Source organism: Gossypium arboreum, chromosome 7 (assembly GCF_025698485.1).
Source record: "Gossypium arboreum isolate Shixiya-1 chromosome 7, ASM2569848v2, whole genome shotgun sequence".
In the NCBI taxonomy this organism is placed as follows: domain Eukaryota; kingdom Viridiplantae; phylum Streptophyta; class Magnoliopsida; order Malvales; family Malvaceae; genus Gossypium; species Gossypium arboreum.
In genome coordinates this window covers 76,062,415-76,134,503 of record NC_069076.1, presented here as the reverse complement: position 1 = coordinate 76,134,503, position 72,089 = coordinate 76,062,415, and the positions used below count along the sequence as shown (strand labels likewise).

General features: G+C 36.4%; 4 non-coding genes across 4 annotated transcripts; 3 read left to right on the top strand and 1 right to left on the bottom strand.

Annotated features, from left to right (window-relative positions):
- Nucleotides 1-17,575: 17,575 nt before the first annotated feature.
- On the top strand, nucleotides 17,576-17,682 carry LOC128295885 (small nucleolar RNA R71). The gene has a single exon (XR_008286434.1). It is a non-coding gene; the product is annotated as a small nucleolar RNA R71 (small nucleolar RNA).
- Nucleotides 17,683-33,814: 16,132 nt separating this feature from the next.
- LOC128295977 (small nucleolar RNA R71) lies at nucleotides 33,815-33,921 on the top strand. Its single transcript, XR_008286524.1, has one exon. It is a non-coding gene; the product is annotated as a small nucleolar RNA R71 (small nucleolar RNA).
- Nucleotides 33,922-38,428: 4,507 nt separating this feature from the next.
- LOC128295782 (small nucleolar RNA R71) lies at nucleotides 38,429-38,535 on the top strand. Its single transcript, XR_008286332.1, has one exon. It is a non-coding gene; the product is annotated as a small nucleolar RNA R71 (small nucleolar RNA).
- Nucleotides 38,536-44,649: 6,114 nt separating this feature from the next.
- Nucleotides 44,650-44,756, bottom strand: LOC128296108 (small nucleolar RNA R71). The gene has a single exon (XR_008286656.1). It is a non-coding gene; the product is annotated as a small nucleolar RNA R71 (small nucleolar RNA).
- Between the last annotated feature and the right edge of the window lie 27,333 nt (nucleotides 44,757-72,089).

The following is a 72,089-nucleotide window of genomic DNA, read 5'->3' as shown; positions in this document are numbered from 1 at the left end:
TCCAATTTCGATAGCTCCGTATCGTATGGCACCAACGGAATTAAAGGAGTTGAAAGCTCAGTTGCAAGAATTGGTGGACAGAGGTTTTGCTCGCCCGAGTTTTTCGCCTTGGGGTGCGCCAGTGTTGTTTGTGAAAAGAATGATGGAACCATGAGGTTGCAGATCGACTATCGTCGACTTAATAAAGCGACGATAAAGAACAAATATCCGTTACAGCAGATCGACGATTTGTTTGATCAACTGAAGGAGCCTCGGTGTTCTCGAAAATAGATTTGAGATCGGGCTATTATCAATTGCGAATTCGAGATTCGGACGTACCCAAGGCGCCTTGAGCGAGATATGGTCACTACGAGTTCCTAGTGATGCCGTTTGGGCTTACTAATGCCCTGCGGTATTTATGGATTTGATGAATCGATCTTCGACCATATTTGGATCGGTTCGTAGTCGTATTCATTGATGACATCTTGGTCTATTCAAGAAATGAGACCGAACATCTTGAACACCGAGGTTAGTCTTTGCAAATTTTACGGATAAGCGGTTATATGCTAAGTTCAACAAGTGTGAGTTCTGGATAAGAGAGGTTAGCTTCTTGGGGCATGTGGTATCTGCATTGGGTATTCGAGTCGACCCGAACAAAATTTCAGCCATACTTAATTGGAAGCCTTCGAGAAATATTACTGAGGTTCGGAGCTTTTTGGGGCTTGCCGGTTATTACCGACGATTTGTAAAAGGTTTCTCAACGATAGCCACGCCAATAACGAAGCTACTCCAAAAGGACGTTAAGTTCGAATGGACGGAGAAATGTCAGAAAAGTTTCGATCAACTGAAAACTTATTTGACTGAAGCCCCAATTCTAGTGCAACCCGAATCGGGCAAGGAGTTTGTCATTTATAGTGACGCATCCCTACTTGGGTTGGGCTGCATATTGATGCAAGAAGGGCGAGTTGTGGCCTATGCGTCGAGACAATATAAGCCACATGAGAGAAATTATCCAACCCATGATCTCGAACTAGCTGCCATCGTATTTGCTTTGAAAATATGGCGACACTATTTGTTTGGTGAGAAGTGCCATGTATATTCGGATCACAAAAGTCTCAATATTTGATGACTCAAAGAGACTTAAAACTACGGCGAAGACGTTGGCTCGAGTTGTTAAAAGACTATGAGCTTGTCATTGATTATCACCCGGGGAAGGCTAATGTGGTTGCGGATGCCTTAAGTCTTAAACCACTATTTGCTTTGCGAGCGATGAATGTACACTTGTCCGTTCGATCCGACAATGTGTTAGTAGCTGAATTGAAAGCCAAACCATTATTGATACATCAAATTCGTGAAGCTCGAGAAAGTTGACGATGAGTTGGCGCAAAAGCGGTGAGTGTGTTCGAACAAGGACTCGAATTTCAAATCGATGATGACGATTGTTTGAGGTTCGAAGTCGTGTGTGTTCCAAAGAATTGAACTTATTTCGATAATTCGAACGAAGCCCATTGTAGCCGAATGGCAATTCACCCGGAGTACGAAGATGTACAACGATTTGAAACGTCGATTTTGGTGGCATGGTATGAAACGAGACATCTCCGACTTTGTTTCGAGGTGTTTAATATGTCAACAAGTGAAAGCGGAACATCAAGTGCCTTCAGGATTACTTCAGCCGATCACGATACCCGAGTGGAAATGGGATCGAGTCACAATGGACTTCGTATCCGGACTGCCATTTTCGGTGAGTAAGAAGGATGCGATTTGGGTCGTTATAGATAGATTGACTAAGTCGGCTCACTTTGTCCCCGTACGTACGGACTTTTCAATGGACAAACTAGCCGAACTGTACGTTTCTCAGATTGTGAGATTGCACGGGGTGCCTATTTCCATCGTGTCGGATAGAGATCCGAGATATACCTCGCGATTTTGGAAAAAGTTGCAAGAAGCTTTGGGTACCAAGTTGCATTTCAGCACCGCCTTTCACCCCCAAACCGATGGTCAATCCGATCGGATAATTCAGATACTTGAGGATATGTTGAGATGTTGCATCCTTGAGTTCAGTGGTTCATGGAAACGGTATTTGCCGTTGATTGAATTCGCTTACAACAACAACTTTCAATCAAGTATTAAGATGGCACCCCACGAGGCTTTTTACGATTCGTAAATGCCGTACACCATTGTTTTGGACCGAGCTCGGTGAAAGCAAAATTTTCGGGTGGATTTGATTAGAGATGCTAAGCAGAAAGTGAAAGTAATCCGTGAAAGTCGAAGATATCCTCCGATCGTCAAGTCGTCGACGCGGTGCGAAACGAAAAGACATCGAGTATCGTGGGAGATAAAGTGTTTCTCAAGGTTTCGCCTTGGAAAAAGATACTCAGATTCGTACCGTAAGGGCAAGTTGAGCCCGAGGTTCATTGGGCCATATGAGATATCCGAAGCGAGTCGGTCCATTGCATATCGTTTGATTTTGCCCCGAACTCGAAAAGATTCACGATGTCTTTCATGTTTCGATGCTTCGACGCTATAGATCTGATCCATCGCATGTGATTAGTCCATCAGAGGTTGAAATTCAAGCCAATATGAGTTATGAAGAAGAACCGATTCGTATCGTAGCACGAGAAGTGAAAGAGTTGCGAAACAAGCGGATTCCGCTAGTGAAAGTGTTATGACTCAAACACGGGATAGAAGAAGCTACTTGGGAACCCGAGAACTCTATGAAAGAGCGATACCCAAACCTATTTACCGGTAAGATTTTCGGGGACGAAAATTTCTTAAGTGGGGGAGAGTTGTGACAGCCCAAAATTGACCCTAGTCGGGATGTGGTTTCGGGACCACAAAACCGAGGCATAAAAATAATTTAAAATTTATTTTGATGCCTATGATATGTGTTAGTTTGTGTGTGACATTTTTGATGTTTCGATTTAGAGTTATAAAGGTGAATTTCACTAGAAAGGACCTAGTAGTAAACTTTGAAAGTGTGATGGGGAAATGTGTGATGACTAGTTGATAATGCATGCAAAAATAAGGGATTTGCATGTCAAATTTCCCCAACATGTAGTGGCCGGCCATGACAAGGGTGTATGGGTTAAACATGTCATGAAACATGTTTTGTTGATGCATTAGGGTGAAATGATAAAATAAAGAGTATGGGTAAGTAAAGAATGAAAAAAATGTGGGTGAGTGTGGTATTCCCCCATTGCCGTCTAAGTCTGAAAGAAAAACAAAAAAATTTGTTCATCTTTTCCCTCCTTCCTTTGGCCGAAATTTCTAAGAGGAAGAAGAGATTTTTGCTTCATTTTCTTTGTTTAGAAGAGATCTAGAAGGAGGTTTGGCTATACTTGCATCAAGATTAAGGTATGTTTGAGGTTGTGTCATGAGATTCATGCAAGTTTTAGTTGCTAACTTGATGTTCATGTTAGCCATGGTTCAAATCCTTGTTATGCCATGGAAATGGTATTTGGCCAAGGTTGTTATTGTGTTAAAGCCATTGCATGCTAAATGTGAAGCTTGCTAATGATGCATGCAATGATGGATTGACTACTCTTGAAATTTCTTTGTAGCAATCTTGAGTAAGACATTGAGTTTTTTTGTTTAACCATGACCGAAGTTGAATGGGGTATGATTGTGATGTATTCGCCATGATGCATTCATGAGCATGGTTTATGCTTCTTGCATGTTAGTTAAAATTTGTGTTTTGGATGGTTATGAACACCTTGAAATTGACCTTGCACCTATATGTGTATATGTGTTTGCACATGATGATTTGGTTATGAAGTAAATGATAAATATGTTGTTTAAAGAAGAAATGGTTGAAGAATGTTGTGAAATTTGCATGTATATTCGGCCTAGTACTTATATGGAGTGAAAATCTCAAATTTATTGTTGATTTTGTGCAAGTATGACTAAGTATAATCGGCCATATGAGTGCTTGATGCTATGTTATAATTATTGAGCTTAAGTATGTGGATGTAAGTGTGTGTGGCCTTATAAGGGCTAAGTACCTTGGATTCCCCTTTTGATATTCAAAACGATTAAATCAATTTATTTGTTAACATAAAGCTCAAGAGCAAAGGGGAACTAGCTCCAATAAAGGAAAAGAAAAGGTGATTGAATAGCCGTTGGAAGCGCTCGATAATCTCCAAGGTAAGTTTTCGAGTATCGAAACTTAGATTTTGATTCGATTGAATGAAGTAATAAGCAATCGAAATTGTGCCCTTGTATGTGGCCATTAAGCCGAATGATATTTTTAATTAAGTGAATTGTGCATAAAAGTTTTGTTATGACATTGAAACAAAGATGTGTATGAATGTGCGAATTGTGATATCCGGGCTAAGCCCGAAGGCAATTGTGCGAGTTATGATATCCGGGCTAAGCCCGAAGGCAATTGTGCGAGTTGTGATATCCGGGTTAAGTCCCGAAGGCATTTGTGCGGGTTATCATAACCGGGCTATGTCCCAAGGCGTTTGAGCAGTAGTTATATCCGGTTAAACTCCGAAGGTATGTGATTTGAAAATTATAAGCTTGCTGTAAAATTTTCAGTTAATGCACTTGTGAAATTCCCAACAACAAGGTACGTTTCATGTGTGCTTTGCACACTATGAGTAAGTGTATGTGCGTATTCGCTCCAATGATAAATGAGTTATCGGCCTTGACTAAGCCGTTATTAGTGTATGAATATAAGAGTTGGGATTGTGAAGTAAGCATGTCTTTGAGAAATTGTGCATATGAATTATTGTTTAGCTACTTGAATGCTATGCTTTGGTTGTGTGTATATTATGGCTCGAAACTTACTAAGCATAAATTGCTTACTCCGTTTCTTTGTTTCTCTGTTTATAGATTTTGCTCGTTAGCGATCGGATTCGGGATCATAGAAGTCGAATTCAACCACACTATCAAAGCCCTTTTTGGTACTCCTTTAGTTGAGTTTTGGATATGGCATGTATAGGACTACCCTCGGTTCTTTTTAAGTACGTTGTGATGTATATGTGTGCGGCCATGCGAAAATGGTTCGTAAAAGTGGAGTATGGAATTTGACCATATGTGGTTTGTAATTATATTTGGTTTCATGATGTGATTATGGTTTGGAATGAGAGAGTTGGTCACATGATCAGCCATTGGAATGGCTAAATATGATCATATGTGGACCTAAGTATGACTAGACTATAGTTGGTCCATGGGAACTACAATATAGGTAAAGCCTACCCTAAAAACAGATGCTGCCAGCTGCAGTGACGTGGATGTGAAAAATCACCAAAATTTGTAGGAATGGTGTTAAATAGTGAATAAATTATGCAATCGAACCTTGACGAGTCTATTTTCATACGAAAGTAACGAAACGATCATATGAACAGTATACCGAGAGATATTAAAGTTCTCGTGAGACAGGGCCAGAACAGTTTCTGGGTCCCCTGTCGCGACTTTGAAAATTTACCATAAATTATCCAGAATGAATTAGAAGTCATGCCTTATATGTGAAGATTCCTTTTTGAGTCTAGTTTCATTAGAAACAAACGGCATCAGTATTGAAACCCTGTACAGAGAGATATTCAAGTTGTAATGTGCGAAGGTCAGTGTAGTCGACCCCTGTAACATGGGTGACTTTAACTAATAAACTGTACCAATTGGCCCGACCAAAAATTCTAGAAATAAATCCATGGATGAATATATGAGTCTAAATTCAGGAAAAATTTACAGAATCATTTTCCGAGTTGTGAAACTCGAGATATGCTTTTTAAGGCGACAGCGACGCAGTTTTCTAGCTTGCCTGGGAATGTCAAATTGGTCGGTGCCATAAGTGGTTTTGGCTTGTTAACCCCTCGTGTCCGACACCGGCAACGGTCTCGGGTTCGGGGTGTTACAGCTCGTGTCCAATTGAGGGTGCTTACTGACTTCAGTCACACGGCCAAGCTACACGCCCGTGTACTAGGCCGTGTGAACAATTTAATTTGCATTAATTAGATGCAGGGGTCACACAGCCAAGCCACACGCCAGTGTGCTAGGCCATGTGAAAATACCTGGGCATTCTGTTTCTCAATTTTAAAGATGTAGGTGACATACGATCAGATCACACGCCCATGTACTAGGGTGTATGTCACACACGGTCAAGACAGTCCATGTCTCTGCCCGTATGGACGAAAATAGGCCATTTTCAAGGCCACTTTTCTCACCCAACTTGTCTTTCACCTACTACAACATTTTAACACATCCTCAAACAAATTTCACACATTTGAATCAAGCCAAAACCAAGTCTTATGCATGATATATCATCTCATATACTCAAGTTTACAAACTTACTTATTTGTCCAAACATATAAACTTACCACATTAATCAAATACACACTTATACATGTTTATGTCTAATTTACTAACACATATCAAACATGATATATCCTCACATATAAATATACATCAAAACATGCCATCACTAGCCATGTAACGCCCCTTACCCGTGTTCAACACCGAAATAGGGTACGAGGTATTACCAGAACATAACACATACCATAAAACAAAACCGAAATAGAAATATGTCATCCAAATAGATAATGTATCATTATAACATATGTCTTGAACAATATTAGCCAACTTCAATGGCTTTATACAAAATAATTGGTCAAATAATGTAACCAATATTTTAAACCTAGGAAATTATGACACGTAACAAAATAACGAAGCCTACTATACATGCCATAATTCAAAATGTTTAGTTCAAATACCCAAAAGTATTGATAGTGCGGGCAGATCTTCGACGATCCTTAACTCCTGTGCAAGCTGGACGACACTATAAGATAAAAGAGAGAAAAGAAAGTAAGCTTATAGCTTAGTAAGTAAGTATATAAATAATAATTAAAGAATCTAATATGTTTACACAATAACTCAAGTGCATCTACTTTTAATTTCAATATTTACTCCACTTTGATCAAGCTGTCTCTCCTGCGTCATGTTCACTTAATAAATCATAACTCAAGTTAAAAAACTCAAAATTCAAATCTGTAAAATTTTCCTAAAAATAGACTCATATTAATTCTTACTAAAATTTTTCTAGAATTTTTGGTCCATCCAATTAGTACAGTTTATTAGTTAAAGTTTCCCCTGTTATACAGCTCGACCGATCTGACCTCTGTTCACTACGGATTAATTTTCTCCTAGTAAAAAAGTCAAATAGCCATGAGATTTGTTTCATTTAAAACTATACTCAATAAGGAATCTAGGAATATAAACTATATTTCTTAATTATTTTTGTACAATTTTTAATGATTTATCAAAGTCAGAATAGGGGATCACATAGTCATTCTAAACAAGTCACACACAAATATAAATATCTCAAAATATAGAGTTCCTTTACCTGCTCTGTTTCTCTTACATGAGAATAGACTTATTAGACTTTAATTTAATATGTCATTCAACCTCTAATTAAATTTCTACTATTTTTGGTGATTTTTCAAATTCACGTCACTGCAACTGTCCAAAACAGTATTATTGCAAATTCACTCTTTCACACTTTCTTTGTATTAACCTCATTTAACATACATATCACAATTCATTTTCACCACATTTCATACATCACAAGTATAGGTCCATGATTACAATGTCACTGTAAAATCATCCCGTTGAACACTTCGGATCAATTCTCGATACTTGGTGGTTTCAGCACACAGCTCCACCCATTATATATCATATAATTCGGCTCTCTTGTACACATGGTGAACACTTAGTACTACCTATGTGACCTAGCCAATTTATCTCGTAGCTCTCTTGTCTACATGGTGTCCTTCACTTGGGATCACACATGCGACCTAGCTACTTTTATCCCGTAGCTCTCTTGTCTACATGGGATACATCCTGTATCACACATGTAACCTAGCTACTACATAGTATCTCGTAGCTCTCTTGTACACATGATGTGCACTCAGCACCATACATGTGACCTAGCTACGTTCCATCTATATTATTCAATCTTTCCGAATGTTCAACCAGGATTTCTCTCTCTATTACTTATTTCCATTCTTTCAATAGTCGATTTATGCTTCAAAATCAACTAAAATATATATAATAGGCTGAAATATAAGAATGTAAATGAACTTAATGTATTATTTACATACAAACTTACCTTGGTGCAAAATATGAGAATTTTGCAATTTAGTCCAAAATCTTTTCCTTCCCCCGTTCGAGGTCGATTCCACGCCTTTCTTGATCTATAACAACACATTTAGCTCATTTAACACTCATACTATTTATTTCAATCCAAAAATCACATTATGGAAAAATTACATTTTTGCCCCCTAACTTTTACAAAATTATGATTTTGCCCCTAGGCTCGGAAATTTAATTTCAGCCCTTATTCTTATATTTTATGACATGCTGAACATTTTTCTCTTCTATGACAACATCAAATTCTCACTCTAACACTTTCTCTTCTATGACAACATCAAATTCTCACTCTAACACATAGTTATGAACAATAGGTATTTTTACCGATTATGCCATTTTGCTCGTTTCTGCTAAAAATTGCTTAGAAAAGATCGTTCTCCTAACTTCAAACATTCATATTCTACCATAAAACATCAAAATACATGCATATCATTCATGGGTAAATTTTTAAACATAAACCCTAACTCGAAATAATGGTAGAAATAGGTAGACCGAGCTACGAGGATTTCAAAAATGTAAAGAATATTAAAAATGGGGCTTGAATGCACTTACTATTGAGCTTGAAAGCTTGGAAAAACCCTAGCTATGGAGAACATGTAAGTTTTGGCCAAGCTTGAATGAAGATGAACACATTTTTGTGTTATTTTTCCCATTTTATTTCATTTAATATACAAATGACCAAAATGCCCTTACTACTAAACTTTCTAAAAATTCCATCCATGTCCAAATTTTTGTCCATATAAAGTATAATGGTCTAATTTAAGGACCTCTACTTAAAACCCCCATTTCAATCAAGTACTTTATGAACTAGAACACTGTAACACCCCGTACCCGAGACCGTTGCCGGAGTCTAACATGAGGTGCTAACAGACTTAATTCATTTATTTTCACAGTCCATTTTAAAAATTTCCAGACAAGCTGGCAAACTGCGTCACTGTCACCTTAAAAATCATATCTTGAGTTCCAAAACTCGAAAACCAGTTTCGTAAATTTTACCTGAAACTAGACTCATATATCCATCTAAAAAGTGTTTTCTAGAATTTTTGGTCGAGCCAATTAGTACAGTTTATTAGTTAAAGTCTCCCCTGTTTCAGGGTTCGACTACTCTGACCTTCATGCATTACGACTTAGATATATCCTTGTACAGGGCTTCAATACTTATGCCGTTTGTTTCTAAAGAAACTAGACTTGAAAAGGAATCTGTACATATAGGGAATGACTTCTAATTATCTCTGGTTAATTTATAGTGAATTTCCAAAGTCGGAACAGGGGATTCAGAAATCGCTTTTGCCCTGTTTCACGAAAACTTAAGCATCTCATAAAATACGGCTCATATGATCGTTTCGTTACTTTCATATGAAAATAGATTCATAAAGGTTCGATTACATAATTTATTCACTATTTAATTCCATTCCTACTATTTTTAGTGATTTTTCAAATCCACACCACTGCTGCTGTCAGCATCTGTTTTTAAGGTAAACTTTACCTATTTCATGGTTTTCCATGAATCAACTAGAATTTGTCATACAAAGCACCAAAATGATCATGATTAACCATTCCAATGGCTAATCGTTACCAAACATTTCCATACCTCTCAATGAACAACATACAAAACGATTATAATGCTATGCTCAAAGTATATATAAGCCATTTTCGCATGGCTATCCAAATTTATACAAAACCAAAGGGTACATGACCAACAACAAAAAGGGTGGTCCTATACATGCCATTTTCAGAGTTCAACCAAAAGTGTACCAAAAGGGATTTGATAGTGTGGACGACTTCGACTTCAACAATCCCGAGTCCGATGGTGACGAACCAAAATCTATAAAAGAGATTCAAAGAACGGAGTAAGCATTTAATGCTTAGTAAGTTTTGAGCAATGAAATTAGGCACAATCAAGTATAGCATTCATATAACTAAACGGATAATTTCATATACACATATTCTCAAAAATCAGTCCTACTTCACATTTCCAACCCTTATATTCACACATAAGGGATCAACTTAACCAAAGGCCTAAGCTCATTAATTGGTGAGCGAATAATATTTAAAAGGAATCAACTACTCCAATGCATATCTGAAACGTACCTCATCTTTGGGATTTTACGAGCGTATTAATTGAAATTATTATAGCAAGATCGCTCATTCCCAAACCAAGTACCTTCGAATTTAGCGGATATAGCTACTTGCTCAAATGCCTTGAGGACTTAGCCGGTTATAGTAACTCGCACAAATGCCTTCGGACTTAGCCGGTTATAGTAACTCGCACAAATGCCTTCGGGACTTAGCCGGATATAGTAACTCGCACAAATGCCTTGGGCTTAGCCCGAATTAGTCACTAGCACAAATGCCTTGGGACTTAGCCGGTTATCATCCGAATATCCATGCACATATCAATAAATCATGACACATCTATATTTCATTTTCATAACTAGAATTCAAACACAAGTCACTTATCAAGCATTATCATTTTCGGCTCAATAGTTACATACAAAGAGCATGATTTTGATTTACTTAAAACATGATCTAATCGAATCATAATCTAAGATCCATTACTCAAAAACTTACCTCGGATGTTGTCGAACGATTTGGTGGCTATTCGATCACTTTTTCCTTTCCTTATCCAACTTTGGTCCTCTAAGCTCTTGAGCTAATTCAAACAAATTTAACTTATTAAAGTCTCATTATGCTAGCTTATGGCGAATATGACAAGGAGTTTGATAGGTCATATGGCCACCTTTAGCTCAAATACAAAATGGTCATACGCATTTTTAATCACATTGAGCAATTTAATACAATTAATCTAACATTTCCTCATGTGCACCTTTATGACCGAATACACACATCATTAACCTAATATCAATTAACTAAGCACTTTAACAAATTCTCCTTGAGCCGATTATCTAAGTCAAGATGGATTCATCATTATGCTCGCCTATAACCGAATACATGCAACACCAATCTATCTCATGTGGCCGAATATGCATGTCTATGTTGAGGCCAATTATATGCTTAATACTTCCTACAATATAGTTACTTGTATTGACTACATACCATTTTGTTTCAAGTTCAAAACTCGGCTAATACACATATATACACTAGTAATCAAATACTAACATTTGCACTTCACCTTACTACCCTTTTTCATCTAAATAACATGAACAACAACCATATTTCTCTTCTACTTCCTACCATGGCCGAATGCATCAAGACACCATACCATTTCAATTTTGGTCATGGGTTAAACAAAGAACTTAATGTCTAACTCAAAAATGCTAAAAAGAAAATCCAAGAGTCATCAATCCACCATCACATGTATCATTACAAAGCTTCACATTTAGCATGCAAATGACATCAACACAAATCCACCTTAGCTGAAACTTAACTCATCTTCATGCCTTATCACCACAACATCAAACACCAACCAAGAAGACAACACCCATGGCCGAATATCTTCTCCATCACATAGCAAAGATTTAAACCATGGGCTAGGTAGAACTCAAGCTAACAACTAAAAACATGCATGAATCTCATGGAACAACATCAAACATACCTCCTCCTAAACACTAACCAACCGAACATGAAGCAAGAAAATCCTCTTCTTCTTCCTTCCTCAAGTCACGGCAATGGAGGAGTAGCCTAGCTCATTTTTTTTTCTTTTTCTCTTTCTCCTCCTACTAACCACTATTATTTTATTTCCCATGCTCCTTATTTTATCATTCCTCCCATAAAACACTAACATAACATGTTTATGACATGTTTTACCCATCACATTTGTCCACCCTCATTGTCATGGCGGCCACTACCAATTAAGTGGGGAAATTGACATGCAAGTCCACCCTTTTGATTACATGCACTAATAGATCCTTATAGATTAACCTATCACATTTCAAAAGTGTCACACATAAGTCCTATTAACTAAATTCACATGCAATTAACTAAATCGAAGCTTAAAACTTTCACACATTCATATTCACATATTTTAGACAATAATTATCATATTCAAATAATTTGGTGACTCGGTTTAGCGGTCCCGAAACCGCTTTCCGACTAGGGTCACTTTAGGGCTGTCACAAACACACACATTTTTCACCTATTTCAATTTAGTCCTAAATGTCAAATTAAACACCCAATCGATAAAATTTCGCAACGAAATTTTCACACAATTATGCAATCATAATATAAACACTAAAACTAAATCAAAATAATTTTTTTCAGCCTTGGATTCGTGGTTTCAAAACCACTGTTCCATTTTGGCCCTAAATCGGGCTGTTACAAGCTATCCCAATGGCTAGTTACAATTAAAACATATATATGCCAACATTGGCCAAACTATCCTATACATGCCATTATAACCAAGTTTTAGTATATTACATATACCAAAAAGTTTGAGAGACAGTGTGATGTAGCTCCGACCTGCTTCCAACGTTTACGAGCCTCTGAATACTACAAAACAGATGAAACAAAACCAAGTAAGCATTTAATGCTTAGTAAGTTCGTATAACGAAAAATTAACTTACCATTGATTTACATTAAAAGTAAGCATACAAAATACATTCAACAATTTGGCCAATAGCCTAAACATATAACTTCATCAAACATGTTAGTCATGATTACATATGTATATCAAGAAACATATATGAACTCATTAAATATCAAACTTCTATGTACATAAACTTTTCACATCTTGTGTTCATATATCAATTTCATGTAATTCAAGTATTTTTGGGTAATGGTTCACTTCAATTTCATGTAGTCTCATGTCAGAGCTTGGCCCATTGAATCATTTGAAATATCGATGGATATATGGGTAGTACACTTGAAGTGTACAAATATTTAGCCTATCAATTCATATTCGGGAATGCTCATTCGAGCACATAAACAGGAAGCTCTTTCGAGCCATATAACGGGAAGCTCCAGGGAGCCATTAACGGGAAGCTCACACAAGCATACATCGGGAAGGTTCAAGCAAGCCAATATTAGGAAGCTCCGGAGAGCCATTAATCGGAAAGCTCACAAAGAGCCTTTATCAGGAAACTCACAAAATGCCATGTATCGGGACGCTCATAAGAGTTACGGTGTGTCCACAACACATCTAGGATTACAACCAAATCGGGATGCTCAGAAAAGCTATTAACGAGAAGCTTGAAAGAACCATTTAACAAAAACTCATAAGAGCTAATAACGGGACGCTTTTTCGAGCTATGGTGCATCCGCAACGCATGCAAGAATACAACCAATCAGGAACCCTGTATCCGTCGAATTTCATTTGTTCAAACAGAATTTAATACTTGTCGGATCTACATGGATATTTGCTCAATACTTTTACATAGAAATTATACATTTTACATATAAAAATATTCAATTTCAATCATTTAATTACACAAATAGTTACACGAACTTACCTCGACAATATTCGTGTATGCAAAATCTACTAATCCGAGACCTTTTCTTTTCCTTGATCTAACTCCATATTTGATCTATCCAGAAAAGAAGCAAAAATTGAAAAACCAACCTAAACCCTCTTAAATGTCTATTTTAGAACTAAAAATGATGATGAAAATGTCTAGAATCCTTTAATTTTCCATTTGTTTCATTAAATTTGGCAAAATTTACAATTTTGCCCTAATTTCACATCATTTTGTCATTTTTTTAAGCGTATGTCGCCTTAGCCATTTACTTTAGGCATATTTATGCCCAAAGTCCTTCCTTATTTACTATTTAAGCTATTTAATCATTATTTCTTTTAATTAGCAAGTTTTGCAACTTTTTCAATCTAGTCCTTTTTAACAAATTAGACATGTAATCGGTGAAATTTCTTAACGAAATTTTCATACGGTATTCCTATCATACCATAGGCTATAAAATAATATTAAAAAAAAATTCTTCCAAACTTAGATTTGTGGTCTTGAAATCACTGTTCTGATTTCACTGAAAACGGGCTGTTACAACTCTTTCCCTTAAAAAATTTTCTTCCTCGAAAATATTACTAGTAAAGAGGTTTGGATATTGTTTCCTCATTGTTTCCTCTGGTTCCCAGGTAGCCTCTACTATATCATGTCATTTCTAGGGAAATTTTACTAAAGCTACCTTTTTATTTCTCAGCTCTTTCGTATCACGTGCCAAAATTTTGATTGGTTCCTCACTGTAAGTTACGTCAGGCTGAATCTCAATATCTATCAGAGAAATAACATGTGAAGGATCCGAACGATACCGTCGTAACATAGACACATGAAATACAACATAGACACATGAAATACATTGTGAAATTTTTCAAGTTCTGGCAATAACACCAATCAGTATGCAACAGGTCTGATTCTCTCAATGATTTCATATGGCTCGATAAATTATGGACTCAGTTTTCTTTTACAACCAAATCGAAGAACTTTATTCCAAGGCAACACTTTCAAGAATACCTTTTCGCCAACTTGGAATTCTATCTCTTTTCGTTTAAGATCTGCATAAGATTTTTGACAATCAAAGGATGCTTTTAAGCTATCCCAAATAGCTTTTACCTTTTCTTCAGTCTTACGGATCAAACCAACTCTGTGTATCTTTTTCTCACTAAGCTCAGTCCAATATAACGGAGTTCAACATTTAAGACCATACGGAGCCTCGTACGATGCCATTTTAATGATTGAATGATAGCTACTATTATATACAAATTCAACTAAAGGCAAATACTTTTCTCAATTGCCTTCGAATTCCAGAATACAACACCGAAACATATCTTCTAAAATTTGTATCATATGTTCGGATTGACCATCAGTCTGAGGGTGGAATGCGGTACTAAAATGTAACTACATACCCAGAGTTTCTTGCAACTTGTTCCAGAATCGGGATGTGAACCGTGGATCTCTGTCTGGAAAAATGGATATTGGCACTCCATGTAGCCTGACATATCAGAAACATATAATTTAGCCAATTTGTCAAGTGAGAAATCTATACGTATCGGAATAAAGTGTACAGACTTCGTTAAACGGTCAACGATTACCCAAATAGCATCTTTCTTTTTCGGAGATAGGGGTAACCCCAATACAAAGTCCATAGTAACTCTTTCCCATTTCCATTCTGGTATCGCCACTGGTTGTAGCAAACTCGAAGGTACTTGATGTTCAGTTTTAACTTGCTGACATATCAAACATCTAGATACAAATTCAGAAATATCACGTTTCATTCTCGGCCACCAGTACATCTTTTTTCAAATCATTGTACATTTTATTACTCCTCAGATGAACATATATAGTACCATTATAAGCTTTGTGCAAAATCTTCTGTATAAGCTCTAAATTTCTCGATACACATATTCTGCCTCTGTACAACAGGCAATCATTGGGTCCAATCTGAAATTTTGACTCGCAGGTTGATTCACATTGTACCCGTTTAGCTTGTAACTCCTCATTATTTTTCTGAGCCTCACAAATCTGCTGCAGAAATTTTAGTTTAGCTTTTAGCTCAATTATGATTGAACTATCATCAGACAATGAAAACCGGGTATTCATTACTCACAAAACAAACAGAGACTTTCTGCTCAGAGCATCTGCAACCACATTTGCTTTTCCCGGATGATAATCAATAACCAGATCATAATCTCTTAACAATTCAAGCCATTTCTATTGTCTCAGATTCAAATCTTTTTGCGACATCAAGTACATTTTTCACTGAACAAATAATGTCACAAATTTTTAGAGCAAAGACAATAGCTGCCAATTCTAAATCATGTATCAGGTAATTCTTTTCATGTGGTTTTTGGTACGATGTAAATGTGTAAGTTACACAATCGCAACAAGTAATAAAGTGACAAGTAAATGTCGACAAGGACTTTGAAAAGGATTATTTATGAATGCAATTTAAAAAACTTTAGTGAAGAAAAATATTTTGTTTTAAAAAGGGTGATTAAGAAAAATAAGATAAATTTAAAACACTTCTTTGTCTGCTTCAAAATCTAGGATAAAAAAATCAGTAAGGAAGATAAATTTTTCTACACGTACCAATACATCCTCGATTTTTCCTTCTAGATGTGCTAAAGATCGATCTAGTAATTGAAGTGTAACCGTAGTTTGTCTAACTTCACCTATCCCCAACTTTCTAAATATTGACATAGGCATCAAGTTAATACTCGCACCTAAGTCACAAAATGCCTTACCACAATACGTTGCTCTAATTTTGCAAGGTATGGTAAAATATCCAAGATCCTTCAACTTTGAGGGTAATTTTTCTTGAAGATATGCACTGCATTCCTTCATCAGAATTACTATATCAAATTCTCCAAGTCTTCTTTTCTTGGACAGGATATCCTTCATGAATTTGACATAGTTCGGCATTTGCTCAAGTGCTTCAACTAACGGGATGTTGATATGAAGTTGCTTGAGTACGTCTAGGAACTTCTTGAATTGAATCTCCTACTTCTACTTTTGAAGTCTTTAAGGGTAGGGTGGTGGTGGTTTCTTTACTAGAACTGGTTGATTCATCTTATGTGGCAATTTTGCATCTAATGGAGTTGTTATTTGATCAGAATTAGCTGGTTCTAAAATTACCTTGTCAGGTTTTATAGATTTTTGTTCTTGTGAAATTGGAATTTCAACGCTCTGAATCTTGAGCACCAGATTCCTATTTTTCGGCTTTGATGGTGTTGCGCTCTACTGTCTTTCCACTCCTCAATGTCAACACTTTGCAATGCTTCTTCCCCGGATTCCTTGGATTCTCCGTATCACTAGGTAAAGCACCAGGTGGTAGGTTCCTGAGTTCAGTTTTAAGTTGACCCATTTGGTTTTCTAGGTTTTTCAATGTAGCTGGTTGGCTCTAGATTAAGGCATCATTATTGGCCATGTATGTATTCAACAGATTTTCTAAGCTATTCGATGGGTCAGTTTGGGCTGGTTTCTGAACTTGTTGGGAAAAACTAGGCTGCTGGGTTGGTCTAAGTTGGACGTAAGTGTTACTGGTTCCAGCCCCTTGGTTACTTCAGGAAAAATTGGGGTGATTTTGCCATGATGGGTTATAAAAATTGGGTTGCAGTTCTTGCCTTCCTCGATTTTGGTTCTGGTGACCTATGTAGTATATGGATTCTGGGTTTGATGGACATTCTTTGAACAAATGTCCTTTCCCATAATAAACACAGGCTATATTTTCAATTTGGGTTGATGGTTGTGCTGTAAAACTATTAGACCCATTAGTAGTAAGATTTTTTAACATTGAAGATATTGATGATACTTGAGATGCGAGTGAAGTAAGAGCGTCTACTTCATGTATTCCAGCAACTCGTCTTCTTGACACTGCTCGATTGGTTGGCCATTGATAATTGGTGCTAGCAATCCTCTCAATGATTTCATAAGCCTCATTATAAGACTTAGAAAGGAGAGCACCGTTAGCAGAAGTGTCCGCTACCATCCTTGTGTGAGCATTGAGACCATTATAAAATGTCTCAAGTTGGATGCAATGTTGGATTCCATGATAAGGGCACTTTCGTAATAACTCTTTGTATCTTTCCCATGCCTTATACAAGGACTCATCATCCATTTGTTAGAAGGAAGTGATCTCGTTCCTCAACTTAGCATTCTTGCTAAGTGGGAAATACTTCATAAGGAATCTTTCTGCAAACTCTTACCATGTGAAAATTGAGTTCGGTGGCAATGAGTTCAACCAGGCTCGAGCTCTGTCCCTCAGTGAATATGGGAGAAACTTCAATTGTAATGCATCTTTGGGTACTCCGGCTAACTTTAAAGAATCACTCACCTCTCTAAATAGTCTTAAGTGTAGGTGAGGATCTTTAGTAGACATTCCACTAAATTGGCCCACTGTCTGAAGCATCTGGAACATGACTGGCTTCAGCTCGAACTGTTGTGCCTCAATTTCTGTTCTTCTAATACCCGGACTAATATCACTAAATACTAGCACGACATATTGTCTTAAAGCTCTATCCCTATCATCAGCAATAAGGATAGGATTTTGAACAGGGTTTGCTCTATTTCTTTGGATCGAATTTTCGAAGTTCATTTCTTTGGTCCTTCTCTGATTTGCTTGTCTTCTTCACTGTCGAAAAGTTCGTTCTATCTCATGGTCTACAGGGAGTAGGTCAATAATTCGGTCAATACTCATAAACACCTGAAACAATCACAGAAAAATTAATTAAATTAAAAATTAAATAGGAAAAATAAACTAAAATGTAAAACTAACAAACTCACAAATAATGACTTTTTAAAACAGTCCTCGATAACGGCGCCAAAAACTTGGAACGACAGAAATGTGCAAGTGTACACAATCGCAACAAGTAATAAAGTGACAAGTAAATGTCGAGTTATCGTACCTACAGGGACTGTGAAAAGGATTATTTATGAATGCAATTTAAAACACTTTGATGAAGAAAAATATATTTTTTTAAAAAGGGTGATTAAGAAAAATAAGATTTTAAACTAAATAACTAAAGAAATAAATCTCAAATGCACGATTTCAAAATATGATTTCATCAAGATGACATAATTGTGTTGATTTAATTACATTTCTTTAACTTAGAATTATTAAACTCGTGCTTATGTTGTTACAAATAAATTCACGGCAACTCAATAATTTGATAAGTTATGAACATATTCACCTACACAAATCCATTCATCTCTTAACATATCCCTATGTTAATTCAAACGATTAAACAGATTTTAATAAGCAAACATGTTATGGCACATACATACTCATTAAATTGAACTAATCTCTTGCATATTCCTATGTCAATTCAAATGATTAATAAAATCTAAAGAGCATATAAAGGACTACGTGAGGTAACAATGTATCCTTACCTTGAAATAGTTTAATCACAATAATCTTGCAAGTTATGCAAGGTAAGTGTATCGCCAGATACATTGCTAATTTAACCTTTAACTACCTTAGAAGAATAAACGTGCATTGATTAAATATTATGTCCATTAATTACAATTTCAATCCGTTTAAATAATTAATTCATTAGCTACCTTACAATTGTAATGCAAGAATAACTTAGGCATGATTTTACTTTATCAAGCATTTTACCTAGGCCTATAATAGCATAAACACGATTTTAATAATTTAAGCAGATGAAATGTAATCAAACCAACATGAATTAAATTCAAGCTAAGCTGATTAAATTAACCATTCCAACAACATAAATAATCATAGATATGTTTATTATAACAACAACAAAAATTAAAGAGATAGGGAACAAGAATCAAATCCGGTGGTTCTCCGTGGCTTGACTAGTTTGCTCTATTTTCGTTCTCTATTGTTCTCAGTGATCAAGGCTACTATTAACACTTCAATGTTGCTCCAAAATGGCTTAAGAATAACCCTTTCCCAAGGGAGAAATCGGCACAAGAGCAAGGGACTTGAAATGGAAAAATGGGAGGAGAAAGTTAGAGAGGAGAAAAGAGATGTGAATGAATTGAGGTGTGCTTTGAATGATCAGCCAAGGGGGGTTTTTATAGCTGAATGTGGCAGCTAAAATTTGCTAAAAATATTAGCCAAAGAGCCACCCCTTGGCCGGCCATCTATGTGGCAAAGTTGATGGCTTCAACTTTGCTAAATATGGCTTGGGGCAAATCCATAGAGCCACCAATTGTGGAGGGACTTGAATGCAACTTTGACAAGTCTTCAAGGGCTTCTTTGCAAGATTAATTAATCAGCTAATAAGTTGATCTGGGTCAGAATATGGATGGTTTTGGGCTGCTCAATCCTTGGCCAGTTCAGTTCAATCGGTTTGGTTCAACTGGAGCACTTTTTCCATAATTAATTAATAATAATTTATTTAGCCCAAATTAAATTGGGTATACATTAAAATTAATTATATTATGAATTAATATAGATAATTGGACCGTCTTAGGTGGAAATTAATTCGCCTCGATACTTCAAATTGCTTCTCGGTTTTGTGCTTTTGGCAGTGTCTGCCAAGCCATTTTTTTGCCCTTTTTGCAAATCTGTCGAAAATAACCAAAATTCATCAAAAATTATAAAATTAAATAAATTTTGACATGTCCATATTTTAAGTGCACTTTAATTATTTTATAAAAATTAATTATTTTTCGACAAGAATTCAACCGAATTCGCATGAATTTAAGTTAAAAAGGGTATGAAAAAATGTGTAAATTTTTGTGTTTCCACATAGCAAACTTAATTCATTGCTCATCTCGAGTAATGCACAAATTATAAAAAGATCAGAAACACCTTTGAAAAATTCCTTCAAAAAAACATTTTTCCCAAAATTATGAATTTAATATACTTGTGCTCAAAGACAAGAAATTTGATAGTTATGCTACTTAAGTATACATATCGTTCAAATTAATCTCAACAACTATTATGATAGCAAAAATTAGACTAAACGCTTCCTAATAAAGTCATGTTAAACCTTACCAATGTGATTTTATTCCCTTTATTCAAGATTAAGCTACAATCATTAAGTTTAACTTATGTCTTCATATGTTGTACGTAGCAATTTCTCTCCACTAATGTAGGTAGCATTGGAACTTTTGAATGAATAGGTCTTTAACAAGGTTGTAACGTGGCTGGGCTTAAGGGTAGGTAAAAGATAGATAAATTTAGGCTTTTAAACCTTAGACTCAGCTTGCATTGGACTTTCAAAATAATTACCTTCAATACATCAACTTTATTTACTTTCACATGCTCTTTTGCACATCTTATTTTAAGAACTCATGTTCTTTTTTTTTTTTTATAAATCGAGCATTTTGCTGAATGTACTACAATTTTAGAGAACTCGATACTTCTTTTCTTCTTTTCAACTCCCCCAAACTTATTTTTAAAGAATACTTCGAATAGTACTGAGTCTAGTGTTTGAGTCAATTTTAAGATAGTTAAGAGAGAAATGATGGCTAAATTTGCAAGGGTTCAAATAAAATTAGGCCATATAGTCTCAAAGTTGGGTTTTAAAGGATAAAAATTTCATTATGGTTGGCTTGAAAGGCTCAAACAGTCCAACAAAAGTTGCCTAAATCATTTTCAATGTTCCATGCTTCCTAGGATTTCGCCTCAAGAAACTGCTAAGTCAATTCTAAAGACTTAAACTTTCATGCACGCCTAACTTTTGTAAGGAACAAAAAATTTATGGTACAATTTGCAAGCTTTATTAGAAATACATTCATATCATTATTAAGCTAACATAATAATTTATTGAAATAATAGAACTTTATTTATACTGAAGTTTAACATACTTAACAAAATTTCAAATTATTGAACAAAATATACCCTAATCATAATTAAAAGAAAAATTTTATTCTAAGCGGAAATAATTCAAATTCAATTTTTCGGTCCCCTACTTAAGATGAACAATGTCCTCATTGTGTAAAGTGAATAGATACTATACACCAGGTAGGATTCTAGAAAAGATCAGGCGAGTCAAATTGATTGCTTAAGTACCAAGCTCTCTCTAGATCCAATCCTAGACATGTATATACCTATTGCCACACTTTATACTTTGTGACTTGTTCAAATTTTATTTATGATTTTCCTCTCTTATTCTGCAAAAATAAAAATTCCTAATTAAACCTAATCCTAACATGATCTAAGAACAAAAATAAAATAAGGTCAAGATCCCCCTTTTTTTTATTCTCAGACTCTTCCGAATTTGACTCATCTTTTGCTCCATCATTATTGCCTTTGCATGAATCGCTTGACTCCTTCTTCGATAATGGACTCTATGGTTCAAATATAAAATTTTGAAATTCAGGCACAAAAATAAATGGGTCATTGTAAATTTTCTTAAGAGCACTTCTCATCGAGTCAACCATTATTTTTTAGTATCTCCAGTAACCTTGTTGCTGCCATTGCATATGCTGCATTATGTCCATCAACTTTGACAGCACATCTCAAAGATATGGGCTAGGCGGTTGAGCTCTGAACGTTGAGGTTTCATCATCAGGTTCAACTTCTGGTTCCAGTGGTTCCACCTTATTAGGGACTTCAACCGATTGCATAAGTTCGATCTCTGTGGGATCTTTTTCCTCTTATTTGGGATCCTCACTTTTTTCAATTCGCTACTGTAGAAAAGAATCTTCAGCTATTCGGTAGAGGTCCCAATCTATGATTGTGCCCTGGCTATAGCCTGTGTTCTTTACGTTTGCAAGAATTTTAGCTTTCAAGCACAAAATTATTATCGTAAAGGGAAAGTAGGCTGGGCCAGAACACCTAACGGAATAATTCTGCATCTCTCTCGGGATGATTTTTCCCACATCAATGGTCTTTCCAGTTAAAATTGAGTATAATAAGACCATTCACTCTATTGAAATTGTAGTCCTATGTGAGCTAGGCATAAGGCTGAAATGGATGAAATAGAACTATACCTTCGCGAGTGGTGTCAGATATTCTCTTCGACAAGTGTGGATTTCTTACTTTGACACAATCCACTTAGAACGTGGAACTGTAAGTTCCTCAAGAATTTCTTGCAAATTTTTAGGCTTTATATTGCTCATCAAGGAAGAATAATCATCATTTTTGAATTCAGGCAAGTCAAAGAACTCATTAATAGCATTTGAAGTTATCGGTACCCTTATTCTGCAAACTGGAACTTTTGTCAACTCGCTTGAAGTTAAATTCGCATAGGACTCACAAACTAGTTGCTCATCCACACTAGGTCTCTTCTCACAAAATAACTCCCAATTGAGGGTTTCAACAACTTGACGAATATGTGCCATAACATCTTTGTAGCTGCTCTCTTTCAATGTAAAGCCTTTTTCTGGATGCATCTGTTGATTTTTGAAGATACTCTCGTATCTTGCTTTGGCTTTTTCATAATGGAACTTGTTTTGTGTTTCATTAATTTGGGCGTAGGCACGAGTTCTCTTACGAGGCATGATTAACCCGAACATAAGATGGAAACAACTATTTTCTCAGAAATTTAATTAATATAAAATTTTAATAATTCAATAAATTGAAAAATTAATTATTAGAACAAAATTAAATTTTAAGAGAAAATTCGGTCTTACCAACTTTTTCGTAAAGATTAAAAACTCTTAAAGAAAATAATTATGAAACAAAAGAGGTTAATTTATGGTAGGTTGGAGGGTTTCTGTAACACCCCCTGCTCGTATCTGACGTCGGGATAAGGTTAGAGGTGTCACCAGACTTAACTCAAGCATACGCATGTAAAACTGGGTCATAAAGTTTTGATCAATTTAAAACTTTTCATTTCATACTCAATCTGTCCCTTAATAGGACTTACGAGACCCAAAACATACATTCGAGATGATTTAAGTTTAAACTGAAAACTTAAGAAAAACTTGGAAAAGTTCATGCCTTAGGGTTCCACACGCCCGTGTGACTCGAGACAAGCCCATGCCCTTAGCCCGTGTGCAACACTGACTTTAGGGCACGGCCATGACACACGCCCGTGTGGCCTACCCGTGGACAATACTGACTTAAAATTTAAGTGCAGGGGACACACGACCATAACACACACCCATGGGGGTGAGCCGTGTGTCACACATGGCCTAGACACACGCTCGTGTGTCTTGTCCGTGTGGACAAACTAGGCTATCTTCCAAGCCATTTTGCACAACCTACACAAAATCATTCCAATATACTAATTCCATCCTAAAAGACATTAATTCATTCATAGAAGGAACATCATATACATTTACCAAAATAAATAATAGCCATTATCTAGGCTTAATACAAAATGAAGGGCTTTTATCTTAAGCCAATATACATAAACAATTTCTCAATAATACAACTTCCTAGTCTAGCCCTATACATGCCATAATAAAAAATATAAATCCAACTATACCGAGTATTACGGCTGATAGTGTGATCGATATCTCTGATTTCAATGGATCCTTGAGAAATTTGGCAGTACTAAAAGAAAAGAGAAATGAAAGAAAGTAAGCATAAAGCTTAGTAAGTTGCATATAAATAAATATACAACAGCAGTTTCACCATTTATCATCATGCTCATAGCTCAAATTTAAGCATAACTTGACTTACTCATTACCGTTCACTCAAGTCACATTTTTCTAATTGAGATCATTACACATGTATACCAAAATAGGTACCTGTAACACTCAAAACATTGTCATACTTTCTTTATTAAATCTCTTTCTTAACTCTTAAAGTTGAACCTTTTGGAATACTACCGGATATTCTATAAGCCTCAAATATGGGTTAAGTTGCTGATGCCATGTCCCAGACATGGTCTTACACTGGCTATCTTCATCGAGGCCGATGCCATGTTCCAGACATGGTCTTACACTAGCTCTCGTGTATAAGTGCTGATGCATGTCCCAGACATGTCTTACACTAGCACGAAGCTTAGCCGATGCATGTCCTAGACACATCTTACACTGGCTACCATCATTGAGGCCGATGTATGTCCCAGACATGTCTTACATTGGCACTCATTTCTATGCTGATGCCATGTCCTAGACATGGTCTTACACTAGCTATCGTAATATAGCAGATGCATGTCCTAGACATGTCTTACACTAGCCCTCGTCTCAATGCCGATGCCATGTCCCAGACATGGTCTTACAGTGGCTCTCACATAACCCAATGTTATGGTATGAACATCTGGTTTGTTTCCTGGGGTTCTCACTGGATCTTTCTACTTTCTCAATCATAAATATGCATACACAGTTCAAGATCTAGAAATTCATGCTATATCAAAATCAATAACAATCGAATACAATCATTTAACAATATAGTTGTATTATTTACATACAACTTACCTCAGTTTACAAAAAGTACTTGACTAGACGGCTTAATAGGATTGCTTGGCTTTGTCCCAGTCTAGGCTCGGTTTTGGTAAATCTTGATCTATAATAGAAAAATGTACTCATTTAGTTATTAATTACAATTAGGCATTCATAGTTTCACATCTTTGGTAAAATGACCATTTTGCCCCTAGGCCTTGGTAAAATGACCATTTTACTCATATATTCGAAAATCAATTTTTATTGAATTTCTTCGTATTTCAAGCCTAGCTAAACTCTTTTTACTCTTATAGCAACCCCAAATCCTCACTATTTCATACACTTATTACCTATTTTGCAACTTATGCAAAATGGTTCATTTCGGTGTTTTCAAGCTAACACCTTTTTCAAAAGTTGCTTATAACACAAATAGGACTCATATTCCTCCATAAAAACTCAGCATCTATTATAATTACATCCATGGAAAAATCCTAAACTCTTGACCATTTTGCAAGATATCACCCTCATTTGAAAGCTCATGCTTCAAGGGTCTCAAAAGTGTGGAAATCTTGAAGAAAACTCATTAAAATCACTTACTTGTGAGAGGAATAAGTTGCTGAAAAATTTATGCTTTCAAACCCCCTTTCATGGCTGAAAATTTTGGTGGAAAGAGATGAGAAGAAAAGAAATTGACAACCTTTTTCTATTTTGTTTCTTTTTGGTTAAAATAACTACCAAACTTCTACCTACTTTTAAAATTTGTCTCCTCTATGTCTTATGGCCAGCTATGACATCAATTAAGGGCCTATTTGCCCACTAAAGACCCCTAATTTTGGTTTTTTAATAAAATAACACCTTTAGCTATCAAATTATGACTTTTGCACTTTATGCGATTTAGTCCTTTTTCACAATTGGGCTCACAATCATTAAGATTAACTCGTCAAATTTTTCAAACACTAATCTAATCATGCTATAATCTCATAATTATAATAAAATAATTTTCCCAACTTCAGATTTGTGGTCCCGAGACCACTATCCAACTAGGCTCTAATTCGGGCTGTTACAGTTTCGATTAAGGGACTTGGTGTAGGTGTGTTGTGCTGATGGGCTTGTGGCGATGAGCCTTGGCGTGGGAAGTTATGCGGGATGTAGGCCGCAACACCAAGTAGGCAACAGTTTGGGTGCATGCAAGCTGAGGCTGAAGAGAGCGCGAGGTGCGCGGATCCTTGCGAGCAGGCCAGTCAAGTGGCGTCAAGGAGCAGGCGTACGGAGGAAGCAGGTATGCGTGGGGTGAGCTACTGGCTGACTGGTTGGGTGCTATTGTGGCTAGGGGCTTGCGGCACTTAGGGGGTTTGGTGCTTTGGAATTTTGAGTGATGAATTATGAAGAACGTGGTATTTATAATGAAGGGAATAGGACTTAAAGTAGAATTCTTAGAACAATTAAATTATTCTACGTTCTAATCCTAAATGAAGTTAACAATAATTAATAATTTCTAAAATACATATTAAATTATTAATTCTATTAATTTATTTAAAAATAAAATAAACTAATCCTAATTCTACGCTAAATTGATAAAAAATAATATATAAATTATAATAGATATAATCATATATTAAAGATTATCATCTTATTAAAAAAACTTACCAAATAAAATATGATTAAATTAAAACTAATCCTAACTGATCGCAAGGTTTTGTGATAGGTTTTAAATATTTATAATTACTCGTTCTTGAACTAACTATTATCGTGATGTAGGCAAGTGTACCTATCGAGCAGTAGTATAGTTTTAGCAAGATGGGATTGTCGAACCCAAAGGAACTAAAAGTACTAGTAATGTCTGTCTTTTTATTATCTAGCCTAAGAATAAAAGGGGTTTTATTTGTTTTAATTAACTAATTATCTAAACTAAGAACGCACAGAGAAAAGAATTGGGGAATTGCTTTTGTGAAAATCGATTGACTTGAGACAATACCTAAGGAAAAATCCACCTAGACTTTACTTGTTATTCTAGCTCTGAATCAGATGATTTATTCATTCAACTTGTTTCGTAGAGATCCCTAAGTTATTTTATTATCCCTATTCAAGACTAATAACGTCTAATCCCTAGATTGAATAACTGAGACTTTTCTCTAATTAAAACTCTAGGGTTGCATTAACTCGATCTATGGATCCCCTTATTAGGTTCCACCCTAATCTGGCAAAATCTTGTCACCCTATTTCTAGGCACGCAATCAACTCCACTTAATTATGACAAAAGTACTCTTAGACAGGGTCTATTCCTCCTCTGAATAAGAGCATGTCTTGCATCAGTATCCTGGGATATCAAAACAAGAATTAAGAACACATAATTAAGAACAAGTTAAATATTTATCATACGATTCAAAAAATAATAACAAGATTCGTCTTAGGTTTCATTCCCCTTAGGTATTTAGGGGATTTAGTTCATAACTAAATAAGAAAACATCTCTGAAGAATAAAGAATACAAAACATAAAGAAAACCCAAAACTCCTGAAGGGAAACTGAGGAGAGATCTTCAGTCTTGATGATGAATCCAGCTTCTGAGATGGATTAATCGGCTTCCTTTGGGTAATTCCTTACCCCCTTATCCGTCTCTCTTTTTCTTCTCTTTTAGGGTGTATTTATAGGCTTTGGAATGCCTAAAATCCCTCAAAAGTGGCCTTTTTCGAATTGGACTTAACTTGGGCTCGGCAGGGACACGCCCGTGTGCCACGCCCGTGTGCGATTACTTCAGGTAATGTTTGAGCCTGTTAGAATGGCATGAGCGTGTGCTATGCCTGTGTGAGTCGTGCTCCAATTCTGCCAGATTGACATGGCCGTGTGGTCTGCTCGTGTGAGGAGGCCCAGGCCGTGTTGATTTCGTAATTTGGCTCATTTTCTCCGTTTTTGGCCCGTTTCTCGTTCCTTTCGCTCTCCTATGCTCTCCTAAGTATAAAACATGAAATTAAAGCATTAGGAGCATTGAATTCACCAATTCTAATGAGAAATCATCCATAAAATGCATTACATATGGGGTAAAATTTTGTATAATTTACGGTTTATCAAATACCCCCACACTTAAGCATTTGCTTGTCCTCAAGCAAAATTCTCAACTCATAATCAAAATGATTTCTCCTCAACTTATAATTATTATCGATAATTTCTCAAAATAATCCATAGGTAATCATACATTGAGAATTCAACTAAAAGAACATAAAAGTGTCAAGCATTCCAGGTTGAGTATTTAGTCATGCAAACTTAGGTGCTTCCCTTCGTCTAAGTAGTTACCTTTGGTTTAGAATATCATAGAGTTTCACATCCTCACTAAATGTTCACTCAAATTGCTCGAGGTGTTTAAGGACAATAAATGAAGCACTCAATAGTTAATAATGAAAACTTATTACCATAGGCTTGCATGAAAATCAAATCTACACCACTATAATTTAAGATGATATATCAATCAAAAGGTCTTTAGAAGGTTGTGATGAGGCTTGGTTATGGGTGTGGTCACAAGCTAAAAGAAAGGGTTAGAATCGTGATTGAATTGAAAAATTACCTTTCGTACAATGGAGCTTCTTTCAGAATATGAAATTACAGATATGCATACATAGTTTTTTTTTTAAGAACAAATTACATAACATAGACTAGCTATTAAGAACAAGACATAACTAAACAATTTTTTCAATTCAAATCTCGAAAAAAATAGGGATTAATTTAGGGGATTTCAACAATAATGGGTTAAGGGTTAATATTAAGATTAATATAAGGAATGGCTTGTTAGGCTCAAGGGGGTTTACTTGGGGTTAATCGTGGAGGTAGGCTTTTCATGGCATGAGTGGGTTAATCCTAAGTTTTTTAATCATTTTGATATATCAAATCAAATGGTGTGGTCTCGACATGCATAATCAAGCAAGTTCTAGAATAACAGTTCAATACTGACGCACTCAAAGTGATAATAAAAGTGAGCATGAAAGGATGAATAGATTCTCAAAAGGCTCAAAAATCTCACAAAAATTATGGCTTTTTGATATTTAGACTCGTGAATTCCAATTCAAAGTAATACCTAGACTTGGGGAAACAATCTATAATTTAAAATTCTTAAAAATCAACTTATCATGCTTAATTCTCTACTGTCTTAAAGTTTAAATAATCAATGCATAAATCCCTATGTTTTAATTCAAGATATATCAATCAAAATCATAAATTAATTAAAATTTATCCTAAATATGATATGAGAGTTTATCAAGAGAACAAGATGATTATTCAGGGATTTTTCTGATAATGAAATAAATACCCCTCCACACTTAAGATGTACATTGCCCTCAATGTACAAAGATAGATGTTAGAGTATAAAAATAAGATAGGGAAAGAAGTGAAACTTCCTGTATGATGAATTTCTCGAACTTAGAGTTTTGGAGAGTGATCGGTTCGAGAGTGGAGGAGGATACTCCGGCGGTAGTAGAGGTTCATTAAGCCATAAGTCCTGCACCAAAAGAATATTATATCTGGTGGTAGCTATGGTCGTGGTCAAGCAGGACATGGTAGTCGTGGAGAACCTTTCCCGGTGGAGTTTTAGTTCCTATGTGATGATGAGCTTAAGAGCTCTATATAACTGTAATAAAATCATGAACTTTTTAGGGGATATTAGGAAGAATAAGTACTCGAAAAGAAATAATCGAAATTAATAATTAAAAATAAAATTATAAAATCTAACAATAATAAAAAATAGTTTCAATAAAAATTAAAAACAATAAATAAATATTTCTAAACATCTTCATCACTGGATGGTTCGCGAGGTGGGACTGACGATGAGATGTGGAGGTGCTGACAAATCTGCTGTAGAGTAGCATCAATGTTGTCAAATCGTTGAAAACACTGCTACTCGAATCGGGTGAGGCGCTCAGAGATCTCAGCATATGAAGCTGCAGCATGAACTGGACGAGAGGGTGGTGGTGGCTGAGTCGGTGGGTCCTCGTGCTGTGGGGGGACATCGTCAGGAATGTCCTCGTAGGCGTCCTACTTGGTAGATTGGATGAGATGATACTGGTGAGGGTAGGTTCCTCGGTGCCTCTCGATCATCCTCATGCTAAGCATACTCGAGATGCCTTGTGGAGACATCTGGCCGATGAAGGTGAGGGATGATTCTTAGGCTGCAGTATTGAGGAGCCCGAAGTGTTGTTCCAGCCTAGTCACGTAGGGGCCAATGGAGATGACCCCCTTCTGATGCCGCTCTGTCTGGTGCTGAATCGTAAGGGCGATGAAATAGGCAAGGTCAATGACGTGCCCTTGCGACATACACCATAGGAAATAGACGTCGTGGGTGTTGGATACCAGTGCTCTCTCGCCTCCCTGTAATCGTGTTAGCTAAAATAGCGTGTAAGTACCTCATGGATGGTGGGAAAACTGATGCCTTGGAGCGGCTAGGATTGTACGAGGCCATGCTAGGGGCAAAAGTGTGCCAGCACTTCGAGGGAGAGAAATGTATGTGGCGACTGAGAGCATGTAGTTCATTCTCCTCTCGAAACTCCTCCATATATAGACCTAGAGCAGCATCGAACTCTGGGACGCTTAGCTGGCGGATTAATCCGCCTAGGCGAAACTGGACCATGGCAGGATCATCATACCTTGTCATTACGGTCTGGAGATGGAACGTTGAGCATAGTTTCATCGTGAGCTTGCGGTATGTTGGCTCTATAATCCTGAAGAACAGCTCCCAAGGGTCGGTAGTTAGGAGAGTCCGAATCGCGTTAGCCATCTGGACTTGTTCTACGGTAACCCAGTCGATGCAGCGGCCCGCAATTAAGGTCGGGCCGGAAGTATTTGGAACAGTTCTTCTTGGGGCCCTCAAGGAAACTATAGGAGAGGGTGACAAATTTTCGCGGTTGGGCCCATGGAATAGGACACTCATTTCCTCTTGATATGGTACCTGCGATTAGAATCATCAAGTTATTTTGATGAGTGGTCGAATAAAAGGAATACAATTTCCAATTAAAAAGCAGACTTTCAGCCACAACCAAACATAACTAATATAATAATTTCGTGACTTTGTCATTGCATGTAGTAATGGCATGTGTAAAAGAATGAAGCTTTCCTAGCAACATTAAATGTATAAAACATAATTGAACAATGCAAATTACATGAGAGATATTGGCATGGGAATATCATGAGAATGAGCATGGTAAAATCATGGGTATAAAGTTTCCTAATCACTTTATTTAACATGCAATGTATAATAACTAACTAAAAGTGCAAACTAAATGATAAAGTAATGAACAAAAATAGAAGATAGTTCAAAAGAAATGGAAATTATTGTAATAATAAGCATTATTAATTAGTAGAATAGAAGTGAAGAGAGTAAACAAACGCTAAAGGAGAGAGTTTGGGCATCAAAAACGAAGTTGAAGGCGGCACACGGGCGTGGCAGGGGGCCGTGTGGAGTTGCAGCGGCTAGGGTTAGGGTTTTTGAATGGGGAAGAAAGTGAATAGTGCAGGATATTTATAGGTTTTGAGGCACACGGCCATGGCACAGGCCCGTGTTCCCCAATTTTAGCCCGTGCGATTCGCGAATTTCAAATTTGGGCGCGTCTGACATTTAGCACACTCCCTTGTTCTTCTGGCATGTAGGTTCACATGGCCGTGTCTAGCTTCGTTCGCTTTTCCCATGCCTGTGTGTTTAAGCTCCACACCCGTGTTAATTTAACAGGTTCGACCACGGGTGTTAGACACGGGCGTGTTGCACGCCTGTGCTAGTTTCTCAGTTTCAAACACAAGTCTTCCACACGGGTGTGTCGCACGCTCGTGTTGTTTTGGTAGGCTCGACCACTGTCATGTCAAACGGCCGTGGAGTTTTATCGTAGCCCGTGTTGAGGAAATCTTTTGCCCTGTTTTCACACGACCTTAAGCACGCCTGTGTGCTTGGCTGTGTCTCTGTGGAAACACCTGTATTCAAGATCTCTATTAGTAGGTTAGGAGTTAAATACCAAAATTTAAAGAAATTAATAATGTTAGTGCTCGGGTTCCTCTCGAGAAGCGCTTATTTATAGTCTAAGCTCGACTTACCTCTCCGTTGTATGGTCATGGTGGTTCGAAGAGTTTATACTCCTCATTCCTGCTATCAGTCTCATTAAAATAAGGTTTTAAACGGGTGTTGTTTACCTTAAAAGTGCCGAACCTAGGATGACTCACCTCCACCGTACCGAATGAAAAAATACTGAGTACTGTAAGAGGAATTTCCTCATTCAGTGTGGTAGTGATAATGTGGGGATCTGCGGCATCTAGCAAGAATTTATCACCAACCTTAAGTTGATTTGGAGAGGTATCGGGCTCGTTTTGGCATAGTTTCGATTTATCGTGTGTTGTCGATTTATGTGCTCGCCATTCGTCTAGCTCCTCTATCCGTAGCCTTCGTTCTTCATGAGTGTGTCCTCTATCATTGCTGGAACATGGCTCGTGAACTTCTTTGAAACTCAATTTCTACAAAGTAGGTTGTGTCATATTGTCAGTTTTAGTAGACTGGTGTGGACCATTACCTTCACTGTTCGATGTGATGCCAGAAGTACGAGCTTGAAGGGTGATCGTTTCGTCTCCCACACGAACATCAATAACTATTTTAACAATTGCTAAAAAGGGCCTCCCTAAAATCAAAGGGGTGTTATTATCCTCCTCTATGTCTAGAACAATGAAATCAAAGGGAAATATGAACTTATCTACTTTCACTAGTACATCTTCAATAGTACCCCTAGGAAATCTTATAGTTTTATCTGCCAATTGAATACTCATCCTAGTTTGTTTAGGTTTCCCAATACCTAGTTGCTTAAACATTTTGTAAGGCATGACATTAATACTAGCCCCTAAATCAACTAATGCATGACTTATATTTAAACTACCGATTAAGCAAGGGACTGTAAAACTCCCTAGATCTTTCAATTTGTAGGGTAGCTTATTCTGTAGAATAGGTGAGCAGACTGCATTTAGCTCCACATGCGACTCTTCGTCCAACCTCCGCTTATTTACTAAAAGCTCTTTTAAAAATTTCATTACATTTAGCATCTGCGACAAAGCTTCAATAAACGGTAAGTTAATATGTAATTTTTTCAAAAGTTTGAGGAATTTACCGAATTATTCGTCTGAACAGTCTTTCCTTGTCACGTTAGGGTATGGGACACGAGGTCTATATTCTTCATTTACCGTTTTGTTATGACTTACCTCACTTTTACCTTTGCTCACCACAGTTTCTTTCATCAATTCTGGCTAAGGCGTAATGAATCCTTCCTTATCTTGAGTACTAATTGTGTTGAAGTGTTCCCTTGGATTAGGTTCAGTATTACTTGGTAAGCTACCTTGTGGTCGTTCAGAGATTAGTTTGGATAGCTGGCCTATCTGAGTCTCGAGTCCTTGGATCGATGCTTGTTGATTTTTAAGTGCTGTCTCGGTATTTTGGAAATGGGTTTCTGACACTGATATGAATTTTGAGAGCATCTCCTCAAGGTTTGGTTTCTTCTCTTATTGATATGGTAGTTGTTGAAAACCCTGAGAATTTTGTGGCTTTTGATTCCCTTGACCACCCTAAGAGAAATTTGGGTGGTTCCTCCAATCTGCATTATAAGTATTACTGTATGGGTTATTTTGAGATCTAAATTTGTTGTTACCCATATAGTTGACTTGTTCTTCTTCGGTTGTAGGATTGAAAGATTGATATTCTATATGCACACCTCCTCCACTTGAGTCACACCTTATTACTGGATGTACCTGCATAGAACCAAGTAAACCATCAATTTTTTTATTGAGAAATTCTACCTGATTTGACAGCATAATAACCGAGTCGATGTTATAAACGCCGGTTGTTTTCATTGGCTTTGTCCTCATAACTTGCCACTGATAGTTATTCAGTGACATCTCCTCTATAAACTCATAGGCATCTTCCGTTGTTTTACTGTTGATGGTTCCGCCAGCAGCTGCGTCAACCATTTGCCGAGTCGAGGGATTCAGACTATTGTGGAATGTTTGTACTTGAAGCCAAAGCGATAACCCATGGTGAGGGCACCTTCTCAGTAAGTCCTTGTATCTCTCCCATGCATCGTAAAGTGTTTCAAAATCCATCTACACAAAAGAAGAGATATCATTACGTAATTTAGCCGTTTTTGCCGGCGGAAAGTATTTTAGTAAAAATTTTTCGATCATCTGTTCCCAAGTAGTAATTGACCCTCGTGGTAACGAGTTCAACCACTGTTTAGCTTTTTTCCTCAATGAAAAAGGAAGTAACTGAAGATGAATGGCATCATCAGAAATGCCATTGATTTTAAATGTATCACAAAATTCCAGAAAGTTTACTAAGTGAGCGTTGGGATCTTCATCCTGTAAACCATCAAATTGAACAAACTGCTGTATCATTTGAATTGTGTTAGGTTTTAGTTCAAAAGTATTTGCAGCTATAGCCGGTCTAACTATGCTAGATTCAGTTCCTATTAAAGAAGGCTTAGCATAATCATCATAGTGCGTGGAGCAGGATTTTGATTAGCCGCAATTGCAGGAGGTAGCTGATTGCCTTGGTTTTCAGCCATCTCTTCGGTTGGGGGTTGAGTATTGTCTTCTTGCTCGTTCTCTGTGTATCTTAAGCTACGCTTTATTTCTCTTTGGTTTCTATGAACTGTGTGATCGATTTTTTCGTCAAAAAGTAATGATCCCTGCGGGTTTCTTCTAGTCATAAACTATAAAAACCTGCTAAGAGAAGGAGAAAGTAAATTAATAAATTTAAATTAAATTGCAAGAAAAATAAATGGCTAAAGTAATAAAAATTGAGCGTTCCTAATATCTTAGTTCCCCGGCAACGGCGCCAAAAACTTGATCGCGAGGTTTCGTGATAGGTTTTAAATATTTATAATTACTCGTTCTTGAACTAACTATTATTGCGATGTAGGCAATACTTTGGCAGCAGTATGTGTACCTCCGAAATTGACAATGGTATAGAATCTTTTGTATTTCATCTTCTACTACACATCTCCTGATCATTTGATCTGCACACTTTTTAAACAAATATGGTTCTTCCCAGAAATAGTACTTCACATCGTGAAGAAAAATTTTCCTTTGATGATATGTCTTATCAATCGGTATCAAACCACAAGCTAAATAGTTAGCAATATCAGCAAACCAAGGGGTATTATGATTTACCTTCAGTATGTGTTCGTCCGAAAACGTCTCTCAAATTGGTATAAGACGAGAGTTCCCTTCTTGCGACTCCAATCTGGACAAGTGATCTACTACTTGGTTTTTCACTCCCTTTTGATCTTGAATTTCTAAATCAAACTCTTGAAGTAGAAGTACCCATCGGATCAACCTCGGCTTAGTATCTTTCTTAAAAAGTAAGTACTTAATTGCCGAGTGGTCCGTATAGACAGTCACTTTGGTACCTACAAGATAAGATCAAAACTTGTCAAAAGCAAACACAATAGCAAGTAACTTTTTCTGTTACCGTATAATTCATTTGAGCTCCTGTCAGAGTTCGACTTGCGTAGTAGATGAGATGAAAAACTTTGTTCATTCGTTGGCCCATGACAGCTCCTATCGTGAAGTCACTTGTGTCACACATCAAATCAAGTGGCAAATACCAGTCTAGTGTGACGATTATGGGTATCGTAACTAACCGACTCTTCAAATCTTTGAAAGCCTTTAAGCATTCCTCATCAAACTTGAATGTCGAGTCCTTCTCCAAAAATTTGCATAAGGGTTTAGCAATTTTGGAGAAGTCCTTGATAAATCTTTGATAGAAATCGGCGTGGCCCAAAAAGCTCCTAACACCCTTTACAGATGTTGGAGGTGGGAGTTTCTCAATAACATTTATCTTTGCTTTATCAACCTCTATTCCATGTCTTGTTATCCGATGCCGTAGAACAATCCCTTCTCGTACCATAAAGTGGCACTTTTCCTAGTTAAGTACTAGGTTTGTTTCTTCACATCGCCTTAATACCTTTGCTAGATTAGCTAAGAAATCGTCATAAATATCTCCAAATACTGAAAAATCATCCATAAAAACTTCCAAATACTTCTCAACCGTATCAGTAAAAATAGACATCATACATATTTGAAATGTAGCAGGTGCATTACATAAACCAAATGGCATCATTTAAATGCAAATGTATCGTACGGGCAGGTGAATGTTGTTTTGTGTTGATCTTCTGGTGCTATTGTAATCTGATTATAGCCCGAGTATTCGTCGAGGAAACATTAGTAATCTTGCCCTGCGAGTAAATCCAGCATTTGGTCCAAAAATGACAAAAAAGTGATCTTTTCTAGTCGCCTTGTTTAGGTTCCGGTAGTCGATGCAAATTCTCCATCCCGCACTCGTTATTCTCATTTTGAGTGATCGTAATACCTCCTTTCTTTGGCACGCACTGGACTGAACTTACCTATGAATTGTCTAAGATGGGGTAAATTATACCCGCATCTAACCACTTGATGATTTTTTTTCTTTACTATGTCCTTCATTATAGGGTTCAGTCTTTGTTTTCCATCAATCATCCCTTTTTCACCATCTTCAAGGATAATCTTGTGCATGCATACAGATGGAATAATGCCACGAATATCGGTTATGGTCCATCCAATAGCCTTCTTGAATTGTTTCAACATCAGGATGAGTCTTTCTTCTTGCTTACTAGTTAATTCTGCTGAAACAATCACAGGCAAAGTAGAAGCATTACCTAAATAAACATATTTTAAATGTGAAGGTAATACCTTGAGTTCTAATTTAGGTGGCTCCTCAATTGACACTTTTGGTTGTGATAATCCCTATTCTCTAATTCCAAAGATTCAAAACGGGGTTGCAGATTAAATCCCTTTTTGATTAGCATCTAAAAACGCTAAGTATTCATCCTTCTCTTCATCATTTGGAGGGTCTGATGCCAAAATCTATTCCAACGGATACTCAACATAGTTGAGCTCTTTCTCCACTATTAAATCCTTTAAATCGAACAGTGCAGAAAAATCATCAATTGTGTCAGGAAATCGCATGGACTTAAAAATGTTAAATGTTACCTGATCATCTTGAACACGCATAGTAAGGTCGCCCTTCTGTACATCAATAAGGGTCCTTCCGGTTGCTAAGAACGGTCTTCCTAAGATAATTTTCACTTCTTTGTCTGCTTCAAAGTCTAGGATAACAAAATTAGCAGGGAAGATAAATTTATATACACGTACCAATACATCCTCGATTTTTCCTTCTAGATCTGCTAATTGAAGTGTCACCGTAGTTGGTCTAACTTCACCTATCCCCAACCACCTAGATATTGACATAGGTATCAAGTTAATACTCGCACCTAAGTCACATAATGCGTTACCGCAATTCATTTCTCCAATGTTTTTAAGGTATGGTAAAACATTCAGGATCCTCTAACTTTGGATGTAATTTGTCTTGAAGATATGCACTGCATTCCTTCGTCAGAGATACCGTTTCAAATTCTCAAAGTCTTTGTTTTTTAGACAGGATATCCTTCATGAATTTGACATAGTTTGGCATTTGCTCAAGTGCTTTAACCAACGGGATGTTGATATGAAGTTGCTTGAGTACGTCTAGGAACTTCTTGAATTGAATCTCCTACTTCTGCTTTTGAAGTCTTTGAGGGTAGGATGGTGGTGGTTTCTTTACTGGACCTGGTTGATTCATCTTATGTGGCAATTCTGCATCTAACGGAGTTGTTAGTTGATCAGAATTAGCTAGTTCTGAAATTACGTCGGGTTTTGCAAATTTTGGTTCTTGTGAAACTGGAATTTCAATACTAGTTGAACTTCATCTGAATCTTGAGTGTCAGCTTGCTTCTTTTCAACTTCAATGGTGCTAGGCTCTACTGTCTTTCCACTCCTCAATGTCAACACTTTGCAATGCTCATTCCCTGGATTCCTAGGATTCTCCATATCACTAGGTAAAGCACCTGGTTGTCAGTTCCTGAGTTCAGTTGCAAGCTGGCCCATTTGGTTTTCCAGGTTTTTCAATGTAGTTGCTTGGCTCTGGATTAAGGCATCATTCTTGGCCATGTATGCCTTCAATAGATTTTCTAAGCTATTGGATGGGTCAGCTTGGGTTGGTTTCTGAACTTGTTGGGGAAAACTAGGAGGCTGGGTTGGTCTAGGTTGGGCGTAAGTGTTACTGGTTCTAGCCCCTTGGTTACTCCAGGAAAAATTAGGGTGGTTTCGCCACGATGGGTTATAAAAATTGGATTGCAGTCCTTGCTTTCCTCGATTTTGGTTTTGGTTACATATGTAGTACATGGATTCTGGGCTTGATGGACATTCTTTGAACAAATATCCTTCCCCATAGTAAACATAGGCTATATTTTCAAATTGGGTTGGTGGCTGTGCTGCAAAACTGTTAGACCCATTAGTAGTAAGATTTTTTAACATTTATGATATTGATGATACTTGAGATGCGAGTGAAGTAAGAATGTCTACTTCATGTATCCCAGCAACTCATCTTCTTGACGCTGCTCGATTGGTTGGGCATTGATAATTATTGCTGGCAATCCTCTCAATGATTTCATAAGCCTCATTATAAGACTTAGAAAGGAGAGCACCGTTAACAGAAGCATCCACTACCATCCTTTTGTGAGCATTGAAACCATTATAAAATGTCTCAAGTTGGATGCAATATGGGATTCCATAATGAGGGCACTTTCATAATAACTCTTTGTATCTTTCCCATGCCTCATACAAGGACTCATCATCCATTTGTTGGAAGGCAGTGATCTCATTCCTCAACTTAGCATTCTTGCTAGGAAGGAAATACTTCAAAAGGAATCTTTCTGCTAACTCTTGCCATGTGGAAATTGAGTTTGGTGGCAATGAGTTCAACCAGGCTCGAGCACTGTCCCTCAGTGAATATGGGAACAGCTTCAATCGTAATGCATCTTTAGGTACTCCGACTAACTTGAAAGAATCGCTCACATCCATAAATAGTCTTAAGTGTAGTTGAGAATCTTCGGTAGACATTCCACTAAATTGGCCCACTGTCTGAAGCATCTGAAACATGACTGGCTTTAGCTCGAACTGTTGTGCCTCAATTTCGGGTCTCTTAATAACTGGATTAAGATCATTAAATACTGGCACGGCATACTGTCTTAAAGCTTTATCCCTATCATCAGCAATAAGGATAGGATTTTGAGCAGGGTTTTCTCCATTTCCATGGATCAAATTTTTGAAGTTCATCTCTTCGGTCTTTCTCTAATTTGCTTGTCTTCTTCGCTTTCAGGAAGTTCGTTCTATCTCAAGGTCTACAGGGTGTAGGTCAATAATTCGGTCAATACTCATAAACACCTGAAACAATCACAGAAAAATTAATTGAATTAAAAATTAAACATGAAAAATGATCCAAAATGTAAAACTAACAAATTCACAAATAATGACTTTTTAAAACAGTCCCCGGCAACGGTACCAAAAACTTGGAACGACGGAAATGTGCAAGTGTACACAATCGCAACAAGTAATAAAGTTACAAGTAAATGTCGAGTTATCGTACTCACAGGGACTGTGAAAAGGATTATTTATGAATGCAATTTAAAAAATACTTTGGTGAAGAAAAATATTTTGTTTTAAAAAGGGTGATTAAGAAAAATAAGATTTTAAACTAAATAACTAAAGAAAAAAATCTCAAATGCACGATTTCAAAATATTATTTAATCAAGATGACATAATTATGTTGATTTAATTACAATTCTTTAACTTAAAATTATTAAAATCATGCCTACGTTGTTACGAATAAATTCACGGCAACTCATTAATTTGCTAACTTATGAACATATTTACCTACACAAATCTATTCATCTCTTAACATATCCCTATGTTAATTCAAACGATTAAACATGTTTTAATATGCAAACATGTTATGGCACATATATACTCATTAAATTGAACTAATCTCTTGCATATCCCTATGACAATTTAAACGATTAATAAAATCTAAAGACCATATAAAGGACTACGTGAGGTAACAAGGTATCCTTACCTTGAAATAGTTTAACCACAATAATCTTGCAAGTTATGCAAGGCAAGTGTATCGCCAGATACATTGCTAATTTATCCTTCAACTACCTTAGAAGAATAAACGTGCACTAATTAAGTATTGTGTCCATTAATTACAATTTCAATCCGTTTAAATAATTAATTCATTAGCTACCTCACAATTGCAATGCAAGAATAACTTAGGCATGATTTTACTTAATCAAGCATTTTATCGAGGCCTATAACAACATAAACACAATTTTAATAATTTAAGCAAATGAAATGCAATCAAACCAACACAAATTAAATTCAAACTAAGTTGATTATATTAACCATTTTAACAACATAAATATTCATAGATATGTTCATCATAACAACAACAAAAATTAAAGAGATAGAAGAGATGTGAATGAATTGAGGTGTGTTTTGAATGATCAGCCAAGGGGGATTTTTATAGCTGAATGTGGCAGCTAAAATTTGCTAAAAATAGCAGCCAAAGAGCCACCCCTTGGCCGGCCATCTATGTGGCAAAGTTGATGGCTTCAACTTTGCTAAATATTGCTTGGGGCAAATCCATAAAGCCACCAATTGTGGAGGGGCTTGAATGCAACTTTGACAAATATTCAAGGGCTTCTTTGCAAGAATAATTAATCAGATAATAAGCTGGTCTAGGTCAGCATATGGACGATTTTGGGCTGCCCAATCCTTGGCCGGTTCAATTCAATCGGTTTGGCTCAATTGGACCACTTTTTCCATAATTAATTAATAATAATTTTTTTAGCCCAAATTAAATTGGGTAAAAATTAAAATTAAATATATTATGAATTAATATATATAATTGGACCATATTAGGCTGGAAATTAATTCGCCTCGATACTTCAAATTGCTTCTCGGTTTTGTGCTTCTGGCAATGTCTGCCGAGCCATTTTTCGCCTTTTGTGCAATTCTGTCGAAAATAACCAAAATTCATCAAAAATAATTATAAAATTAAATAAATTTCAACATGTTCATATTTTAAGTGAATTTTAATTATTTTATAAAAATTAATTATTTTTTGACAAGAATTTAACCGAATTCGCATGAATTTAAGTTAGAAAGGGTATGAAAAAGTGTGTAAATTTTTGTGTTTCCAGTTTTAGCTGTCTAGAAGCATAGGATATTACTTTTACTTCTTGCATCAAGACACAGCCTAAACCATTCAATGACGCATCACTGTAAATTACAAATTCCTTACCCGATTCAAGCTAAACTAGAACTGGTGCTTTAGTCAATAAAGCTTTCGATCTATCAAAACTTTGTTGACATGTATCTATCCATTCAAATTTCACATCCTTCTATAACAACCATGTCATTGAGGAAGCTATCATCGAAAACCCTTTTACAAACCTCCAATAATATCCAGCTAGTCCCAGAAAACTTCTAACTTTAGATACATTTTTCGGTGGTTTCCAGTTAACAATTGCGGAAATTTTTTTGGGGTCCACTCTAATGGCTTCAGTAGATACTATATGTCCAAGAAAACCAACTTCCAGAAGCCAAAATTCCTATTTATTGAATTTAGCATACAGTTGCTTCTCACATAGAGTTTGCAAAACAATTCTCAAATGATCAGCATGTTCATTTTCATCTTGAGAGTAAACCAGAATGTCATCAATAAATACCACCAAAAATCTATCCATATATGGTCTAAAAATTCTTTTCATCAGATCCATAAATACCGTAAGTTCATTTTTCAAGCCAAACGGCATCACAAGAAATTCATAGTGCCCGTACCTAGTTCTAAATGCTATTTTCAGCATATCCGAGTCTTTCATTCGCAATTGATAGTAGCTAGAATGGAGATCTATCTTCGAGAATACTGTAGCACCTTTTAACTAGTCAAACAAGTCATCAATACGAGGTAGTGGATACTTATTCTTTATTGTAACTTTGTTGAGCTGCCAATAATTAATACATAATCTCAACGATCCATCTTTCTTCTTAACAAATAAAACCGGTGCACCCCAAGGTGATGAGCAAGGTCAAGTGGAACCTTTGTTAGTTAATTCCTACAACTGTGCTTTCAACTCTTTTAATTCCATAGGGGCCATTCTGTAGGGTGCTATAAATATCGATGTTGTCCTTAGAACAAGATCTATAGAAAATTCCACTTCTCTAACTGGCTATAATCCGAGTAACTCCTTCAGAAACACATTAGAATACTCACAAACAAGTAGCACTGACTTAATCTTTGACTCAGATACTTTAGTGTCCAACACATAGGCAAGATAAACATCATACCCTTTTCCAACCTATTTCTGTGCTGATACGGCTGATATCACATTAGACAACCCATCCACTTTATCATTTTCGATACAAAGCATTTCACCATTCTGACATTTCAATACAATATACTTTTTGTTTGCAATTTACCACAGCATGATACTGAGTTAACCAGTCCATACCCAAAATCACATCAAATTCATCAAAGGGAAACAACATTAAATCAGCCAGGAAACAGTAACCCCGTACCATTAACGGACAATGCTTACAAATTTTATCCACCATCATATACTGGCCTAAAGGATTTGAAACTTTAACCACGAATTCAATAGACTCGACAAGTAAATTTTTATTAAACACTAAATTCGTGTAGACATATGAATGCATTGAACTGAGATCAATTAAAGCAGTTATATCAGTATCAAGAAGAGAAAAAGTACCAATAATAACATCAGGTGCAGAGGCATCCTCACGTGCACGAATAGCATATGTTCTAGCTGGTGCTCTGCTTCAGATTTGACAGCTAAATCTTTTGTCGCATCTGATGAACCGTAATTTATACATATTTTTACCTCATGCCTAACGCATTTATGGATGGTTTCTCCTTTGATTTGTTGAATTTGATGCTCCTAATCCTTTAATTTCATATTTTATACTTAGGAGAGCATAGGAGAGTAAAACGAGTGAGAAACGGGCCAAAAACGGAGAAAATGGACTCACATGGGAAGACAACGTGGCTGAACTTCCTCACACGGGCGTGTCACACGGTCGTGTTAATTTCATAGGATCGAAACATGACTTACATGGGTGGATCACACGCCCATGCCTATTTAACAGCCTTAACCACGACCTTCAGTAATCGCACATGGGCGTGTTCCTGCTGAACCCAAGTAGTCCAATTCGGAAAAGGCCAATTTTGAGGGCTCTTTGGCATACCAAAGCCTATTTAAACACTTGAGAAGGCACTGACGAAGGGGGGTGGAGAGTAGGAAGCAAGGAATTACTCAAGGAAAGCCGATTGATCCATCTCAAGATCCGGATTCATCATCGAGACTAAAGATCTCCCTTCAAGTTCCTTCAGGAGTTTTGGGTTTTCTTATGTTTTGTTATATTTATGCTTTTGAGATGTTTTCTTTCATAAGTATGAACTAAACCCCTAAATACCTAAGGGGAATGAAACCTAAGACAGATCTTGTTATTATTATCTGAATTGTATGATAAATATTTGACTTGTTCTTAATTATGAGTTATTAATTCTTGTTTTAATATTCCAGGATATTGATTCAAGTTAAGCTCTTATTCAGAGGAGAAATAGGCCCTGTCTAAGAGTAAATTTGTCATAATTAAGCAGAGTTGATTGCGCACCTAGAGATAGGGTGACAAGATTTTGCCGGATTAGGGTGAAACCTAATAAGGGAATCCATAGATCGAGTTAATGCAATTCTAGGGTGTTAATTAGAAAGAGATTTCAATTATTCAACCTAGGGTTAGACATTATTAGTTTTGAGAGAGATAATAATATAACTTAGGGATTTCTACGGATCAAGTCAAATGAATAAATCGTCTGATTCAAAGTCGAATAACAAGTGAAGTCTAGGTGGATTTGTCCTTAGGTATTGTCTCAATCAATCGAATTTTCCCAAAAGTATTTTCCTAAGTTTTTCTTTCTGTGCATTCTTAGTTAGTAATTAGTTTAGACAACCAAACCTCTTAAATTTTAGGCTAGATAATAAAAGGAAGTAAATACTAGTACTCGTAGTTCCTTTGGGTTCGACAATTCAGTCTTGCTGGACTATACTACTGTTTGATAGGTACACTTGCCTTAATCGTGATAATAAGTTAGTCTCAAGAACGTTTCATTTATAAATCTTTAAAACCTATTACGAATATCACGCATCAAGTTTTTGGCGCCATTTCCGGGGAACTAGGATATTAAGAAAACTCAATTTTTATTACTTTAGCCACTTTAGTTTTATTACAATTTAAATTTTTATTTTCTTTTCTAATTTTTCTCTTATTTTCTTCTGACAGGTTTTTCTAGTTTATGACCAGAAGAACCCGTCAGGACCAGCACTTTTTAACGGTGAGATCGACTACACAGTTCGTAAAAACCGGAGAGAAATTAGGCGAAGCCTAAGATACACAGAGGAGGAGCAAGAGGACGATACTTCAACCATAACCAAGGTGATGGCTGAAAACCAAGAAAATCCGCTACCTCCTGCGATTGTTGTTAATCAGAATCTTGCTTCGTGCACTATGTATGATTATGATAAACCTTCTTTAACAGGAACTGAATCAAGCATAGTTAGACCGACTGTAGCCGTAAATACTTTTGAACTGAAACCTAACACAATTCAAATGATACAACAGTTTGTTCAGTTTGATGGTTTGCAGGATGAGAATCCCAACGCTCACTTGGTAAACTTTTTGGAACTATGTGATACATTTAAAATTAATGGCATTTCTGATGACGCCGTTCACCTTCAGTTGTTTCCCTTTTCGTTAAGGAATAAGGCTAAACAATGGTTGAACTTGTTACCACGGGGATCACTCACTACTTGGGAACAAATGACCAAAAAGTTTTTATTAAAATATTTCCCGCCGGTTAAAATGGCTAAATTACGTAATGATATCTCTTCCTTTGTGCAGATGGATTTAGAAACACTCTACGATGCATGAGAGAGATACAAGGACCTCTTGAGAAGGTGCCCTCACCATGGGTTACTGCTTTGGCTACAGGTTCAAACGTTTCATAATGGCCTGAATCCTTCAACTCGGCAGATGATTGGTGCAGCCGCTGGAGGAACTATCAATAATAAGACACCTGAGGCGGCTTACGAATTTATTAAGGAGATGTCACTGAATAACTATCAGTGGCAAGTTATGAGAACAAAGCCGACAACAGCAGCCGGTGTTTTCAACCTCGACGCGATTACTATGCTATCTAACCAAGTAGAACTCTTAAATAAAAAGATTGACGATTTGTGTGGTTCTACTCAGGTACATCCAGTGCTGAGGTGCGATTCGAATGGAGAAAGAGCATGCACAGAATATCAGCCCTTCAATCCTAACATCGAGGAGGAACAAGTCCAATATATGGGTAACAATAATTCTAGACCCCAAAATAACCCGTATAGTAACACTTATAACGTAGGTTGGAAGAACTATCCCAATTTCTCGTGGGGCGGTCAAGGAAATCAAAGGCCACAACATCCTCCAGGTTTTCAACAACCACCTTACCAGCAATAAAAGAAGCTGAACCTTGAGAAGATGTTAAAAAAATTCATCTCGGTGTCAGAAACTCCTTTCCAGAATACCGAGACAGTTCTTAAGAATCAACAAGCGTCGATCCAAGGGCTCGAAACTCAGATAGGTCAGCTCACTAAATTGATATATGAAAGACCATTAGGAAGTCTACCTAGTAACACTAAACCCAACCCAAAAGAGCACGTGAAAGCAGTTACACTAAGGAGTGGGAAAGTGTTAGCTGAATCTGAAAAGAAGCCACCACAAAAAGCTAATAGAAAGGAGGTCGAACCCGAAAACAATGACAACCTAATGCCAAAAGAATATAAACCACCAATCCCATACCCGACAAAGTTGAAGAAAGACCGCATGGATACACAATTCGGTAAATTTCTTGAACTTTTTAAACAACTGCATATTAACTTACCTTTTGTTGAAGCTATATCGCAGATGCCTACATATGTAAAATTATTAAATGAGCTCTAACAAACAAAAGGAAATTTGAAGACTTATCCACAGTGGAACTTAATGAGAAGTGCTCAGCCATACTCCAAAATAAATTGCCAACCAAACTGAAAGATCCAGGAAGTTTTACTATTCCCTGCTTAATCGGTAGTTTGAATGTTGATAAAGCACTAGCTGATTTAGGCGCTAGCATTAATTTGATTCCATATAAAATGTTTAAACAACTTGGTCTTGAGGAACCTAAACCCACTAGGATGAGTATTCAATTAGCTGATAGATCTGTTAAATATCCTAGGGGAATTATAGAGGACGTACTTGTAAAAGTAGATAAATTTATATTTCTTGTTGATTTCGTTGTGCTTGACATGGATGAAGATGTTCAGGTGCCTTTAATTTTAAGTCGGCCATTTTTACCCACTGCTAGAGCTATAATTGATGTGGGTGATGGTAAATTGATACTTAGAGTAGGTGACGAAGAGATTATTTTTAAAATTTATGATGTCTTGAGATTTTCTAGAGAACAGGATGACTCATGTTATTTTATCAACTCTATTGATCATGCTACTCAACATTCTTTTTAAGAAATCGTACACAAGGACACGATAGAACTGCATCTTGCCCAAAGAGAGGAGATGGATGATGATTCTGAAAAAGGAACCGAACTAAACTCCAATGAAACCTCCCCAAAACTAGCAGAATATGAGGGAATTAAGGTAAAAGATGAACTTAAGCAAAAACCCTGTACTGACCAACCTCCCAAACTGGAACTTAAACAATTTCCGAATCACTTGAAATATGCATTCCTTGGAAATAATTCCACATTACCGGTAATTATTGCATCCAACTTACCACCCAAAGAGAAAGAGGAATTACTCCAAGTATTAAGAGAGCATAAAAGGGCCATACCTTGGAAATTTTCTGACATTAAAGAGATCAGCCCTTCTTTTTACACCCACAAAATTTTAATGAAAGATGAATATAAACCATGCGTGCAAGCCCAAAGACGACTGAACACCAACATGAAGGAAGTCGTTAAAGCTGAGGTAATTAAACTCCTAGATGCTGGAATTATTTATCCTATTTCTGACAGTTCTTAGGTGAGTCCAGTGCAGGTTGTTCCTAAGAAAGGAGGCATGACTGTTGTAGCCAATGAGAAGAATGAATTAATCCCAACAAAGACAATTGATCGCGTGATTTCATGATAGGTTTTAAATATTTATAATTAATCGTTCTTGAAACTAATTATTATCGCGATATAGGCAAGTGTACCTATCGAACAGTAGTAAAGTTTTAGCAAGACCGGATTGTCGAACCCAAAGGAATTAAAAGTACTAGTAATTACTGTCTTTTTATTATCTAGCCTAGGAATAAATAGGTTTTTTTTTAACTAACTAATTATCTAAACTAAGAACTCACAGAGAATAGAATTAGGGAATTGCTTTTAGGAAAATCGATTAAATTAAAACAATACCTAGGGAAAAATCCACTTAGATTGCACTTGTTATTTTGGCTCCGAATCGGACGATTTATTCATTTAACTTGTTCCGTAGAGATCCCTAAGTTATGCTATTATCCCTAGTCAAGACTAATAACGTCTAATCCCTAGAATGAATAATTGAGACCTTTCTTTAATTAACACCTTAGGGTTGCATTAACTCGATCTATGGATCCCCTTATTAGGTTTCACCCTAATACGGCAAAATCTTGTCACCCTATGTCTAGGCGCGCAAATAACTCCGCTTAATTATGACAAATGTACTCTTAGACAGGGTCTATTCCTCCTCTGAATAAGAGCTTTTCTTGAATCAGTATCCTGGGATATCAAAACAAGAATTAAGAACACATAATTAAGAACAAGTTAAATATTTATCATACAATTCAGAAAATAATAAAAAGATTCATCTTAGGTTTCATTACCCTTAGGTATTTAGGGGATTTAGTTCATAATTAAATAACAAAACATCTCAGAATAATAAAGAATACAAAACATAAAGAAAACCTAAAACTCCTGAAGGGGAAATTGAGGAGAGATCTTCAGTCTTGATGATGAATCCGGCTCCTGAGATGGATCAATCGGCTTCCTGGGAGTAATTCCTTTCTCCCTATTCTCTGTGTCCTCTTTCTTTCTCCTCTAAGGTGTATTTATAGGCTTTAGGATGCCTAAGAGCCCTTAAAAGTGGTCTTTTCCGAATTGGACTCAACTTGGGCTCGGTAGGGACACGCCCGTGTGACACGCCCGTGTTCGATTATTTCAGGCTGTGTTCGAGCCTGTTAGAATGGAACGGGCTTGTGTTCTACCCGTGTGAGTTGTGCTTCGATTCTACCAAATTGACACGGCCATGTGGGCTACCCATATGAGGAAGTCCAGGCCGTGTTGACTTCGTACTTTGGCCCATTTTCTCTATTTTTGGCCCGTTTCTCGTTCCTTTCGCTCTCCTATGCTCTTCTAAGTATAAAACATGAAATTAAAGCATTAGGAGCATCTAATTCACCAATTCTAATGGGAAATCATCCATAAAATGCGTTTAACATGGGGTAAAAATATGTATAAATTACGGTTTATCAAATACCCCCACACTTAAGCATTTGCTTGTTCTCAAGCAAAATTCTCAACTCATAATCAAAATAAATTCTTCTCAATTTATCATTTTTATCGATAATATCTCAAAATAATCTATAGGTAATCATACATTGAGAATTTAACTAAAAGAACATAAAAGTTTCAAACATTCCAAGTTGAGTATTTAATCATGCAAACATAGGTGTCTCCCTCATCTAAGTAATTACCATTGATTCAAAATATCATAGAGTTTCACCTCCTCACTACAGATTCACTCAAATCACTCGAGGTGTTTTAAGGATAATAAATGAAGCACTCAATAGTCAATAATGAAAAGTCATTACCATAGGCTTGCATGAAAATTAAATCTGCACCACTATAAATTGAGATGAAACATCAATCTAAAGGTTTTTAGAAGGTTGTAACGACGTTTGGTTAGGGGGTATGGTCACAAGCTGAAAGAAAGGGTTAGAATCGAGATTGAATTGAAAAATTGCCTAACTAGAAAAAGGGTTAATCATCACTTGCGTACAACAGGGCTTCTTCTCAGAATATGGAATTACTAATGTGTATACATTTTTTCTTTTTAAGAACTAGTTAAATAACATAGACTAACTATTAAGAACAAGACATAGCTAAGCAATTTATTCAACTCAAATCTTGAAAAAAATAGGAATTAATTTAGTGGATTTCAACAATAATAGGTTAAGGGTTAATGTTAAGGGTAATACAAGAAATGGCTTGTTAGGCTCAAGGGGGTCTACTAGGGGTTAATCGTGGAGGTAGGGCTTTCATGGCATGAGTGGGTTAATCCTAAGTGCCTTAATCATTTTGACATATCAAATCAAATGGTGTGGTCTTGATATGCATAATCAAGCAAGTTCTAGAATAACAGTTCGATATTGACGCACTCAAAGCAATAATAAAAGTGAGCATAAAAGAATTAATAGATGCTCAAAAGGCTCAAAAATCTCACAAAAATTATGGCTTTTTGATGTTTAAAAATTGTGAATTCTAACTCAAAGTAATACCTAACTTTGGGGAAACAACCTAAGATTTTAAATTCTTAAAAATCAACTTATTATGTTTGATTCTCTAATGTCTTAAAGTTTAAACAATCAATGAATAAATCCCTATGTTTTAATTCAAGATATATCAATCAAAATCATAAATCAATCAAAATTTATCCTAAATACGATATGAGAGCTTTCCAAGAAAACAAGGCAGTCATTCAGGGATTTTTCTAATAATGAAATAAATACCCTCCACACTTAAGATGTACATTGCCCTCAATGTACAAATCTAGATATTAGAATATAAAAATAAGATAGGGAGAGAAGTGAAACTTCTTGTACGATGAATTCCTTGAACTTGAGTTTTGGAGAGTAATCGGTGCGAGAGTGGAGGAGGATACTCCGGCGGTGGTAGAGGTTCATTGGTCCATAAGTCTTGCGCCAAAAGAATATTATATCTAGTGGTAGCTATCGTCGTGGTCGATCAGCACATTGCAGTCATGGAGACCCTTTCCCGGTGGAGTTTTTAGTTCCTATACGATGATGAGCTTAAGAGCTCTATATAACTGTGATGAAATCAGGAACTTTTTAGGGGATATTTGGAAGAATAATTACTCATAAAGAAATAACCGAAATTGATAATTAAAAATAAAATTCTAAAATCTAATAAAAATAAAAAGTAAAATAAAAAGTAGTTTTAATAAAAATTAAAAACATAAGATAATAAATAAATGTTTAATAAAAATTAAAAACATAAAATAATAAATAAATGTTTTTAAACTCTTCATCGCTGGATGGTTCACGAGATGGGACTGGCGATGAGATGTGGAGGTGCTGACAAATCTACTATAAAGTGGCATCAATGTTGTCAAATTGTTGAAAACACTGTTGCTCAAACCGAGTGAGGCGCTCAGAGATGTCAGCATATGAAGCCGCCGAATGAACTGGACGAGAGGGTGGTGGTGGTCCTCATGCTATGGAGGGATATCATCAAGAATGTCCTCGTAGGCCTCCTCCTCAATAGATTGGGCGAGACGATATTGAGGAGGGTAGGTTCCTCGGCGCTTTTCGATCATCCTCATGCCAAGCATGCTCGAGATGTCTTGTAGAAACATCTGGCCAATGAGGGTTAAGGATGATTCTTCGGCTGTGGTGCTGAGGTGCCTGAAGTGACGAGCCAACCGAGTAACATAGGGGCCAATAGAGATGACCCCCTTCCTATACCGCTCCGTCTGGTGATGAATTCGCGAGGGTGATGAAATAGGCAAGGTCTATGACGTGCCCGTACGACATACACCATAAAAAGTAGGCGTCGTGAGTGTTGACGACGTCGGTGCTCTCTCGCCTTCCTGTAATCATGTGAGCCAAAATGGCATGTAAGTACCTCAGGGATAGTGGGAGAACTGATGCCTTGGAGCAGCTAGGATTGTAGGAGGCAGCGCCAGGGGCCAAAGTGTGCCAGCACTTCGAGGGAGAGAAGTGTATATGGTGAGTGAGAGCATGTAGTTCATTCTCCTCCTTGAACTCCTCCGTATATAAGCCTAGTGCCGTATCGAACTCTAGGACGCTGAGCTGGTGGACTAATCCACCTAGGCAAAATTGGACCGTGCCGGGATCATCATAGTTCATCATTACGGTCTGAAGATGAAACGTTGATCATAGTTCCATCATGAGCTCGAGGTATGTTGGCTCGATGATCCCAAAGAATAGCTCCCAAGGGGCGGTGGTTAGGAGAGCCCAAATTGCATCAGCCAACTGAACTTGTTCTACTGCAGCCCAGTCGATATAAGGCCCGCAATTAAAGGTCGGGCCTGAAGTATTTGGAAAACTTCTTCTTGAGGCCCTCAAGGGAACTGCAAGAGAGGGTGACGAATTTTCATGGTTAGACCCGCGGAAGATGACGCTTCCTTCCTCTTCTTCGAAGCAGGTACGATGATTTCCTTCCTCATTAAGACAACATGGTACCTGCAATCAAAACCATTAATTCATCTTGAGGGATGATCAAAGTAAAATGAAGACAAATTTCAAATAAAAATCAGAATTTCAGCCACAACTACTAATATTAACCAAACATAACCAACATAATTATTTTGATAGCATAATTTCGTGACATTATCATTGTAATGGCATGAGAATGGGCATAGTAATGGCATGTGTATGACAAAAGAGTGAGGCTTTAACAACTTGATTTAACATGAAATGTATGATAAATAATCTAGTAATGCAGAAATAATGAAAAAAATGGAAATAGTAAGAGAAAAATAAAGATTATTTTACAAATAAACATTAAAAGTAAGTAGAATAGAGGTGAAAAGAGTAAACAAATGCTAAGGGAGAGTAGAATAGAGGTGAAAAGAGTAAACAAATGCTAAGGGAGAGAAATCGGGCGTCAAAAATAGAGTTGGAGGTGGCGCACGGGTTTGGTAGGGAGGCCGTGTAGACTTACAGCGGTTAGGGTCAGAGTTTTTTAATAGGGAAGAAAGTGAATAGTGTAGGGTATTTATAGATTTTAGGCCACACGGCAAGGGCACACGCCCATGTTCCCTAATTTTTACCTGTGTGTTTCACGTTTTTCCTATTTGAGCGCATCTGAAATTTTCCCCACGCCCGTGTACCGTGGGCGTGTAGGTGCATATGGCCGTGTCAAACGACCGTGTCTAGCTTCGTTTGCTTCTCCCGCGCCCGTGTCTAAAGGTCCAAACCCATGTTAATTTAACAGGTTCGACCACGGGTACTAGACACGGGCGTGTCGCACGCCTATGCTATTTTAACAGGTTCACCCATGATTCTTCCACATGGGCGTGTCGCACGCTCGTGTTGTTTTGGCAGGTTCGACCACGGCCATGTTGTACGGCTGTGGCATTTTATCATAGCCCGTGTTGGGGAAATATTTTGCTCTATTTTCACACGGCCCTAAGCACGCTCGTGTTCTTGGCCGTGTCTTTGTGGAAAAACCTGTATTCAAGATCTCTATTAGTAAGTTAGGTGTTAAATACTAAAATTTAAAGAAATTAATATTGTTAGTGCTCGGGTTGCCTCCCAAGAAGCCCTTATTTATAGTCTAAGCTCAACTTACCCCTTTATTGAATGGTCATGGTGGTTCGAGGAGTTTATACTCCTCATTCCTGCTATTATTCTCATCAAAATAAGGTTTCAGACGGGTGTTGTTTACCTTAAAAGTGTCAAACTTGGGATGACTTACCTCGATTGTACCAAATGGGAAAATGCTAAGTACCGTAAGAGGTATTTCTTTATTCGGTGTGGTAGTGACAATGTGAGGATATGCGGCATCTAATACAACTTTATTTCCAACCTTAAGTTGATGTGGGAAGGTGTTGAGCTTGTTCTGGCGTAGTTTTGGTTTATCATGTGTTCTCGGTTTATGCGTCCACCATTCATCTAGTTCCTCAATTTGTAGCCTTCGATCTTCATGAATAGGTCCTCTGCTACTACTTGAGAATAACTCATGTGCTTCCTTCATACTCATTTCCTGCAAAGTAGGTTGTACCATATTGTTAGTGTTAGTAGAATGGGTTAAATGATCACCTTCAATTTTCGATGTGTTGCCAGAGCTGCGAGCTTGAAGGGTGATTGTTTCATCTCCTACATGGAGTGTGAGTTCACCTGTGCCAACATCAATAATTGTTTTAGCAGTTGCTAAAAGGGGCCTTCCTAGAATTAAAGGAGTGTTGATATCCTTCTCTATATCTAGAATAATAAAGTCAACAGGAAATATAAATTTATCGATTTTAACTAGCACATCTTCAATAATACCCCTAGGGAATCTTATAGTTTTATCTGCTAATTGAATGCTCATCCTAGTCTGTTTGGGTTTCCCGAGACCTAATTGCTTAAGCATTTTGCAGGGCATGACTTAATACTAGCCCCTAAATCAGCTAATGCATTATTAACATCTAAACTACCAATTAAGCAAGGAATTGTAAAACTCCCTGGATTTTTTAGTTTGTTGGGTAGTTTATTTTGGAGAATAGCTGAGCAAACTGCGTTTAGCTCCCCATACAACGCTTCATCCAACTTTCGCTTATTTGTTAAAAGCTCCTTTAAAAATTTCATTACGTTTGACATCTACGATAGAGCTTCAATAAACGGTAAGTTAATATGTATTTTTATAAAAGTTTAAGAAATTTACCAAATTGTTCATCTGAGCAGTATTTCCTTGTCACGTTGGGGTATGGCACACGAGGTTTATATTTGACAGTCACTGGTTTGTTTTTATTATAATCTACCTCACCTTTACCTTTGCTTACCACTGTTTCTTGCCTCGGTTCTGGCTCAGGCTCAACAAATCCTTCTTCATTTTGAACATTAATCATGTTGAGCTGTTCCTTTGGATTAGGTTCAGTATTACTTGGCAAGCTACCTTGTGGTCGTTCGAAGATTAGTTTAGAAAGCTGGCCTATCTGAGTTTCGAGCCCTTGGATTGACGCTTGTTGATTCTTAAGTGCTATCTCGGTATTCTAGAAACGAGTTTCTGACACTGATATAAACTTTGAGAGTATCTCTTCAAGGTTCGGCTTCTTTCCCTGTTAGTAGGGAGGATGTTGTGGTCTTTGATTTCCTTGATCGCCCCACGAGAAATTGGGATGGTTCCTTCAACCTGCATTGTAAGTGTTACTATATGGGTTATTTTGGGATCGAGAGTTATTGTTACCCATATATTGGACCTGTTCCTCCTCGATGCTAGGGTTGAAGGGTTGATACTCTGTGCATGCTCCTCCTCCATTCGTCTCGCACCTCATTACTGGATGTACCTGAGTAAAACCAAGTAAACCACCAATCTTTTTATTTAAAAGTTCTACCTGGTTTGACAGCATAGTAACCGAATCGACGTTATAAACACCTGTTGTTTTAGTTGGCTTAATCCTCATGACTTGCCACTGATAGTTATTCAGTGACATCTCCTCTATAAACTCATAGGCATCTTCAGGTGTTTTATTATTGATGGTTCCGCCCGCAGCTACGTCAACAATTTGTCGAGTCGAAGGATTCAGGCCATTATGGAACGTTTGAACCTGTAGCCAAAGTGGTAACCCATGGTGACAGCACCTTCTTAGTAAGTCTTTGTATCTCTCCCATGCATCGTAAAGAGTTTCTAAGTCCATCTGCACAAACGAAGAGATATCATTAAGTAATTTAGCCATTTTAGCCGGTGGAAACTATTTTAATAGAAATTTTTCGGTCATTTGGTCCCAAGTAGTGATTGATCCTCGTGGTAATAAGTTCAACCACTGTTTAGCTTTGTTCCTCAATGAAAAAGGGAATAACCGAAGACAAATGGCATCGTTAGAAATGCCATTGATTTTAAATGTATCGCATAGTTCCAAAAAGTTTGCTAAGTGAGCGTTGGGATCTTCATCCTGCAAACTGTCAAACTGAACAAACTATTGTATCATTTGAATTGTGTTAGATTTCAGTTCAAAAGTATTTGTAGCTATAACAGGTCTAACTATGCTTGATTCAGTTCTGTTAAAGAAGGTTTAGCATAATCATACATAGTGCGTGGAGTAAGATTTTGATTAGCCGCAATTGTAGGAGGTAGCTGATTGTCTTGGTTTTCAGCCATCTCTTCGGTTTGGGGTTGAGTATCGTCTTCTTGCTCGTTCTTTGTGTATCTTAGGCTTCATCTTATTTTTCTTTGGTTTCAGCAAACTGTACGATCGACTTCTTCGTCAAAAAGTAGTGGTCCTGACGGGTTACTTCTAGTCATAAACTATAAAAAACCTGCCAAAAGAAAGAGAAAGAAAATTAGTAAATTAGAATAAAATTAAAAATAAAATTAGATTGCAAGAAAAATAAATGGCTAAAGTAATAAAAATTGAGTGTTCCTAATATTTTAGTTCCTCGGCAACGGCGCCAAAAACTTGATCGCGTGATTTCGTGATAGGTTTTAAATATTTATAATTAATCGTTCTTGAAACTAACTATTATCGCGATGTAGACAAGTGTACCTATCGAACAGTAGTAAAGTTTTAGCAAGACCGGATTGTCGAACCCAAAGGAACTAAAAGTACTAGTAATGAATGTCTTTTTATTGTCTAGCCTAGGAATAAAGAGGTTTTGTTTTAACTAACTAATTATCTAAACTAAGAACTCACAGAGAATAGAATTGGGGAATTGCTTTTAGGCAAATCGATTGAATTAAGACAATACCTAAGGAAAAATCCACCTAGACTGCACTTGTTATTCTGGCTCTGAATCGGACGATTTATTCATTTAACTTGTTCCGTAGAGATCCCTAAGTTATGTTATTATCCCTATTCAAGACTAATAATGTCTAATCCCTAGATTGAATAATTGGGACCTTTCTCTAATTAACACCTTAGGGTTGCATTAACTCGATCTATAGATCCTCTTATTAAGTTTCACCCTAATCCGGCAAAATCTTGTCACCCTATATCTAGGCGTGCAAACAACTCCACTTAATTATGAAAAATGTACTCTTAGACAGAGTCTATTCCTCCTCTGAATAAGAGCTTGTCTTGAATCAGGATCCTAGGATATCAAAATAAGAATTAAGAACACATGATTAAGAACAAGTTAAATATTTATCATACAATTCAGAAAACAATAACAAGATTCATCTTAGGTTTCATTCCCCTTAAGTATTTAGGGGATTTAGTTCATAACTAAATAAGAAGACATCTCAGAATAATAAAGAATACAAAACATAAAGAAAACCCAAAACTCCTGAAGGGGAAATTGAGGAGAGATCTTCAGTCTTGATGATGAATCCGACTTCTGAGATGGATCAATCGGCTTCCTGGGAGTAATTCCTTACTCCCTATTCTCTGCGTCCTCTTTCTTCCTCCTCTAGGGTGTATTTATAGGCTTTAGGATGCCTAAGAGCCCTTAAAAGTGGTCTTTTCTGAATTGGACTCAACTTGGGATCGGCAGGGACATGCCCGTGTGACACGCCCGTGTGCGATTATTTCAGGCCTTGTTCGAGCCTGTTAGAATGGCATGGGCGTGTGTTCTACCCGTGTGAGTCATGCTTCGATTTTTCCAAATTGACACGGCTGTTTGGGCTGCCCGTGTGAGGAAGTCCAAGCCATGTCAATTTCGTACTTTGGCCCCCGTTTCTCGTTCCTTTTGCTCTCCTATGCTCTCCTAAGTATAAAACATGAAATTAAAGCATTAGGAGCATCTAATTCACTAATTCTAATCAGAAATCATCCATAATATGCATTTAACATAGGGTAAAAATATATATAAATTACGGTTTATCAACAATCACAGGTTGGAGAGTGTGCATTGATTATAGGAAGCGAAATGATGCCAAGAGAAAAGACCGCTTTCCCCTTCCATTCATTGACCAAATGTTGGAAAGATTATCAGGACACATGTACTATTGCTTTTTAGATGGACTTTCTGGCTATTTCCAAATCCCAATAGCTCCTGAAGATCAAGAAAATACGATATTTACATGTCCATACAATACGTTTGCTTATGTAGAATGCCTTGTGATTATGTAATACTTCTGCTACTTTTCAGCGCTGCATGATGGCCATTTTTGACGAACTCGTAGAAGACGTCATGGAGGTATTTATGGATGATTTTTGTTTTTCGGTAACTCTTTCCATCTTTGCCTAGAAAATTTAAAACTAGTGTTAATAAGATGTGAGAAAACAAACCTTGTGCTTAACTGGGAAAAATGTCACTTTATGGTTCAAGAAGGTATTGTGTTAGGACATAAAATTTCTAGTAGAGGGATTGAGGTTGATAAATTAAAATTGAAACCATTGAAAAACTACCTCCCCCTAATTCAGTTAAAGCTATTAGAAGTTTCTTAGGACAAGCTGGGTTTTATAGAAGATTTATTAAAGTCTTTTCTAAAATAGCTAAGCCTTTGACTAAATTATTAGAAAAAGATATGCCTTTTAATTTCAATCAGGAGTGTTTAGAAGCATTTAATACTTTAAAGGATAAAATGACTAAAGCTCCAATTATAATTGCACCTAATTGGAACTTACCTTTTGAACTAATTTGCGATGCGAGTAATTTTGCAGTAGGTGCAGTTTTGGGACAGCGAAGAGATAAACATTTTCAACCTATCCATTATGCTAGCAGAACTTTGACAGCCGCACAAGAAAACTACACCACCACGGAGAAAGAGCTATTAGCTATGGTTTTTGCATTTGATAAATTTAGGCCATAATATTGTCTAAAGTTGTTTATACTGACCATTCCACTTTTCGCCACCTTTTGACTAAAACTGATGCAAAACCTCGACTTATTTGATGGATCTTATTATTGTAGGAATTTGACTTGGAGATTAAGGATAAGAAAGGAGCTGAAAATCTTGCGGCTGACCATCTCTCCAGGCTTGAAAACTCAAGTACCAAAGAATCAGATGATATTGAAATAAATGATCCATTCCATGAAGAACAATTTTTTGTTATATCTGATTCTGAGGTACCTTGGTTTGCAGATATTGCAAATTTTTTAGCCGCTAACATTATCCCAAAAGGGTTGACATATCAGCAAAAGAAGCGATTCTTCATTGATGTGAAAAACTACTTCTGGGGAGACCCTTTTCTTTTTCGTAAATGTGCAGATCAAATCATTAGGAGATGTGTTACAAGGATAGAAGCATAGAAAATCTTGGAAAATTGCCACTCAAGACCGGCTAAAGGATATTACGGTGGAAATAAGACCGCACATAAAGTCCTCGAATCAGGTTTTTATTGGCCCACTCTATTCAAAAACTCCAACAGGTATGTTACTTCTTGTGACAAATGTCAAAGGGCAGGTAATATATCCAAACATGATGAAATGCCTTATACATATATGCTCTCATGTGAAATATTTGACGTTTAGGGTATCGACTTCATGGGTCCATTCCCTAGTTCATTCGGGAATAAATACATCTTAATAGTTGTTGATTATATGTCCAAATGGGTTGAAATCCAAGCTTTACCTACTAATAATGCTAGAGTAGTAGTACGATTCCTTAAGAAACTTTTCTCTTGATTTGGTACACCTAGAGCAATTATCAGTGATAGGGGTACTCATTTTTGTAACGCCCAATTTGAAGAAACCCTCAGGAAATACAGAGTTCATCATAGAACAGCTACCCTTTTATCATCCTCAAACTAATAGGCAAGTTGAAGTAGCGAACCGAGAGCTTAAACGTATCCTAGAAAAGATAGTAGAATTAAACAAGAAGGATTGGACGATGAAATTAGATGATGCTTTATGGGCTTATAGATCTGTTTTTAAGACTCCCATAGGAACATCACCTTACAGACTTAGTTATGGGACTGTTTGAGTTGGAACACAAAGCATTCTCGGCTATAAAATTTCTAAACCTTGACCCCAAACTTGTAGGTGAAAACAGGTTGATGGAGTTGAATGAATTAGATGAGTTGCGACCAATACATATGAAAATTCGTGCTTATATAAGGAAGCGATGAAGCGCCGCCACGACACTCGTTTGAAGCAACGAAGGTAATTTGAAGTTGGAGATCTTGTCCTGTTATATAACTCGAAGCTCAAATTGTTTTCTGGAAAGCTTAAATCGCGATGGTCAGGTCCTTTCGTAGTTCAAACTATGTTTTCATATGGTACAGTAGAGATAAGCCATCCATCACAAGGCACTTTTAAGGTAAATGGACATCGTCTCAAAATGTATAATCGTGAGAATTTCAAAGACGATAAAGAGGATCTACAGCTCCATGAAGTTGCCTAAATACACCCACAACATAGAGTCAAGCTTAGACTATAAACAATCGCTTCTCGGGAGGCACCCCGAGCACTAATAGTGTTAACTTCTTTAAATTTTAGTCTTTAACATTTAATTAACTAACTGAGTCACTGAACACAGGATTTTCAGAACCACATGGCCAGGAACACGGGCGTGCCGTAGGCCGTGCACATACCATGGGATGAAACACAGCCGTCCGATACGGCCGTGTGAAAACAGGGCAAAAATTCCTTCCCCAACACGGGATGTGATAAGTTGCCACGGCCGTGTGACATGGCCGTGGGCGAAACTGCCAAAATAACACGGGCGTGCGACATGCTCATATTTTGAAATCATGGGCAAACCTGTCAATTTAACACGGGTATATGCCTTTATACACAAGTATGTGACAAGCGAACGAAGATTGACACGGTCGTGCAACATGGCCGAGTACACTGATGTGCCCAATTTCAAAAACCACGAAACACACGGGCTGAAACGAAGGCACACGGGCATGCCCCACGGCCGTGTGCCCCAATTTCTCTATAAACACCTATTATCTATCTTAGCTTTATCTTTATATTTTGAAATTACTTTTTATTTCCTGTTTATACTATTTTATCTTGAGTTTTTACAATTTTCAATTTCAGCTATTTCATTACGAGTAATTTTTCTTCCTTATAGTTCCTGATTCTGTCACGGTTATAAAGAGCTCCAAAGCTCATTGTCGCATAGGAACTAAAAACTCCACCAGGAAAGGTTCTCCACAACTGTCATGTCCTGTTCGACCACGACCATAGCTACCACCAGATATAATATTCTTTTGGCATAGGACTTATGGACTAATGTACCTCAACTACCATCAGAGTATCCTCCTCCACTCTCACGCCGATTATTCTCCAAAACTCCTGTTCAAGGAATTCATTCATCATTCAGGAAGTTTCACTTCTCTCCATATCTTATGATTATCAATCTATCTTTTTTAATATATCTACCTTTTTACATTGATGGCAATGTACATCTTAAGTGTGGGGGGTCTTTTATATCATCATTAGAAATCCCTGAATTATGTCTTATTCTCACGTAAATCACTCATATCACTATTAAAATGAATTGTAATTAACTTATGATTTTTATTGATATGTCTTGAATTAAAACTTAGGCGTATTGATTGTTTAAACTTTAAGATATTAAAGAATCAAGCATGATAAGTTGACTTTTGAATTTAAAATTTTCAAGTTTATGTCTTATCTTAAGTTGAAATTCACAGAATATAAACATCAAAAAGCTGTAATGTTTGTGAGATTTTGAGCCTTTAGAGCATCACTATTTCTTTCATGCTCATTTTTATTGTTGCTTTGAGTGCGTTAGTATTGAATTGTTATTCTAGAACTTGCTTGACTATGCATGTCAAGGCCACACCATTTGATTTGATATGTCAAAATGATAAAGGTACTTAGGTTTAACCCACTCACTCCACAAAAACCTACCTTCATAATTAACCCTTAGTAAACCCCTTTTGAGCCTAACAAGCCATTAATTGATTTACCCTCAATATTAACCCATAAACCATTATTGTTGAAATCCCCTAATTTGATCCCTATTTTTGTCGAGATTTGATTTCAACTAATTGCTTAGCTATGTTTTGTTCTTCTATGTATTTGACTTGCTCTAAAAAAAAACATTCATACTTACATATTAGTAGTAATTTGGTAGTGTTGAGTCGCAGTATCTAAATTCCATCTTCTGAGAAGAAGCTCACTTGTTCTCAATTGATGTTTAATTACTTTTTCTAGTTACGAAATTTTTCAATTCAATCTCGATTCTAACCTTTTCTTTCAACTTGTGACCACACCCCCTAACCAAAGCTACGTTACGACCTTTTAAAGACCTTTTGATTGATGTTCATTTCAATATATAGTGGTGAAGATTTGATTTTCATTTAAGCCTATGGTAATGACTTTTTATTATTGACTATTGAGTGCTTCATGTATTGTCCTTAAACACCTCGAGTGATTTGAGTGAATATTTAGTGAGGATGTGAAACTTTATGATATTTTGAGTCGAAGGTAATTACTTAGATGAGAGGAGACACCTATGCTTTCATGATAAAATACTCAACTTAGAATGTTTTGGAACTTTGATGTTCTTTCAGTCAAATTCTCAATGTATGATTACTTATGGATTATTTTGAGATATTATTAATAGGAATTATAAGTTAAGAAGAATTTATTTTGATTGTGAGTTGAGGGTTTTGCTTGAGGACAAGCAAATGCTTAAGTGTGGGGGTATTTGATAAACTGTAATTTATACATATTTTTACCCCATGCCTAACGCGTTTATGGATGGTTTCTCCTTAGATTTGGTGAATTCGATGCTTCTAATCCTTTAATTTCATGTTTTATACTTAGGAGAGCATAGGAGAGTAAAAAGAGCGAGAAACAGGCCAAAAACGAAGAAAATGGACCCATATGGGAAAACAGCACGACCTGGACTTCCTCACACGGACGTGTCACACAGCTGTGTCAATTTGGCAGGATCGAAGCACGACTTACACAGGTGGATCACATACCCGTGCCTATTTAACAGCTTTAACCACGACCTCCAGTAATCGCACACGGGCGTGTCCTTGCTGAACCCAAGTTCAATCCAATGCGAAAAAGGCCAATTTTAAGGGCTCTTAGGCATTCCAAAGCCTATTTAAACACTTGAGAAGGCACTTACGAAGGGGGATGGAGAGTAGGAAGCAATGAATTACTCAGGGAAAGCCGATTGATCCATCTCAAGAGCTAGATTCATCATCAAGACTGGAGATCTCCCTTCAAATTCCTTCAGGAGTTTTGGGTTTTCTTATGTGTTGTTATCTTTATGCTTTTGAGATGTTTTCTTTCATAAGTATGAACTAAACCCCTAAATACCTAAGGGGAATGAAACCTAAGACAGATCTTGTTATTATTATCTGAATTGTATGATAAATATTTGACTTGTTCTTAATTATGTGTTCTTAATTCTTGTTTTGATATTCCAGGATATTGATTCAAGTTAAGCTCTTATTTAGAGGAGGAATAAACCCTGTATAAGAGCAAATTTGTCATAATTAAGCGGAGTTGATTGCGCGTCTAGAGATAGGGAGACAAGATTTTGCCGGATTAGGGTAAAACCTAATAAGGGAATCTATAGATCGAGTTAATGCAATTCTAGGGTGTTAATTAGAAAGAGATTTCAATTATTCAACCTAGGGTTAGACGTTATTAGTCTTGAGAAAGATAATAATATAACTTAGGGATTTCTACGGATCAAGTCAAATGAATAAATCGTCTGATTCAAAGTCAAATAACAAGTGAAGTCTAGGTTGATTTGTCCTTAGGTATGTCTCAATCAATCGAATTTTCCCAAAAGTATTTTCCCAAGTTTTTCTTTCTGTGCATTCTTAGTTAGTAATTAGTTTAGACAACCAAACCTCTTAAATTTTAGGCTAGATAATAAAAAGAAAGTAAATACTAGTACTCATAGTTCCTTTGGGTTTGACAATCCAGTCTTGCTGAACTATACTACTGTTCGATAGGTACAATTGCCTTAATATGATAATAAGTTAGTCTCAAGAATGTTTCATTTATAAATATTTAAAACCTATTACGTATATCACGCATCAGTACCTCGGCTACCACTGACATTGCCAGAATTACGAGGTGGTCTACCACTTGTAGCAGGGTTGCTCAGCCTTCAAGTCTGTACAATATCTTTCTCAGGCTTTTTCGGGTAATCTCTGAGATAGTGGTCAAAGGAACCACATCTAAAGCAAGCTTCAATTTTCATACGACACTCTCCAAAATGCATTTTCTTATAATGTTTACATTGGGTTTTAGGATTTCCCACACTGGCTGCACTTGCTACAAACGTAGCCTGAGATCTCGAATTGGAGTGTTGAATACCTCGATCCCTCTCAGAGTACCCCACAGAGGTGGTAAAACGATCATGATATTTCTTCGATTTCATTGAAGTTAATTGTTGTGACTTTCCCTAAAATCTTTTACTTGAAGTCTAAGCTTCCATCTCTACCTGTCTCTTTTCTTTTCTTAGTTCTTCAACTTTATGAGCTCGGTCGACCAGTACCACAAATTTTTTCAATTCTAGAATCCCAAACAGCAACTTGATGTCTTCATTCAAACCCTCTTCAAAGCGCTTACATATGACAATTTTAGTCGGGATACACTCTCTAGCTTATTTACTCAGTCGGACAAATTCTCTTTCATATTTAGATAGCGTCATATTCCCCTATTTAAATTCTAAAAATTCCTTCCACTTCTAATCGAAGAATCTCTGAATGATATATGTCTTTTTGAACTTAGTTTGGAAAAATTCCCATGTAATCCTTTCCTTCCGTACAACAGAAATCAATGTATTCCACCACTGGTATGCTGAGTCTTTTAGCAAAGATACAACATATTTCAAGCATTCACCTGGTGTACGAGACAATTCATCCAAAACTCTAATAGTGTTTTCTAACCAAAATTCAGCCATTTCTGGATTGTTTCAGCAGTGGCTCTAAATTCTTCTACTCTATATTTACGTATTTTATCCATCGGAGGCTTACCAGTTCTAACAAGTTTCATACCTTCTGGCACATCAGGAACCTATTAAGAGACAAGAGAAGAGGTTGTTGTACAGCCAAATTTATTCTTATGAACTCAGTAAACCAGTCATTCACCATCTAGAAGGACGCTTCTTTAGCCACTTCTCCTCGGCCCTCAGATATGGACCTTCTACTACTAGAAGCTGCTCTTTGAACTGAAGTTTGAGCATTGCTCTTAGCTTGTTTAGATTCAGCTCGATTGGACGACATTACTATATGAAAAACATGATTAAAATGGTCATGAGATATCACACTATCATAGATTATATAATGGCATGTATAGCTAGACTCATACTTGCTACGTTAGTTTAAGAATCTGCTAAATCGTAGCTCTACCACCAATAAATGTAACACCCTAACCCATTTCCATTGTCGGAATAGGGTTAGGGAGTATTTCTGGAGTTTACAGATCAAATACAGTTAATTTATATCATTTACTATTCATATCAGAAATGGATCATATTCAATCATATTGTCCATTATATGGGACCTTGAGGCCCAAAATATGTATTAGAAACAAGTTGGGACTAAATCGAAAACTCAGAGAATTTTTCGCAAAGTATCAAAAATTTTCCTAGGTGTAAGGGACACACGCCCGTATGGCCAGGCTATGTGGGTATTCAAAATAAGGGCACATGGTCGTGTCCCAGCCCTTGTCCAATTTAGGGTGCTTACTGGCTTGGGTCATATGGCCAAGCCACACGCTCGTGTGCTAGGCAATGTAAACAATTTAATTTGCATTAATTTGGTACAGGGATCCCACGGCCAAGCCACATGCCTGTGTGCTAGCCTGTGTGAAAATACCTAGGTATTCTGTTTCTCAATTTTAAAAATGTAGGGGACACATGGCCAGATTACACGCCCATGTGCTAGGTCGTGTGTCACACACGGTCAAGACACACGCCCGTGTCTCTGCCCGTGTGGATGAAAATAGGCCATTTTTAATACCACTTTTCTCACCCAACTTGTTTTTCACCTACTACAACATTTTAACACATCCTCAAAAAAATTTCACACATTTGAATCAAGCCAAAACCAAGTTTTATGCATGATATATCATCTCATACGTTCAAGTTTACAAACTTACTTATTTGTCTAAACATATAAACTTACCACATTAATCAAATACACACTTATACATGTTTATGTCTAATTTACTAAATCCAACACAACTATACCAAGCACACACATATCAAACATGATATATCCTCACATACAAATATACATCAAAACATACCATCAGTAGCCATCCCAATGGCTAGTTACAATTAAAACATATATATGCCAACATTGGCCAAACTATCCTATACATGCCATTATAACCAAGTTTTAGTACATTACATATACCGAAAAGTCCAAGAGATAGTGTGATGTAGCTCCGACCTGTTTTCATCCTTTACGAGCCTCTGAATACTATAAAATAGATGAAACAAAACCAAATAAGCATTTAATGCTTAGTAAGTTCGTATAACGGGAAATTAACTTATCATTCATTTAAATTAAAAGTAAGTATACAAAATATATTCAACAATTTGGCCAATAGCCTAAACATATAGCTTTATCAAACATGTTAGTCATGTATTACATATGTATATCAAGAAACATATATGAACTCATTAAATATTAAACTTCTATGTACAAAAACTTTTCACATCTTCTGTTCATATATTAATTTCATGTAATTCAAGTATTTTCGGGTAATGGTTTAGTTCAATTTCATGTGGTCTCATTTTAGAGCTTGGCCAGCTGAATCATTTGAAATATCGATGGATATATGGGTAGTACACTTGAAGTGAAAAAATCTGTAGCTTGTCAATTCATATTTGAGAATGCTCATTTGAGCACATAAACAGGAAGCTCTTTCGAGCCATATAACGGGAAGCTCCAGAGAGCCATTAACGGGAAGCTCATATGAGCCAATATAGAGAAGGTTCAAGCGAGCCAATTTTAGGAAGCTCTAGAGAGACATTAATCGGGAAGCTCACAAGGAGTCTTTAATCGGGAAACTCACAAAGAGCCATGTATCGAGACGATCATAAGAGCTACGGTGTGTCCATAACACATGTAGGATCACAACCAAATCGGGATGCTTTGAAGAGCTATTAACGGGAAACTTGCAAGAACTATTTTATGGGAAGCTCATAAGAGCTAATAACGAGACGTTCTTCCAAGCTATGGTGTGTCCACAACACATATAAGAACACAACCAATCGAGAACCCTGTATCCATCAAATTTTATTTGTTCAAATGGAATTTAATACTTGTTGGTTCTACTTGGATATTTTCTCAAAAAAAATTCATAGAAATTATACGTTTCACACAAAACAATATTCAATTTAAATCATTTAATTACACAAATAGTTACACGAACTTACCTCAACAATATTCATGTATGCAAAATCTACTAATCTGATTTTTTTCCTTGAGATTTGGTCTATCCGGATAAGAAGTAAAAATTGAAAAACCAACCTAAACCCTCTTCAATTTCTATTTTAAAACTGACAACGAGATAAAAATGTCTAGAACCTTTAATTTTCCATTTGTTTCATTAAATTTGGCAAAATTTTATAATTTTGCCCTTATTTCACATCATTTTGTCATTTTCAAAGCTTATGCCGCCTCAAAAATTTACTTTTGGCATATTTATGCCTAAATTCCTTCCTTATTTACTATTAAGCTATTTAATCTTTATTTCTTTTAATTAACAAGTTTTGTAACTTTTTCAATCTAGTCCTTTTTAACAAATTAGACATGTAATCGATGAAATCTCTTAACGAAATTTTCATACGACATTCCTATCATACCACGGACTATAAAATAATATTAAAATAAATTTTCTTCTAACCTCAAATTTTTGGTCTGAAAATCACTGTTTCGATTTCACTGAAAATGAGTTGTTACAGAGTCCCTTTTACAAGCTCTTTACACCAAGGTACCACCTAGAAAAGGGAAAGAAAGGAAGTAAGTTCGAAAGAACTGAATGAGCTCTAAAATTAAAATGCTCGACCCTTTCCAATCAAGTTACATGAACAAGGATAACAAAACATATACTTAAACATACATTTAAATTATTAAGTCAACATTCTCCAAGCAAAGACATTTGGGCATATACCCTCATACACAGATCAATATTGGATACCTGTCCTCGATAGATAGTATCCCTAGGCAGACTCTATTACCAGAGGAATACTTTCACCTTTACTTCCCTAAATAATAGTTTCCTTAACATCAACAGAATGGATACTTCCTGTAGGGAACACGGATGCTACTAACTCTTATCTTTTTCATCTCAGACATATTGTTTGACAGGTACTTACACACTAATCGAATTCACTTTCACTAGGGTAGATAATGTACACCAAGCACAACAACTTAATGGATACACTATGTACACAACACAGTAATAGGATTAAGATTTACCACCTATCGTGCAATATAATCATACAATATAAGTACATTACCAAACGTTCCTACTCAGTATCTCATTCCTCTCTTCAGATATACATAACATACAACAAATCCAGATTCACATTTTCTTACTCTTTTTTTGTCCTTCATTATACTAACCTCGAATCTTCTATTCGCACATCAAAACATATATCATACTCCATGTTATTTCAAACACATACGTGTTCCCATGAGTTCAGGGCTCTTTGCCATGGTTAATAACTAACATGCCTTACTGATGGCAGCACCCATATCGCTAGGCTGGTTAACAACTAACATGCCCTACCAGAGACCCAGCACTTACACCAATCTAGTTAGCAATTAACATGACCAACTAGTGGCCCACCTTATTTACAGATCTGATTAGCAACTAACATGCCCTGCTAGTGGTCTATCATATTTTCCAATCTAGTTAGCAACTAACATGCCCTACCAGTGGCCCACCTTATTCGCCTATCTGGTTAGAAACTAACATGCCTTACAAATGGTCTATCGCATCCGCCAAGTTGGTTAGCAACTAACATGCCCTACCAGTGATCCATCTTATCCAAATACCAAGTTTGCACACCAAGGAGGTCGTGTCTATTTCCTGTCACTTACATGCACATGCAAATGATTACATACAAAAACTTACCATATTTCATGATGTTGGTTTCACCTGAATTCATAAATTGTAACTATGACAACCATAACTTAACAGCATACAAAGACTCAAAGGAAACTCACACATGACTAACACTAACTGGATACTCACAACAGATCTCAAAGTAGTTGGTTACACCACAAGTCTTTTGTTACACTCTACAACATTTACTTGTTATTCAAACACTCGTTGGTTCTTCTTCGACGAGATTCTTCTCTCTTATTGGGGTACAAGAATAAAACAAAATAGAAGAAAGAAAAGAAGAACCCTCACTACACTAGCCACATTGATATTTATAGCCCTCATAGCTCTCACAATAACCCTACACATGGCCAAGCATACAAAGCTGACTCAACACTTTTTCATGGTCGACATAATAATTTCTAAGCCAATCCTACCTTAAACATCCATTGCATTCTAGTTAATTTCCAACTAGATCTTAATAGAAAGCCAACTAAAACTAATCATAGTCCTATGTGGTCATAAAGAAAACTATCGATGCCATGACCTAACAATCTGCCATTACAAAATACTAATAGAAGGGTCTACTAATACAAGGCCTGCTAAGAGAATTTGTTGATTGACGGGTTCTTCACAACAACAACGCCAAGATGTATAGATCAGTAACCTATACTTCACCAAAAGATGAACGTTCAACCAAGTTTTTACAGACTTACCTAATTACCCAAACAATCCACCAATATGGCGCGACACTAAGACTAACTTAACCTAGCAAATAGGGCGTAAATTAGCTTTCTTTGGCTTATACTTAGCCAAAAATCCGTCCATACAACCCATCAACTTAGACTATGCCGAGCAGGGTGTTACAAATAAATTACCCTAAGGTAGCCCTAATTTGTGCTTATATATATACTCTTACACTTCTATTAAAAGGTTGTTGAAAGTTAGACATTAGACAATTTTATTTCTTTTTATTTAGTTTTATTTTTATGCTCACTTAGTCAAGATTTTCCTTGTTCCTATGTGAAGACGATCACGAGTGGAGATTGCTCTGGAACCGTACATATATTTATTCAAGAGATTTCTCCTACTTTTTATTCTTTTATTTATATTTTTGTTAGCTTAATCAACCGATGTTTATATGAATATTAGAATAAGTTGTGCTTTATTTATAACTAGCATGTTTCGATTATGAAATTGTTTAATTGATTAAGTAGTTTAACAAATGGATGTGTGAGTAGTTAACAAATTAACAAGGGTTTCTCTTATGAACTAATTGGTATAAATTCATGTGTAATTAAAATCTAGAAAGTGACGAACCTAGGAAGTAATATAGGTAAACGGATTGAGAGACGAGGTTACTAAGTAAATCATGGATTTATCCTGGTCAAGAAATTAAGGCCTAGAGGTAAGCATGTACTGGTCAATTAGTTAGGCAATAAAGGGCAAGAGGTAATACTGTCTAATTAATAATTAATTCATTATTAAAACCCGAGTTCTCCTGTTAATTATAACCATTGAAGCAAGTTAATATTCTACATACTAATCGGACATAGGCTTAAAGCTTGCATATTTGACACTAGGAATAATAAATTCCATTAGGTTAATTTAGGGTAACTAATTTAATTAGTTTAATCGCTATTTTTAGATTCACACTACTAACTTGTAAATTGATTAGATTATTTATTATTTTCTATAATTAATTTAAAAAAAAATTCTCCAACCTGCAATCCCTTGGTTACGATCCTCGAAATACTTGTCAGTGTTCTGTCGTAACACAAAACTATATTATAATTTGACCTGTTCGCTAGTAGATACCGCACTTAATTTTATATATTTTATTTGCATGATTTTTACTCTAAACGTTCACGCTTTTGGAGGCGGTCATAAGTCCGGCGAACCTTACTGACAAATCTGGAATTTTAGTGGTTGAAGGATAATTAATTGGGATTCAATCTTGGTTCAATTAAGTTGGAACCAACTGGTTCTTTAGTGGGAGACAAAATGACTACCGATGAATGGTTATTTGGGCCATTGGATGGTGTAACAACCCGAAAGTCAAAGATGTCGAGAATTATATTTCTAGAAATTCGTTTCTATGAATTGGGCTCATAAATATTTAATAAAAATATTTATGGGATTACCTTAGAAGTAAATTGAATGTTGGTTAGATAATTTTAATTAATTGGTGTCTAATTGGGGTATAGCGACTAAAATCACATAAGTGTTAAAAGTAGGGATTTTTAAAGAATTACATTTAAAATTGAATAGGTAAAGGATCTATTAAGCAAATAAACCAATATATATTGGTTTAAAGGTGGCCGATCATGGCATTGCTTTTATGTTTTTTTTATTATAAAACTTAGTTAATTAAATTATACTAAAATAACATAATAATGAAAATGAAAATGAAAGCGGAAGGTATTCTACCCAATAAGGCAGATACTTCGGATCGCGCTTGGACAAAACAGAAGATATTGTCTATAAAGAGAAGTACGTCTTGTTCATTAACATCTCGGAAATATTCCGCCATAGTTAGGGCAGTCAATCCAAATCTCATACGAGCTCCTGACAGTTCATTCATCTGACCTAAACAAAAGCCACTTTTGATTCTGCAAGATTTTGTTCATTAATTACTCCAGATTCTTTCATTTCCATGTAAAGGTTATTTCCTTCACAAGCCTATTCACCTACTCCGCCAAATACGATACGCCCCCATGAGCTTTGGCAATGTTGTTGATCAATTCCATAATAAGTACTGTTTTACCTACCCCAGCTCTCCCAAATAGTCTGATTTTTCCTCCATAACGATAAGGAGTTAAAAGATCGACTACTTTAATTCCTGTTTCAAAAATAGATAATTTTGCATCTAATTGTATGAAACTAGACGCAGATTTATGAATAAGGGATGGAAAATAAGATAGAAACAATTAGCATAGTGGACGGAAAGAGAAACAAAAACAAAGAAGAAGAAACAAAACATATTTGGCTTTCTTAACAATTTTCATGCCAAATTGGAGAAAAAAGGAAGAAGAGTTTCGGCCATTTAGTTCCATGTTTTGAAGCTTAATTTGTTTAGCAATTTTTGGTATTCTTTACATGAATATTGTATTTTTGGAACCCTACGATCATGAGTTAATAGAAGTTACTATGATAGAAAAATCAAAGTTCTTAATGTTATTTTGGTAAATTTTTGAAGTTGGAAGTGAAGTGGAATGATTTGTAAAGTCAATTCACGAAATTATGCATTGAGGATTAAATTGTGGAAAAAATTGAAATATGGAGTTAAATTATTTAATTATGTGAAGTTTATGGACTGGCTTTGCATGTTGTTCTTTGTGCTGAAAAATTTTGGGTTGAATTACTAAGTTTTAGTGAGCAATTAAAATATTTTGTACCATGGGTTTTGATAGTATTAGCTTTTAAGGAGTTAAATGTTATAAATTAAACTAGCATGGTGTTAATTTATAAAATTCAAGAATTTAGGGATTGTTAATGAATTATATATATATTCGGTTAGCTATGGAAATTAGATGAAGATGTGATTAAGTTAATTTTGATGTTAATGACTGAGTTGTGCAATTTCTAATTGTTGAGGGTTAAATGCATAAATATGATTTTATGATAAAATGTTTAAATTGAATTATTGTAATTTTGAGTTAGTTAATTGAATTAGATTATCGTATTTAGATCAAGTAATGAGTAAAGTAGTCGTTAACTGAAGGAAGGAGAAAATTATCAATTAATCAACCTCAATTACCGAAAGTTATTGTAAATTCCGTAAGTTGTAGTCTTTGAACTCGAACTTTGTTTAGTTATTTTAATTAGCCTAATTGTGATTATTTTTTAATTATGTTTCTATATATATAGATATATGTAATTGAATAATTTTATTGAATGGATATTTGATGAGATTATATATATGTATGATTATGAAATGGATCAATGAGTTATTGTTAGCTATTTGAGATAAATAGTTGAATTATGAAAGATGGTAATGTGAAATTTGCAAAGGAGTGATTGATATTGTCCGTTTATCCGACTAGTGCCGGGCGCAAATCTTCGTCAGTATATCCAACTAAAGCTAGGTACATATATGATATCGTTGGTTTATTCGACTAGCATTGGGCGTAAATCTTTGTTGGTATATCCAACTAGTGTTGGGCACATATTTGATATCGTCAGTTTATTCGACTAGTGCTGGGCACAAATCTTCGTTTGTATATCCAATTAGTGCTAGGCACAAATCATTGTCGGTTTATCCGGCTAGTGCTAGGCACACATTTGATATCGTCAGTTTGTTTGACTAGCGCTTGATGCAAAACTTTGTTATGGTTTATCCACTAGGCATTGGGTGCCATTACCAAATTAATCCATACAGGTAA